At 37.2% G+C, this 59,808-nt stretch overlaps 1 protein-coding gene and 4 long non-coding RNA genes across 5 annotated transcripts; all 5 read right to left on the reverse strand.

Moving 5' to 3' along the window:
- Positions 1-992: 992 nt before the first annotated feature.
- Positions 993-2,430, reverse strand: LOC133531117 (uncharacterized). The gene is made up of 3 exons (XR_009801464.1): positions 2,322-2,430; positions 1,666-1,695; positions 993-1,039 (listed from the first exon to the last, which is right to left on the reverse strand). It is a non-coding gene; the product is annotated as an uncharacterized LOC133531117 (long non-coding RNA).
- Positions 2,431-23,999: 21,569 nt separating this feature from the next.
- LOC133530884 (uncharacterized) lies at positions 24,000-32,561 on the reverse strand. The gene is made up of 10 exons (XM_061868941.1): positions 32,529-32,561; positions 31,996-32,016; positions 31,623-31,646; positions 30,807-30,830; positions 27,536-27,568; positions 26,094-26,126; positions 25,735-25,755; positions 24,964-24,981; positions 24,672-24,834; positions 24,000-24,072 (listed from the first exon to the last, which is right to left on the reverse strand). The coding sequence occupies exons 1-9, from the start codon at positions 32,559-32,561 to the stop codon at positions 24,679-24,681; spliced, it is 363 nt and encodes a 120-aa protein (XP_061724925.1). The 3' UTR covers positions 24,000-24,072; positions 24,672-24,678.
- A 77-nt stretch (positions 32,562-32,638) lies between these two features.
- Positions 32,639-35,560, reverse strand: LOC133531068 (uncharacterized). The gene is made up of 3 exons (XR_009801443.1): positions 35,518-35,560; positions 33,899-33,961; positions 32,639-32,677 (listed from the first exon to the last, which is right to left on the reverse strand). It is a non-coding gene; the product is annotated as an uncharacterized LOC133531068 (long non-coding RNA).
- A 3,276-nt stretch (positions 35,561-38,836) lies between these two features.
- Positions 38,837-43,007, reverse strand: LOC133530919 (uncharacterized). The gene is made up of 4 exons (XR_009801395.1): positions 42,989-43,007; positions 41,898-41,924; positions 39,813-39,869; positions 38,837-38,895 (listed from the first exon to the last, which is right to left on the reverse strand). It is a non-coding gene; the product is annotated as an uncharacterized LOC133530919 (long non-coding RNA).
- A 1,034-nt stretch (positions 43,008-44,041) lies between these two features.
- Positions 44,042-49,426, reverse strand: LOC133530922 (uncharacterized). Its single transcript, XR_009801397.1, has 3 exons — positions 49,362-49,426; positions 47,233-47,262; positions 44,042-44,098 (listed from the first exon to the last, which is right to left on the reverse strand). It is a non-coding gene; the product is annotated as an uncharacterized LOC133530922 (long non-coding RNA).
- Positions 49,427-59,808: the final 10,382 nt, after the last annotated feature.

Consider the following 59,808-nt stretch of genomic DNA (forward strand, 5'->3'; position numbering starts at 1 on the left):
CATCACTATACCGCGGCAAGGACTGACCACAGATTAATAATATGTGGACTGACAGAGGATGGAGCATTCGCCATAATGGCGGTGTCCTAGTAGTTTCCCATGTTATGTCTGATTTGTTTGTATTAAATCCTTTATTTGATGATAATTGGTGTATTATTTTAACACTATCGGCCCGATTCAAAGAATGATTAAGACCAACGTTTATGATCTTAGAAAGATCTTTAAAAGATCGATAACTAAACGACATGTCAAAATTGACGTTTATTGCTGCTGTGACACCACGTTTACAGCTGTGATCCCAATAAGATCTATCTACGATATTTCTAACGTCAAAGTGACATTGGTTGCCCGAATTGAGATGCTTCTGTCAATTATACGACATACAAACGATATCTAAATGAGAACTTATCTAAACCAGAACTTGTCGTTATCGTATCTCATTCTTCGAATCGGGCCGTATGTATATTAGTGTCACTGGTTGTTTTCTTGTGTAAATGAGCGACTGGTTGATCGTTCTAATCTCAACAATAATGAAGTAACATCGCAACGGTAATTATTTTGCAGTTGTCATCAACATTATAAAATGTCAGACATTCGTACTAAAAGACGTACGTTTGGGGAAAAAACGCCGGCGTTTCGGGAGAGAGGTGGTTATCCTCGCTCTGGGTCGTACTTAGTTCAACTGGTCTCCATAGCAGTTCAGCAGGGTACGCTGCAGGCATTATGTGGACCTTTGAGCCAGGTACGATGCAGAGTTATATTTGGTGTAGGTTTAGTTTTACGAACTTGGCTTAGTTGTATAATTTTTTAAATATAATTTAAGGTTTTGTTTTGTTAGGTGTAAATGTGATATAATTTTTAATCGCTTTGTACTGATCTTTTTGTGTTTTAAATAAATACATTTAAAGATAAAAAAAAGATTACCTATTTATTTCTCATTAAAAAGATCTAAAACTAGAAAGGGAAATATGTTTTTTAAATATATAGTCGATTAAATAGGTACCTTTTTTTCAGTTTTGGCGACGAGTTTTCTGGCTTTCTAAAAATAAAAAATATAAAAGGTAAATATAGGTAAATAGAGTACTGTTTTTGTTTATTATTCAACTGCGTTTTTATTTTGTTTTGTGTTTTGAATAATCGTGAGCTAAGGGCCGAAACACTGTAACTGCAATTGAGTCGGAGTACAGTTCCCACAAAAATTGCAGTCGGGTTGCAGTCTCAGAACACTCATTCAAAACGCAGCTCAGAAATCAAAAGGAACATAATTATGTGGCTTTCCACCGGAAAAGGGTCCTTATGCTCCATGTGCATAACGACCTACTTTAGGCACTTTAATAGGGTACTTTACGCATAGAACGCCACATATGTATAATATATAATAGACATACAAAGTAATTAATTTGAGAGAGAACAATCCCCATACTATTTGACAAAAAAAAAATCAAAACTAAATAAAAATGGAAAACTATAACCTTATGACCAGCTGTTTAGCATATTAAATGTACATTTTTCTTTGTCGATACTCAGTTGTTCATCAAAGCACATGCTCATTAAAATAAATTAAATTTAAACTATTTTATTTATTATTAATTAAATTATGAATTAATATACTGATTAAAATGAAATACTAAACGAATTTAAATCACAAACATTAACTATACTTACCTTTGCAGTATCTTGTGCTTCTCGCATAGTCTGAAAACAGACGCGTTGACACTATTAAAAACTCTAATTATCGATAATAAGATCGATTTTATTTAAGAAACATCCAGTCATAAAACATCTGATATTGTGTGTTGTGTGTAGGCAAAGTGACACAACACATCAGTACCCCTAGTGTAAATTTATTCAATAGCGTGACGTGACGATCGCATTTGCGTCAAGTCTCATTTTGTATGGGATTTACAGCGTGCCAAGCGGGATGTTTTGGAAACTCAAAATAATATGTCAAGTCACGCTATCGAATAAATGTACACTAGGGGTTCTGAACACCCCTAACGTAAAAGTGAATAACCAAGATCAAGTGCGGGTAGTTCGCAAAAGTTTGCGCAGCTAGATGTTGATACAATTGCTCGACATCGCCAGTCTGTCTGTGATCACGGACGTAATGTCACGTTCTAAACGCCTGGCCAAATAATAATAGTAAGTGTGATATTGATATAATGGATTTTATGTATATATTAACACGTGGGCACAAGTTTGACTTGTTCGTTTTTTTGAATTATTTTAAAAGTTTTAAACGAAAAAAAGACATTTATTTGCGCATAAAATTAGAAAATAAGCAACGGATAGTCAAACAAAAAAAGATACGTAGACATTACCTTAGCGTTTTTTGATCCTGTCAAAAGTTGTGGCTTGTGCTGCAAAGTGAATCAAACGGTTAAAATGAAGTAAATTTAGAATAAATAAATAAAACCGGTCAAGTTCGAGTTCGTTTACCTCGCGCACCATGGGTTCCGTACAAAACTTTCAATTTTTAGGGTTCCGTAGCCAAATGGCAAAAAACGGAACCCTTATAGATTCGTCATGTCCGTCTGTCTGTCCGATTCTGTCACAGCCACTTTTTTCCGAAACTATAAAAGCTATACTGTTCAAACTTGGTAAGTAGATGTATTCTATGAACCGCATTATGATGTTCACACAAAAATAGAAAAAAAAACAATAAATTTTGGGGGTTCCCCATACTTAGAACTGAAACTCAAAAAATCTTTTTTCATCAAACTCATACGTGTGGGGTATCTATGGATAGGTCTTTAAAAATGATATTGAGGTTTCTAATATCATTTTTTTCTAAACTGAAAAGTTTGCGCGAGAGACACTTCCAAAGTGGTAAAAAGTGTGTCCCCCCCCCGTAACTTCTAAAATAACAGAATGAAAAATCTAAAAAAAATATATGATATACATTGCCATGCAAACTTCCACCGAAAATTGGTTCGAACGAGATCTAGTAAGTAGTTTTTTTTAATACGTCATAAAAATTAAAAAAAAAAAAAATTTTCATCAAACCTATACGTGTGGGGTATCTATGGATAGGTCTTCAAAAATGATATTTAGGTTTCTAATATCATTTTTTTCTAAACTGAATAGTTTGCGCGAGAGACACTTCCAAAGTGAAAAAATGTGTGTCCCCCCCCCCTGTAACTTCTAAAATAACAGAATGAAAAATCTAAAAAAAATATATGATATACATTGCCATGCAAACTTCCACCGAAAATTGGTTCGAACGAGATCTAGTAAGTAGTTTTTTTTTAATACGTCATAAAAATTTAAAAAAAAAATTTTTTTCATCAAACCCATACGTGTGGGGTATCTATGGATAGGTCTTCAAAAATGATATTTAGGTTTCTAATATAATTTTTTTCTAAACTGAATAGTTTGCGCGAGAGACACTTCCAAAGTGAAAAAATGTGTGTCCCCCCCCCCCCTGTAACTTCTAAAATAACAGAATGAAAAATCTAAAAAAAATATATGATATACATTACCATGCAAACTTCCACCGAAAATTGGTTTGAACGAGATCTAGTGAATAGTTTTTTTTTAATACGTCAATAAATTAAAAAAAAATTTTTTTCATCAAACCCATACGTGTGGGGTATCTATGGATAGGTCTTCAAAAATGATATTTAGGTTCCTAACATCATTTTTTTCTAAACTGAATAGTTTGCGCGAGAGACAGTTCCAAAGTGGTAAAATGTGTGTCCAAAGTGGTAAAATGTTGAACAAGATCTAGCAAGTAGATTTTTTTTTAATACGTCTTAAATGGTACGGAACCCTTCATGCGCGAGTCCGACTCGCACTTGGCCGCTTTTTTTCATGTAACTATCACGAAAGACTTTTGACCAGAAGTATAATATTAGCATAATTGTGTACAGCGCCATCTATGGGCAAATTGGCTAGCGAATTTGTGCGATGTGAATGTATCTTGGTTTTTCAGGGATAATTCTTTATCATGTGAACCGATTTTTCAGGGATAATTCTTTATCATGTGAACCGATTCAACGATAATAAACACCCGCAAACGTTCACAGGTGTCAAATTTGTATTTTAGAAATATCTTTTAATGGTGTAAGAGTCATACAAACTTATTTAAATAAATATAATAATTGCATTTTGTTCTTAGTTCGTCCAGAAACTAAAGTAAACACCTAGCGTATATAAACTATTTTATGTAAGTATCTAGTCTTCGAACGAAATAAAAAGTATAAAAAAGCGGCCAAGTGCGAGTCGGACTCGCCCATGAAGGGTTCCTTTATGACGTATTAAAAAAAAACTACTTAAACTACTAGATCTCGTTCAACATTTTACCACTTTGGACACACATTTTACCACTTTGGTAGTGTCTCTCGCGCAAACTATTCACTTTAGAAAAAAATTATATTAGGAACCTAAATATCATTTTTGAAGACCTATCCATAGATACCCCACACGTATGGGTTTGACGAAAAAAATTTTTTTTTTAATTTTATGACGTATTAAAAAAAACTACTCACTAGATCTCGTTCAAACCAATTTTCGTTAGAAGTTTGCATCGTAATGTATATCATATATTTTTTTTAGATTTTTCATTCTGTTATTTTAGAAGTTACAGGGGGGGGGGACACACTTTTTTTCACTTTGGGAGGTTCTCTCGCGCAAACTATTCAGTTTAGAAAAAAATTATATTAGAAACCTTAATATCATTTTTGAAGACCTATCCATAGATACCCCACATGTATGGGTATGTTGAAAAAAAAAAATTTTTTTTAATTTCATGACGTATTAAAAAAAAACTACTTACTAGATCTCGTTCAAACCAATTTTCGGTGGAAGTTTACATGGCAATGTATATCATATATTTTTTTTAGATTTTTCATTCTGTTATTTTAGAAGTTACGGGGGGGGGACACACTTTTTTTCACTTTGGGAGGTTCTCTCGCGCAAACTATTCAGTTTAGAAAAAAATTATATTAGAAACCTTAATATCATTTTTGAAGACCTATCCATAGATACCCCACATGTATGGGTATGTTGAAAAAAAAAAAAAATTTTTTAATTTCATGACGTATTAAAAAAAAACTACTTACTAGATCTCGTTCAAACCAATTTTCGGTGGAAGTTTACATGGCAATGTATATCATATATTTTTTTTAGATTTTTCATTCTGTTATTTTAGAAGTTACGGGGGGGGGGGGGGGGACACACATTTTACCACTTTGGAAGTGTCTCTCGCGCAAACTATTCATTTTAGAAAAAAATGATATTAGAAACCTCAATATCATTTTTGAAGACCTATCCATAGATACCCCACATGTATGGGTATGTTGAAAAAAAAAAAAATTTTTTAATTTCATGACGTATTAAAAAAAAACTACTTACTAGATCTCGTTCAAACCAATTTTCGGTGGAAGTTTACATGGCAATGTATATCATATATTTTTTTAGATTTTTCATTCTGTTATTTTAGAAGTTACGGGGGGGGGGGGGGGGACACACATTTTACCACTTTGGAAGTGTCTCTCGCGCAAACTATTCATTTTAGAAAAAAATGATATTAGAAACCTCAATATCATTTTTGAAGACCTATCCATAGATACCCCACACGTATGGGTTTGATGAAAAAAGATTTTTTGAGTTTCAGTTCTAAGTATGGGGAACCCCCAAAATTTATTGTTTTTTTTCTATTTTTGTGTGAAAATCTTAATGCGGTTCATAGAATACATCCACTTACTAAGTTTGAACAGTACAGCTCTTATAGTTTCGGAAAAAAGTGGCTGTGACAGAATCGGACAGACAGACGGACATGACGAATCTATAAGGGTTCCGTTTTTTGCCATTTGGCTACGGAACCCTAAAAACTATACGATTATAACATTTTAAAATATGTCCTATTTTGTCTCAATAACAGAATACTTACCGCCAACTGTAAAATATAATATAGTTCAAATTTAATCAGATGTTGACCAAAAGGATAATTTAAACGATCACTGATACTGACATTAGATTGATATTTGAATCATATTTGCTTTTTGGCTGAAGTGGGACTGAGCGGGTCACGTCTGCCGCATGCATCCGGACAGGTGGGCTAGTAAAGCTACCAACTGGATGCTGCAAGTTAAGCGCGGACGTGGCAGGCCCAGACGGAGATGGCGGGACGACCTAGGCACCTTCATCAGTAACTAGCCAGAAATAGCACAACAGGGGGACCCGTGGGACACTATAACGGCTAAGTAAAAAAATGCTTTTAAACGACAACGTGGCTTTGGCACGTGCGTAGACGGATTTGTTTAACAGATTAGTTCCCGAGCCGAAAAAATCACCAAAATGTTTACTAAACTTCGGTACCTATGCATTTCTCACCACATTCTCTTTAAAGTATCTGTTTTCGACCCAATACAATAAAACGTTATAGCTATTTTTGCAAAGTACCATTTCGTTATTATGGTAACATGGCCGAATTTTCAATAAACCGAACCCATTTTTTTCAAAACCCCTTTAAATTTTGCAAACTTTTGAAAATAGCACCCTGTGGGAGCCACTAGGTTAAATAAGTACTAAAAATTCAAAGGTTTTAAATGAAAATGTGGGGTTTTGAAAATCGGCTTTTAAATTTCAGTAACCTGTTATACTCGATTTTTTTATTTACAATAACAATATACATATGGATACTTACAGAGGATTACTATAACTAGCATATATCTAAAATAGGCCCTTGAGGCATTGTACCAAGGATGCTGGCGGCATTTCCTTACCTGTTATTATATTACATACCTTGTCGAGTTGCTCCTTAACATCCTCAAGGAATAGGTCATGTGTTATAGGTTCTTCTTGGGTTGCAAGCTACACAGACAAAAAATATTTGTATACTGTAAAATCTCGGGAATCCGGCACCTCGATGTTCCGTTACACCCAGTAATCCTGCACTAAAATATGGGTGCAAGTGATCATTCTCCCTCTTGAATATCTTTATAAATGCCTAAAGTCCAGATAACAGTTCAATTTTCTTTGAATTTAGGATATTAGTATAGTGTAATGCTTTGACAGACTAAAAAACATCAATACAGTATGTAATACGTAACAGAACGAAAGGAAAAGAAAGAGACCCATTAATGTTTAGGATATACTGCGCAACTTTTACTATGGGACTAACCTCAAAATCGCGAAAAAAATTTACTCTAGCATATTCCGGTCTTCGTTACACCAGATGGAAGCTGGCTAGTCCTTAAAAACCGTCAGATTGAAGACCTGGTGGCTGAACCTAACATCATGGGAGAAAGTAAAGCCCACAGACTCCGTTGATAGGGCCACCTTGAGAGAATGGACGAAGATCGGAACGTAAAAAGAGCCTAACTGGGTTGCCTAGCAGGAGGACGTCCTATCAGACGCCCCAGGTATCGCTGGAGCGATATGATAGAGGCGGATCCGCGCGAACTTCGAGTCAACAATTGGTGAGAAGTCGCACAAGACGGAGAAAAGTGGCGCTGTCTTGTGTCGGAGGCCAAGTCTCATTTTAGGTCGTTGAGCCAATGGAGTAAGTTAGTAAGTATAGGAAATTTCAACATAAGACCAGCAAAATGTTTGAAACAGCCAAATTTTTTTTCTCGATTTCAGGGTTGTCCCATAGTAAAATTTGCTCACTATGACCTAAAAATTAATGGGTCTCTTTTTTTGACAAAACTGACTCTCCCATAGGGAATTTCCCTGCCTGAAAAATCACACCCGCAAAATGTATAAAACAGCAAATTTTTTTTTTCGTGATTTCAAGATTTGTCTCTTAGTAAAAGTTGCTCAGTATCACTTAAACATTAATGGGGTCTCTTTCTTTGCCTTCCGTTCTGTTACTGTATAATAAGCAGATTTGCTCTAACTTCCAATAATCCGAATTATCGAGTAATCCGGCTTTTTTATGTCAGCATTAATGCCGGATTAGTGAGTGTACTGTACTGATGCGATTCAAATGCAATGCCAATCAACGAGATACATTATGTAATCCATCTGACCGTTACTAAGTTATGATGATTTTATATGATTTAATTTATTTCGTAACACAATTACGCTGTCATCACGAATTTACATGTGGCTTTCCACGGGAAAAGGTACCTTATATCGGTTGGTGCTTACGCTCTTATTAACGACGCTCCAATACTAACGCGGTGCTACGTAAGCGCCAACCGCCATAAGGTCCCTTTAGGCGTAGAACGTCACATATTATGTTCGTCCATATTACCAATATAATTTGCCTAATATACAATAAGGAAGACCAAAATTAAAAGGAATACATAAATAACCACTAAAAATAAATAATTAAAAACTAACAGAAATAAAATAAACTATGAATTAAACTAAACTAAAAGTACCTACCTAAAAAGTTAAATTTTACAAATAAAAAACTGGCCCCAGGTCTGTGCTGTCCGGTAGGGTGCCCAGAAGGCTGGCAGCGTTGCCTCGCTGAATGGCAATGCCAATGCGCTGGGCGAGGTATGCCCCAGCCTTCAATAACCACTTAAAACAAAAATTCAATGATATTTTCTGCACTGTCTTTTTGCACTTCGTCTCTCCAGCGGCACCTAGGGCATCCAGACGGTCTTCGGCCATTTAGAACTCCAAAGTACGCCCTCTAGACTGCACGATGTTCACCCATCCGGACTACATGTCCGAAGTGTCCGAACCATCGGAGTCTGGCGGCTTTCGTTTCTCCAATGATTTGTATTAAAATCAAATTGAAAGCGCTGATATAAAATTGTTATTTTAGGTATGTAGGTACTCCTTTTAATTTTCATTTTTGGTAACGGAAACTATAGGATAACAACGATGACTTATCTATTAAGTAAAGACAAATCTGTGAATTTTTAAATTGCGATTCTTAGGTGTCACAGGCATGTTATTACTAAAACGATAACAAAAATACTTTACACTATAATTTTATATTTACACAAATAAATACAGCGAGGCATAGAAAATATAACACTTGGATTATATTACCTTATTCTAGAAAAAAACAAAGTTACTGAGTTACTGAGCAAGTCTGACTGTTTTTTTAGAGGAAAACGGCGTGTCACACTCGCCGTTTTCCTCTAAAAAAACCGACCAAGTGCGAGGCGGACTCGCGCTCCGAGGATTCCGTACAAACCTCCATTTTTATTAGGTATATGATGTAACTAAAAATTTACAGTTTTCGCAATTTTTCCTTTATCTGTGCTATAAGACGTTGCTTCGTACTAATTTTCAAGATTCTGAGTTCACGGGAAGTATCCGGTTTTGATTTTCTTGCGAGTGTCGAAAATTATCTTTTGTTTGCGTTGGCTTAGAAGTTTGATTTTTTCACAGCTACAAGGGACAGTAGACTTGAGTGTTTCATATAAATGTCAGCTTGATACCTCCAAGCGTTCTTGAGAAAAAGGGTCTTGACAGACAGACAGACGGACGGACAACAAAGTGATCCTATAAAGGTTCCGTTTTTTCCTTTCGAGGTACGGAACCCTAAAAATGAAGCATAACTTTACATCTGTAGGACTTACTGGACTGTACTTTGCATTATTTAATGCAAAAATTATTTTCATTTAAATACTGGTTGGCCATTACGTCCATGTCACACGTTCAGACTGAATACGACTTGTCTCACAATGTTGCTATATTAAATAGGTATAATATATGAAATGTGTTCGTATTTGAGCGTAAAATACTAACACACATTTTTGGAGCTGTGTGCATGGATGGTGGATGAGAGACGTAACGCATTATTAACACGAGCTATACCAAATGTACAATGAGCCTAACGTCATTAAGAACATAAAGATCGTACGCCTGCGATGGGCAGGGCACGTGTTACGGATGGACGAGGCCAGAGTATCTAAACGCCTTCTAGAAGGCCGACCGGAGAGCCACAGAGGTAAAGGCAGGCCCAAGCTCAGATGGTTGGACGGCGTATACCAGGATATCAGGACCTTAGGAGTGACAAGTTGGAGAAGGAATGCCGCGAATAGATCGGACTGGAGCGATTTGCCCACCCGCGGCTGAAATGTATAATGATGATAATATGTGAAATATAAATAGCAAAATTAGTAGCTTTAAAGTCATTAAAGTGGTGGGCAATATTTTTAAAAAATAAATACAATTTCAAAAAAAAGGACGCACATCCGGCTTCTTTTCATATATAGTTACTTATAGGTATTAGAAAAAAAAACTTACATAATGTTGCAACTGTAAACGATAAATAAATATAGTTTATTTTACTAAAACCATAAAATTTTATTTACAATAACAATAAACATAATGGATTTAATATAACTAGCTTCAATCTAAAATAGGCCCTTGAGGCATTGTACCAAGGATGCTGGCGGCATTTCCTCGTTGTATCGCATACTATTGTGCGAGGAAGCAGCCAGCTCTTCGGTTACCAGTTAGGTCAACCAGACGCATCGCGATTTCTGCAAAAAAAACTTGTGCGCGCTGGGAGAGTTCCAATGCCATATGGTACCAATGGTTATTTTTCTTGATATCATATTTTAAACACATTTCTAATAAATGCTTATGCTGAAAATGAAATTACCCTTTTATGTTTAAGAACCACTTCATGTTCATTGAATATTTTATCGTTCTATGCGCGAAGTTCCGTTTTCTTAGCGTGTAACTACGATTATTTCTACTTTATTTTTAACTGATTATCCAAGCTGTTTGATAAAACGATCACTATCACATATTACATACTTAGTCGGTCGCGGAGTGCTACGACCCACAGTCTGATAATGCTCCTCGGTATGGAGCGTTATATTGACCAAATCTTAACTTAAAATAAGTAACCAACGACGCTCAACGACGGGGGGAGGGGGGGGGGGCGGGTTTAGGGTCGGCAACACGCATGTAACTCCTCTGGAGTTGCACGCGTATATAAGCTACGGAGACTGCTTACCATCAGGCGGGCCGTATGCTTGGTTGCCACCGTCGTAGTATAAAAAAAAAAACCCCGTTCAAATATTATTAATATGTATCTTATAAGTAGTTGTGAAAATAGCTTACTCTATTTTTACGTGGTGAATAATGTTGGGCCTGCGCGTACGCAACAAGAAGAGACAACAACAAACTCAGACGCATGTTGACAGCTAAAACAGCTTGCATCTAAGCCATTTAAATTTATATACAATTCAAAACTTAATTGAATATGTCAAATTTTACAGAAATAATCAATTCTTTATGAAATTTTCAAATCTAATGAGCAATAACGAAAATAATAGTAATTAATACGTGGTAGTTAATTATGTAGAATTGAGCAATTATAGAGCTGTTCCGTCTTGTTATTTGGTTTTGTTTTTGAAGAATCTTTTTGTTATTACTTCGGATTCATATATTTTATGCGTATCACAAAACAAAAGGCCTATTCATTTTGTTATTCATTGTACATTATGGATATGATCTTTTTTTTGGATGGAGGATAGGCAGACTTTTGACCACGATCTCACCTGATGGTAAGTGATGATGCGTACGGTGGAGCACGCTTACCTACAAGATACCTATTTACTCTTGCCTTGAAGAGATCCAGATTGTACTCATGCGGAAACACAGACTCGGGCAGGGCATTCCACTCCTTGGCAGTTCGCATAAGGAATGTTGAAGCAAAACCTAACATGAAGCGATGCCGGAGTGCCTGTCGCATCGGTACTGGTCAATTTCCAATATGAACTCCGCGACCCGTTTAACAAATGTAATGCACTCACGGTATACCTCCTTAAGGTGCACCTTTTTTTTATCTTTGGCACAAACAGTCATTACAGAAGAGTTACATTAGAAAATATTACATATAATTTGAGTCTGCGCCGTGCGCTTGATGTGTATGCGCGTATGCAACGGGCGGTAGGCACTCTGCCTGTTACGAGTTTTATAATGTCATCTGTGAATTTAGTGAAGTGCATTAACTGCAATTTAGTTGTGAATGAGACGCTGTGTTTTATACAAAATAAACACATGATTATGGAAAGTGACAGTTTAGTGAAAATATGCTCTTCAGCGTTCAGTGTAGAAGACATCGAGAAGGCTAAATCTTTACTTTTTCACTCTATTTCGACAGAACTGCGCAATATCAAACGCAAGACAAAGAGCAAGGAGGGGAAAAGTAGCAAGGATTTGTTTGACATCATCAATGTTTTTAAAGTAACGGACAGTGAGAAGTTACCCGTGTTCGTGGCCTGTGACCTAAATAAGCTTCCTCCGATAACCTGGGATCACCTGGATGTGTCAAGATTTCTTAAGGACATCACGGTGCTTAAACAGGATTTGGAAATCATAAAGGATACGTATGCTTCCAAATTACTCGTACAACAGATGAAACAAGAATTAATGTGCAACAGATACGACACAGTGGTAAACGATAGTCATCAAGAAGTGGATTTTAATTTTTCGCAAAAAGCCAACATTAATAACCGCCGAGGGGCGCATAACGTGCATTTAAATTTGAATAGTGGACCAATAGGCCTTCCACCGCACTTGTCATTTCGGTCTGGTACGGAAAACGATGAGGCGAGTCACCGTGCGGGCGATACCGGTTGCGTCGAGTTGCCGTCTCGCTCGCGCGTACGTACAAGCTCCGTAGCATCTGCTTCATCGGCCGAAGTGCTCCGCGATCAGCGCGAAGCCAATACTGCGCTTTCTGTATCGGCAGCGCTTGCGCAGCCGAATGACGTTTCGGATCATGCTACTGTCGCGAGTCACTTAGGTCGAGAATCATCATCTGGAAGCGGGGAGCTGAGTGGGCATTCATCGTTAAAGAATGTTTCTAAGGCGCAGGATAAATCTTTTGTAGACGTACTTTTGGCACCGGGGGAGTGGAAGCGAGAAGAAACGAACTCTGAGTGGGTTACTGTGCAGAAAAAGCGCTACAAGAACCGGTTTATTGGCGATAAAGGAACGGCTACAACAAACACCAATTGCAATTTTAGAGCAGCCGAGCCCAGGATTCCGTTGTTTATAAACAATGTTGACAGGAGTACGTTGCCGGGGGACATTGTTGATTACATTCGGGAAAAAACAAATATTAAAGTCACACTTGTAAAAGTATCTATGAAGCAAGATAAGGACTATGATGCTTACAAGATGTTTGTGCCTAGGCAAAGTCTGGACATTTTTATGAATGAAGCGCTATGGCCTAAGAATATTTCATTCAGGCGTTTCATTCATTTTAAAAATAGGCAGATAGACTCAGCTGTTTAGATAAATAAATCATAAAATATTTTAAATGTATAATAATAATTTGAGTAAATGTAATTTTGTTAGTTATAATTGTAAATCAGTCACGCGCTCTGTTGACTATGTTAGATCTTTATGTAAACATGCCCATATTATAGCTTTGCAGGAACATTGGCTATTTAATCACAGCTTGGCATATTTAGGCAGCATTGATGACAGCTTTGGTTTTACGGGCAAGTCTAGTATCGATGACACTGTAGGTATAATACGCGGTAGGCCATATGGAGGAGTAGCGTTATTATGGAAGAAAAGTGCGTTCGACTCAGTGTCTGTGATTGACTGTGCTAGTGATCGGCTCGCTGCAATTAAGGTGCAAGTTTGCGATCGTTCGTTTTTGGTGTTTTCGATTTACATGCCCGTCAACCATGCTGACAACTTGAGTGACTTTACAGAGTGCCTGAGTGAAGTATGCGCTATCGTGGAGAGTGTTGAGCTATCCTCAGTTTATATACTTGGAGATTTCAATGCGCATCCGGTTAGCTTGTTTGGTCGTGAATTATTGAAGTTTTGTGAGGATCAGTCGTGGTTATGCGCGGATATTGTTAAGTTAGGCGTAACGTCCGATACTTTTACGTATGTGAGTGATGCACACGGTTGTACGCGCTGGCTTGACCATTGTTTAGTGACCGAGGCAGCGATGCAATCAGTGACGTTCGTGAAGGTGCATTACGGGGCAGTTTGGTCTGACCACTTAGCCTTGGAAATCAGCTGTGACATAAATGTTTTGAAACCTGTTCAAAGTCTGCCCAGCAATATGTATAATAAGGTATTGTGGGGACATAGGGATGCTGCACAAATCGAAAAATACCATTATTTATGTAATGAGGGACTTAGATGTATAGACTTCCCGACGGAGTTTACTGAATGTTGTGATGGTTTGTGTAATAAACGTGAACACAGAGTAGTGATAGATTATTTATATAATAAGATTGTTAATACGCTAAAATATGCGAGTGAGGCGAGTGCATCTGGGTCTAGTTGTAGGAACAGGAAAAGAAAGTGTGTGGTAGGCTGGAACAAGCATGTTTATCCTGCTCACAAAGAAGCCAGGCACCATTTCTTGCAATGGGTATCGCATGGTAAACCATCGAGCGGGCCCTTTTATGAGCGGATGGCGGTAACTAGGCGCATTTTTAAGTCTAGGCTGAAATGGTGCCAGGATAATACTGAACGGATAAGGATGGATGTTTTAGCTGCGCATCACGCTAAAAAAGATTTTAAGAGTTTTTGGAAACACACGAATAAACTGAACCCTAGGTCGTCTGTCCCTCTCGGTGTCGATGGTTGCAACGAGCCCGCGGACATAGCAAACATGTTCAAGGACACGTTTTTGGTTAAGCCACTAAATAGTCAGGCAAGTACTCGTCAGGCGGTGAAGAGTGTCACCGGAAGGTGTGGGTCGCCTATTAAGTTTGACGCGGCAGGGGTAGCTTCAGTCGTGCGTAATATGACCAGGGGTAAATCTCCTGGTCATGATGGTATTAGTATTGAACATCTTAAGTATGCTGGAGGGCACCTGCCGCGTGTGTTAGCGATGTTTTACACACTGGCGGTTCGTCACTCGTATCTGCCTGACGAGTGTATGAAAACGGTGGTTGTACCAATAATCAAGAATAAAACTGGTGATCCGACGGATAAGTCCAACTATAGACCCATATCACTAGCGACCACTGTAGCTAAGGTGTTGGACAGTTTGCTTGATCGACAGCTGTGTAAATACCTTAAGTTGCATGATGCACAGTTTGGTTTCCGAGCTGGGTTATCGACCGAAACAGCAATTCTTTGTCTCAAGCACACTGTCCGATACTACACCGATAGGAAAACGCCGGTTTACGGGTGTTTTCTTGACCTATCTAAAGCTTTTGATATGGTGTCATACGACCTACTATGGCATAAGCTGCGTACAGAGACAGACGTACCAGAGGAGGTAATAGGTGTTTTTGATTATTGGTACAATAACCAAACGAATGTCGTCAAGTGGGGCAACGCGTTTTCTGATGAGTATAGGTTGAGGTGCGGGGTGAGGCAGGGGGGGTTATCCTCTCCGCGTCTCTTCAACCTATACATCAATGCGCTCATAGAGAGTCTCAGCAGCACCAGGGTCGGATGTGCCATAGCCGGGGAAATGGTAAACAATATCAGTTACGCAGATGACATGGTGCTGTTGGGGCCCTCTGTTTGTGCAATCAGAAAACTTTTGAGCATGTGCGAGGAGTATGCCGTGACGCATGGACTTAGGTACAATGTGGATAAAAGTGAGGTTCTAGTTTTCCAGCCGCGAGAGCATAAGGTGGATAGGGTGCCGGATGTCTCGCTGTATGGAGTACCTCTTAATAGAACCAAGAAATTCAAGTACCTGGGTCATTGGGTCACGGAGTGCCTCTCGGACGATCCAGACATTGAGAGGGAGCGCAGGGCGTTGGCTGTCCGGGGCAACATGGTGGCTCGCAGGTTTGCACGATGTACAAGGGAAGTTAAAATAACCCTATTTAAGGCATATTGCCAGTCCTTGTACACGTGCAGCCTGTGGGTTAACCATACTCAGAGGGCAATAAACGCCTTGCGCGTTCAGTATAATAACATACTAAGGATGCTGTTGGGTCTTCCTAGGTACTGCAGCGCTTCTGGTATGTTTGCGGACTCACATATAGATAGTTTCCCGGCCATATTGCGAAAACGGACAGCTTCCATTATGCGCCGTGTACGGGAGAGCCCAAACAGCATCCTGAGTCTGGTGGCAAACAGGCTAGATTGCCCGATTGCTAGACACTGGCACAGTCGTCATATTCTTACATTTTAATTTTTATTTTAATTGCAGTTATTTATAGTGTATAGGAAGCTTGACATTTTAATTTATTTTATCCTTGTTTATTAAATCCATTTATTATTTTAATTTAATCAATGAAATGTTTAATCATGTAAATTTTAATGTCTAGTTTTTTAAATCGATTTAAATTTTCGTTTTTATTTTAATTCTTTTTATAAATGTTATATGTATATGGATCAATGTTGTCTGCAATAAATGATTAAAAAAAAAAAAAATAATATTGACAATACAGTGCCGAAAACGTTATAGATTATAGTTATTAATTTCGTTGCAATGGACCTGAATTAACTTAACTATAAGAAGATGAAATTGAAAGAAGGAAAACGTTTAAAAAAAAAGATATGGTGGAAATATCTGTTGTCAACGGGTAACTCTCGGTAGTTTAAGTAGCAGAGCGATGGGCTAGTATTCCAGAGTTATGAGTTCGAGTCTCGCTTGTTTTCTACTTTTCCTTTATTTCTAAGCATTATGGTATCGTTTGCAAACGTTTATGTTTAATAAATAAATAAATAAATAAATAAATATTATAGGACATTATTACACAAATTGACTAAGTCCCACAGTAAGCTCAATAAGGCTTGTGTTGAGGGTACTTAGACAACGATATATATAATATATAAATATTAATAAATACTTAAATACATAGAAAACACCCATGACTCAGAAACAAATATCCATGCTCATCACACGTATAAATGCCCTTACCAGGATTTGAACCCGGGACCATCAGCTTCGTACAATACAATAGTTATTTGTTTTATAAGGAGACAAAGTTGGTATTTAACCGCTCGTGCCGATATGTTGATTTGATACCCGAGCAAGCGAAAGATTCCAAACTAAAACCACGAGCGTAGATAGCGTGGTGAAAAATAAATTTCGTCTAAACATCATAGTAAAAGTTGGTTTGATGTTGTTTCCTTATAGATACGGGAACCCTCCATTATGTTTATTTTGGTATTGGCGGAGCAATCAGCCTGAAGGTATGCGGTTTCCGTAGACTATACACGATTTCAAGATTTAACAAGCATATTAGCTAATGTGGCAGAAGAATGCCTGCCGTTTACTTAAAAAGTTGTTGTTCAAGCATGGTACTTCTATGGGTTCTAAAGATTAATCTAAATCTCTAATTAAACACAATTAGTTATGGTATTTGTCATACACGTTGCGCGCTTAAACCAAACTTTTCTTGAAATTGTATTTTTTTTACAATAAAGTGCCTACTGTTTAATTTATAAACCAAGGTTAAGTTTATACCTATTCATACGTATAATACGTACGTATAAATACGTATACGTATACTTACATAAATACGTATAAGATTTATACGTATTTATGTAATTACCTATAGTTAAGTATAAGTCTAGTCATTAATAGAGTTGTGGCGGTATTACACACACACACACACACATTAAATGAGAGAAGATTTTTTTTATTTAAAATGCAATTAACGACCCGTAGTGACATGTCAATCCTGTTATAATTTTGTTGTCATTTGATAAGTTTCCAGAGATTTTTTGCTCCAGCCAGACGGCCCGATTCGAAGAATGATTAAGCCACGTTTAAGATCTTGGAAAGATCTTTAAAAGATCGATAACTAAACGACATGTCAAAATTGACGTTTATTTCGATTCCGATGTGATCCCAATAAGATCTATCTACGATATTTGTAACGTCAAAGTGACATTGGTTGCCTGAATCGAGCTGCTTTTGTCAATAACTATACGACATACAAACCATATCTAAATAAAAACTTACCTAAACCAGAACTTATCGTTAATCGTATCTCATTCTTCGAATCGGGCCGAGAGTCTACTTTGTGCATGAAGAGCTTTAAGTGCTTTAGACCAGTGTTGGCCAAAACGTTGGTACAATTGATCATTAACCATTACAAATTGAACTGTAAACTGTAACCGTCCGTTTTGGTTCAATTTGTAATGGTTAGTGGTCAATTGTAATTAGCCTTCGTCCAACACTGCTTTAGACCCGTTAAAATGTTCCTTTCTTGTTGGTTTTTGAGCTTAACATTGTCTTTGATAGCTGTTATAATGGTTCCCTGTGAGATCCCCACAAATGGTTCCGTTCTTATATAATTGCTTATACTCGTAGATCCGGATCTAGCAAGCGTTTTAATTGCCTTTGAAGCCCTCGTACTGTGGGAACATATCAGTTACCAGTGTTGGCCGAACGTTAATTAGAATTGACCATAAACTGTAATGGACGGCTACAGTTTACGGTTCAATTTGTAATGGTTAATTATCAATTCTAGTTAACGTTTGGCCAACACAGTCAGTTGCACTTCATTTTGCCTTCCAGGCCAATTCAAACATATTTTTTTCGTAGTTGCCCGTATAATATCATCATTCGCTTGCCCTTATCCCATTTATTTGGGGTTGGCGCAGCATTTCTTTTTCTTCCATATCTTTCTGTCACCCTTCATCTCATCGTTCACTAGCGTTATTTTCATGTCTCACACAATCCATCCACCTTTTCCTAGGTTTTCCTCTCCCGTTCCACCCCTCCGCATTCATTCGTAATACCTTTCTTGTCCTCCGCATCTCATGCCCATACCATGCTAGGCGATTCGCTCTTACTTTTTCTAGTATGGGTGCAACTTTTAGGCTTCCTCTTATATACTCATTCCTTATCCTATCCATTCTTGTCACACCACACATCTATCTTAACATTCTCATTTCCGCTACATGCAATATCCTTTCATCCGTCATCTTTAGAGCCCAACTAATATACCAAAAATAATATACCCTTATGTATTGTATATCCAGAGCTTAGTGTTCCTGGTCATTAGCTTGGACACTAACACTTTCTGTTGTCCGAGCCGAACATCATTGTAGAAACGAAAGCCGCCAGACTCCGATGACTCGGACACGTAGTCTGGATGGGTGAGGCTGAGGATCGTGCAGTCTGGAGGGCGTACTCTGGAGTTCCAAATGGCCGAAGACCGTCTGGACGTCCTAGGTACCGCTGGAGAGATGAAGTGCAAAAATACCTTAGCAAACTCGGCGCCGTCGACTGGACAGAAACGGCTTTGAACAGAGAAGCATGGCGGTCATTGGTGTCGGAGGCCAAGATCCACTACGGGTCGCTGCGCCACAGCAGTAGTAGTAATTATGTATTGTACATATTTTTGGCGTAGGCGAGCGGTCATATTAATTTTTTTTCCGTGAAATCCCGATTCGTACTTATTCTTCTTCTTTTATAGTTATCCTGTAGCTTTCTACTATGTCATTATAAATAGATCGTGTCATTCACGACGACGCGGGCCTTGACTCGTAATGTCATGTTGTTAAAGGTGAGATTTCAAAAATCTGCGCGTCATCGTGGATAGTAGTGACATCGTAGAAAGCTACGGTAGCGTCGTCGGTGTCCGCAAAGAAGCAGTCCTTCGGACAAGACATAGTTTTATTTAAAGGAAAGAAATCCCTCGTGTAGTATCGCCAGACACCTAGCAAATACTCAATTTAATCTAAAACGCGAGTGGGCAAAATCGTGGTACCTATTTGTCAATGGCGGGAAAACTAGGCTCTGAAATTACGCCTGGCTCCAGAATAATGGGTGCGGACCTCCCTAGACGTGACTGGTGTAGACTTAATAGACTTCGTACTTGTCACGGTCGATGCGCCTACTGCAAACACCGCTGTGGGTGGGGTGATTCTCCGTCCTGCAACTACGGTGCGGAAGCCCAAACCATCCAGCACATAATTCAAGGCTGCCCTATAACGCCTGCTTATGTCGCCGGTCCTTCCGAAGACCTGATCACCCTTAGCGACGAAGCCATGAAGTGGCTGACAGATCTATGTGTAGAACAAATGTAGAGCCATAGTAGATAGCACCGCAGAGAATAATTAAATACTTATACCTAAACTTGAAAGCAGCACATATTATTAGGCTGCGTTCTTTTATCAGAGTGCCTATGTCATGTCCACCTTCAGTGTCCATCATCAGATCAGCTCTATGATAACTTCGACGATTTTGTAGACCTGTATAGCCGAGTGGATAATTATCCCTGCCTATGAAGCTGATGGTTTCGGTTTTTTTTTTTGCGACAGTAAATTACTTTTTATTTTATTTTTATTTATTTCAAATTCTGGGGGGGCATTTATTTATGTCATGAGCACGAATATTTGTTCACGCGATTCTTGGGTGTTTCCTATGTATTTAAGTAAGTACTTATAAATATGCATATATTATATAGGTAATTTAAATCGTTGTCTAACGGCTCGATTCGAGGCCGAACTTGCTCTTAAATACTCTAATGCACGCATGACAATAAAGTTGGCCAACTGCGTTGAACGTGTACATGTAGGAGGGCTTAGGTCTCTCTTTCCGTAACTGGAGTTTTATGTCTAGGCTAGTGAGTAGTGAGGAGGTTATCTTCAAATGTTTTGACACCGTTATAGATGGTAGAACGCCAAGAAGACCTCCTTCCAGCAAGCTCCTCCCAACGCTCAGGGTCGATGGCGCTAGCGCTCAGATGCCGTTTGAGCACGTCCTTGTAGCGCAGGTGCTGTGTGTGCGCTCCACCGTCTTTCCGCTTATCCACCGCCAACTCAGAGTAGAGAACTGCTATAGGCAAGCGGTGGTCATCGATTCGAATCCTTAATGAACGATCCCCACTGAACGGTAGGGTGGGTCGATTTTATAAAAATAATATTTTTTATGCTGGGTACGTTTAAAAAGTTGCGTTTTGGTCTGTTTAGCATCAGAAAAATAATAAAAAAAAATACCGATATAACTTTTAGCCCTCTACCATGGCTTAAATATTTCTAAATTATAAATTTTTCGACATTTTTATTTTTGTATCTAAAATGTGTTCTAAAGCTTTTTTTTTAATTTTATAGTTTAATCATTCATTGCGAGTATCGGAACGTACATTACAATGTTCTTTTTTTAAATCATAGACAAAAGTAAGCTTTCTTGCGTCAAAACTGTCAAGTGAATTTTCGCGTTACCCGCCAATTTGTTCATAAATTTGTCAAGTAGTTGTTCTCATAACTTATTGATAGTTTTTAAGTAAAAATAAATAAAACCAAGTGAAAATTTTATTAAACATTTAGTAAACTACATAATAAGTCAACTTTATTCAAGTTTTGTTCATAAATATGAGTGCTAAACAATCTACCTTCAAAACACGAAGTGAAGTTACTTGCCCTTTGTTTGGACCACCTTCAGATCTTAATGTGAGATTGTTACCGACGATATCAGACACTATTAAGTATATACTTATCGTAAGACACCGTTTGCAAGATCTTAATTCCGGAAAACAACCGTCGATAACCCATGTTTTTGCTTGTGTGAGCTGCGACATCGAGAAGATCTGGGCTTCCGCTTCTATTCCTACTGTAAGTCCCAAGAGAATAAAAGAGTTGTTAAAAAAGTATTACGACGAATACTTAAAGTTAATACGATACCCTAAAAGTAAAATAAACGACAACTATAGGGATAAGTTGACGAGCTTTAAGAACGGCTGTTTAACGCAACTTTTCGACATTGCAGCTTGCAAGTGCACGATTGTACTGAGTACCGATTATTGTTCCTGTGCTAAGCAAAATAAAGTACCAGCCATCGAACAAAAATTTCTACTAGATCAACGATCTCACAGACAAATGATTATAGCTGGTGTAGACAAAATTCAGACTCAAAAAAATTGCTCAAAAATTGAAAGACAGCAAAAGTTGCAGAACCGTATGATGGATTTTTATAACTCTCAACCAGGTCTAAGCTCTAACCGAAAAATAGCACGTACTTCGCTTGCTTCAAATACGGATTCGAATGGCATCATTACTACTCCACCTGTAATATCACTGCCGATGACTGATACACCTTATAACACCCTAAGATTGCCAGAACTGGCAAAGACGTGTGATCGGTACGGAATTTCAAATCGATCCGGAGCTGCAATCGCAACTGCTGTGCTGCAAGACGTAGGACTTATATCTCACGACGACAAAAACTTAGTAGTGGATAAAAACAAACTATGGCGGGCTCGAAATAACGAAAGATGTAACTTGCAGGAGAATATGAGTCATGATCAATTGGAAGCGATTTATTTTGACGGCAGGAAGGACAAAACCTTGCTTATCGAAAATTCGAATGGTCGCTCTTATCGTAGACTTACTGTGGAAGAACATATATCGCTTATAAGTGAACCAGGCTCCGTATATTTAGGACACACGACACCACGAACAGGAACTGGCAAGGAAATTTGCAATTCAATCGTTGAATACTGTCAAAGCCACAAAATCGACTTAAATGAATTAAAATGTATAGGTTGTGATGGGACTGCCACGAATACTGGGTGGAAAGCAGGAGTTATTAGATTAACTGAGTTGAAGTTGCAAAAACCATTACAGTGGCTTGTGCCAACTCCATGCGAATGAGTTGCCTTTACGACACTTATTTTGTCAGCTGGATGGAGGCACAAGTGGACCTAGAGAGTACTCGGGGCCCATAGGAAAAGCTCTAGAAACCTGTGATAAACTGCGTGTAAAAAAGTACGCAGCTATTAATAGTGGTACTACTGATATAGATCAAAATGTCTTAAAATCTTTAAGTACGGACCAAAAGTATTTGTACGAAATGTGTTGTGCTGTGTCGACGGGAACTTGTAGTGCAGAACTCGCAAATAGACAACCTGGAAAGATGGCTCATTCTCGTTGGCTTACCACAGCAAATCGTATATTACGATACTATATCGGATGTCAGAAACCGTCGAATAAATTGAAAATTCTAACAGAATACATTGTCAAAGTGTACGCACCGGTCTGGTTTGAAATAAAGAAAAAATCGTCGTGTATTTATGGAGCCCACCACGTATTTAATTTAATACGTTTAACTAGATCCTTCGATGACAATGTGAAGTCTATTATTGATCCAGTAATCCAGAGGAATGCTTTTTTTGCTCACCCTGAAAACATACTGGTGGCTATGATATCGGATGAGAGAAAATCTGTGAGAGAACTTGCTCTAAGAAAAATTTTACAAGCAAGACGTCAGCCAATCAGTGGTTCTGTCAGAGTGTTTAAAGTGCCTCAGCTCAATTTTAATGCAACTGATTATATAGACATGATAATCTGGGCTGAGTGTCAAGTTACACCTCCGCCGATTATGAGCCACGTGTCTGAGGAGGATTTGCAGAAGATGATAGATGACGTCTCGCTAGCTCGAGATGTCGTTTTCTCTAAGTTTCCCTGTCACACGCAGGCAGTAGAACGGTGCATAAAACTTGTGACGGAAGCATCGATCACGGTGGCTTCAAAAAATGCACGGGATGGACTTATTCGGACCAAACTGAAATCCAGATCTGTAATGCCATCTTTTGACAATAAGGCACAATACCACTGCTAATTTAGTTAAAATTCAAGTTTTTCAACAATAAATTCTCGACATTATGCATTTATTTTGTAACTAAAATGTCATATTTATAAATAATTAGACTATGTTTTATATAATACATGTGTTTTTCATTATTTAGTACTACAAAAAATATAAATAATCATACTCGAAACTGACGTCTAATATTTCAAAAATTTAAAACTTTGAACAGCTGTAGAGGGCTAAATTATGTAACGAATCAACATTATTTTAACTGAATATAAGAGCTTAAACAAAATAGCAACTTTTTAGACCCCCCCAGGTACGATTTACACAAAAAAAAATTTTTTCATACAATATCGACCCACCCTACTGAACGGCCGAAGTCAGCGCGCATTTCACACTTGTACGGCCGCGAGTCGGTCGATTCCTCGCGGACGCGACCGGCTCTGGACAGACGCCATCTCTTCTGCCACACAAAATGTAGTAATAGGCACATTGAAAACGCGCTTCGGTGCGGCCCGACTCCAGCCGGTAGGTGGGAATCGAGCATTAGAATAATTTTGTCAAACAGATTAGGTAGGATGTAAGGAATACGAAAATCATGAAATTGGGATAATAAAAAACGAAATGGGCACGAACATATTTATTAGTTTAAAAATTGGATGGTCGACTATTGAAGTTATAGATGATGTCATCAGGCACTGGAACAAAATTATGTTTGTGTTAAAATTCCTACTCGCTTTAATTTCTTTGAAGTACAATATTTAGCAACGAGATGTAGAGTATCAGACACAGATAAATTTTATCTGAATGTTAATGTCGAATTTCATGTTATTTCATATCATTTTAAAAACAGGAACTTCGAATATGTGGGGAGCGGTTTTTTGGTGGTGGATTCGAGTTATTCCCACTAGTTACTACCATGTTGTTACCAGTGGTAGCTTGGATTTTTTTTCCACCTATTACCAGTGGTAACTACTGAAAAAAAAAAAAACAATCGTCACCACCAAGTCAGTTTGGTTCGGTTGGTGCTCGGTTAGTGGTAACTACTGGGGTTTTTTTCCGCCGGAAGGATCATCATCATGGTCACCTTCCGTGTTCACCATCAGACCAGCTCGATGGTACCTTAATATTGCATGAGTTTTCACCCAATTTATGAGTACATCATTATGAACTTATGGAAAGTTTCAGCTTAATCGAAGACTGCGAAGTGGCTCTAATTTATCTTGCAAGATTTGACCCGAAAAACATTGCAAGTTAAATAAAAGCTTGTTATTGTTAATAGAGAATATTTACTCACTCAATTCTTATAGCTCTTTTGCCTGACTGACACAGTACTGTAGGTTCTCGGGGGTATAGATGCACAGGGTCTTTTTATTCCCCTTTCCATTTCCATATCCTTTCCCCAGTGTCATCGCTGAACTACCATCATCGTTTAATGTTGCCTCGTCATCATCAACACCCTTTGGAAAATAAAGTTACTTATTAGCGAGGATAAAAAGTGGGCATTTTTAAAAGTAAGAGGTTAAAGTTGAAATACAACCGCGACCGCACTTGGAATACACTTATTAAAATTTTATAATTACTTTTACCTGATAATCTTCAACTGGCTGTAAGTTACAACAAATAATTATCAAAAATGTCCTTGATACATGCTTTTATTTCTGCAAACCTTACGTTCTGCACACGTATATATATGTATAAAGATGTTAAAGAATAAAGACAAACTTGATGTGCTTTTGTTTTTAACAATGTAAACCGATGATATCGCCGTTCGTGGTAAACGGGAGACTGGGGAAAAATATATATTCTCCTCTGTCAAAATGACAATCTACAAATATAAATTTATCGTTTTTGTTTCATTATTTTTGTACATCGTAATTTTGACAGAGGTGAATTTATATTTTTCCTCAGTATCCCGTTAACCACGAACGCTGTAAAGAGTTCGAAACGTCGGGATGTATTTTAATTCAATATAATATATTGTTGTTGCGGTAACCGATTACAATATTACGTTAACTCTTGGCATGATAATAATGCGCAAGACAGGGTTTTTATCTCATAGCCCAGTGGTTAGTCCATTACTTTCAGCCAATTGCCTAGTTCATTTTAGATTCCGTCAACTTCCATAGCTGCCTACTGCGTGCATTCCATTACAAGGGTAAGGGCAGCATCCACTCGGTGTACCCCTTACATCTCATGTAGGTATAGTGTCAAAAGGGCCTCTAAGTGTTGGCTTCCATCCGGTTGCTTAGCTGTAAGGTTTTTTCTAGAATTCTAAACAATAACAGCTTGAGAACTCAGCGAAGGAATGAAATAGGCACTTTTGAAGGGGATAGACATAAATAAATAAAGACAGATACCTGGTCACCCTCTGTGTCTAACTAAAATTAAAAAAAAAAACTTTAATGTACTGGCATTTTTGGTCGTTAATCATATAAAACAAGATTAACTACACTTAAATCGCCTAGGATATAACCCGTGATTATCTTTTATATTTCCGTGCGCGGTTTACATAACTTTGACACCCGCCCGCTATCTCCAGTTACCCGTGAACAAGATGCATGTAACTGCCTCGAAATATCGGGAGCTCAATAAAAACAATATAAAAGGTAATCACGGTTCATATCCCGGTCGATTTAAGTGTAGTGAAACTAACCGTGAATCATTCACAACTGAAGAACAAGATTAAATAAGTAAAAAAAAAATTAAGACGAATTACCTGCTCCACCGCTTCGTCATCATCATTGACACCCTAAAATTAAGTAACATGAAATAGTTATACATTAGTACAGTGTAGGCGTCATGGACGGAGCGTCAGCGAAGGTCTATCTTTCAGCTTGGGCAAGATTTCGTTTATTTGGATGTTCTCCTCTACAGGTCGCAATTCTCAACCGATTTTAATGAAATTTTGAGAGTAGGTTGGATTAACCTTTTGAAAGCAGCTCGCATCAAAATGTGGCATACATGTCTAAATCTTAACTAGTGAGAAACTAATTTAAACCTTATCTGTCAACAGTAAAATTGCTTTGACAGCTTCTGCCATGAACCTTTTAGTGGTCGTTGGCGTGGTGGGCACGACAGCATACGACCACTTTAGTGACTCTTGGCGTTCAAAGGGTTAAATATTCAGTTTTTGGATTTTGTTCAAAATAGCAGACCCATACACTTATTTAGTTCTAAGCGCGTTTCAATCCGAAGATCGCGAGTTCTAACCCCGGCTCGTACCAATAAGTTTTTCGGAACTCATGTACAAAATATCATTTGATATTTACCAGTCGCTTTTTGGTGAAGGAAAACATCGTGAGGACACCGGACTAATTCCAACAAGGCCTAGTTTACCCTCTTGGGTTGGAAGGTCAGATGGCAGTCGCTTTCGTAAAAACTACTGCCTACGCCAAATCTTGGGATAAGTTGTCAAGCGGACTCCAGGCTCCCATGAGCCGTAGCAAAATGCCAGGACAACGCGAGGAAGAAGAAGATACTATTTAGTTTAAAGCTTTCCTCGCGAGGTCTACAGATCACAGAGACACTAATTTTTAATGTGATATAAATTTTGCCACTAGCTGTATCTGTTGGTAGGGGTACTACTACCAGCTTCTTCCTCTAGACCCCATCCAACGGAGAGCGACACGAATTGTAGGCCAGCGTATTTCAGATTGGCTTGACTCCTTGGTGCTGCCTAGAGATGTCCTCGGTACATCTCTATCGCATGTATAACGAGGAGTGCTTCGAAAAATGGTTCCTAATAATCCCTGCCGCTTCTTTCCGCCATCGGTCGACGCCATAATAATTTCCATTTTCACCACATAGATGGTAAGCAGTCTTCAAATGTGTCCTCAAGCTGAACTGCTCAAGGAACTGTCGCTACGTTCCGTTGGTACGAGCCGGGGTTTAAACCCACGTCCTCCGGATTGCAAGTCACACGCTCGTACCGCTAAGCCATCAGCACTTTTTATTTTATTTTTAAAAGCTTCTATTCCTCAAATAAAAACACAAAAGAATAGGGGCATAGCTGTTGCTAATATGCAACAATTACAGACAATAATTTCTATTACGCTAAGAACCGGAGAGGAAAACAACTACGTTTGTGTTTTGTATGGCGAAGCGGTTACGTGACTTTGTCCCGTTTCGTCTTAAAGTAAAAAAAAAAACACATATTACATCTGCGTCTGCATCTGGACCGTCGTCTGTACCCTTGAATGGAGTAAAACAACAATTTCATAAATTTTGTATTTAAATACATTGTGCAACACGTGCGCGCGGGCATCAAGGCATGTTCATGTTTTTTTAATGAGGAGTATTGATTTAAATAAAAATCTGTAGAGTCAGACCAAAGAAAAGATGGCAGCAATTTTGACAGTCATTCTAAATGTCAAACTTCTATGAAATTATGGAGTTTACTTAACACGTGCACAGGCTGTACAAAATCACTGCCAACTTAGCTTGGTCTGGCTCTAGTGTCCCCAGTTTTTCATACAAATTTTAGGTGTCTGTTTTGAGACAGTCCTAAAAATGTATGTTGTGAAAATGCGTCATAAAACTGCCAAATCTCACCGTGAAATGGTGTAAAAAATAATTATAAAAATCAAAAAAATAAATTATTTTAATAGATAGAGTAGATGAGGAAAAAAAACGTAGCGTTAATATATTAACATAAGAAGTGTAATTAAGTAAAAATAAGGGGGTGGTGTTTCTTCTGGCTAGAGCCTGAGAGAATTATTCCAATACAAAAGTGAACCTCAAAAATCACACGTGGCACGTACCCCAACAATCAATCAAACAATCATCAGGTGGGCTCAAAAATCTTCGAGCATTATTTAAACAGAGCACAGGTTCATTATTCCGCGCGGCTGTATATGCAGCCATTTACTCTGGTTGTATGTTTGAGCCGTCTGGGGTGGAAACCCTTGGGCCGTGGGGACCTGGCGCTCATAGCATTTTCAAAGGCGTCCAGCGCGGCAATGCCGCCAGCCTTCTAGGCACCTTGCTACAAGGCACTGAGCTGGAGCCAGTTTTTTATTTATAACTTTAGTTGTTGTTTTAGTTTTTAATCTTTTCCCCTTTTTGACTCTGTGTTTTATAATCTGTGATTTATAATCTGTGTTTTCCTTTTCAAAGAATGAAAATATCTTCCACAAAAAAACCTAAATGGATGTCAAAGGGTATAAAAAACTGTTGCAAAAGAAAGAGACTGCTACTGTGGAAATGTCGATTCTCCCGTGAAAGCGGCGACAAAGCGTATTTCAAAAAATACTCTAAGCGACTTGAAAAAATTATACATTTGACCCAAAAATCACAAAATAATAATTTTATTAATGTTGCACAAAACAAATCCAAAGCCACCTGGAAAATAATTAATAACGCAAAATTAAATCAACCGAAGCAATATATCTCACAAATAGTAAAGAATAATAATGTTATATTTAACCCGCAAAGTATTGCACAAGAATTTAACAATAATTTCATTGTCCAAATTCAACCAATTAGTACAGTAATTAATGGCATTAACATGACTTATAACAATTTAACATTCAATTCACTTAATTCTTTATTTATTTTATGCAACCGACTATTACCGAAGACATAAAAAAAAAATAACCTCTCTTAAAAATACGAACAGCACTGGCTATGACGGCGTTAGTACTATTATAATAAAGAAAGTTTCTGATATAATCTCACCTATTCTCAGTCATATCATAAACTTATCCATTACGTGTGGAGAATTTCCGGAGAAATTAAAGTTAACCATTGTAAAACCTCTTCATAAAAAAGATAGTAAAAAAAACATTAACAATTACAGACCAATAGCGCTAATTCCCGTATTTTCAAAAATCATAGAAAAATGTATTTATAGCAGCGTATCAAATTACTTTGAACGCAATAATTTATTTGCTAATGAACAAAAAGGTTTCCGCAAAAGTATGTCGATCAATATGGCTATCTACGACCTAATTCAAACCGTCTTAAAGAATTTAGATAAAAAACGTCCAGTCTCTGCATTGTACATGGATATGTCGAAAGCGTTTGATTATGTTGACCATCGAATACTTTTGGACAAACTTTATCGCTACGGAATACGTGGTAATGTCCACTCTTTAATAAAATCTTATTTAAGCGGTAATTACTCAAATTGATCAACTGTGTCCTAAGTCAAAGATGGAAGTAACATTTATTCATCGGATATAAGAGAAGTTCGCTATGGTGTACCACAGGGGAGCGTTTTAGGGCCCCTGTTGTTTCTGATTTATATAAATGACATGCCAAAGGCAACTGATCATCCAATGGTTCTCTTTGCTGACGACAGCACCATTATATTTTCTGACAATGTTTTGCATTCTTATGAGGATCATATCAATTATCAATAGAACATTAATTAAAATTATAGATTGGCTAACCAATAATAACTTGAGAATTAATTTGGACAAAACGAAACTTATGACATTTAAACAAAGGACTAATTACACACCTAATTTAACTGTAGATTATAAGGGGCAAAAAGTTGATGAGACAAACATGATAAAATTTCTAGGATTGTATGTAGACGATAAGCTGACATGGAAATATCAAATTGACTCTATATGTAAGAAATTAAACCAATATTCCTATGCATTATTTAATTTAAGAAAAAGAGTGAATCCATCTGCAGTGCTTACCGCTTACCATGCTTTTGTAACATCGACTTTAAGGTATGGATTAATATTTTGGGGTAACTCTACAGACCGGGAACTGGCTTTTCTCGCTCAAAAAAAGTGTGTAAGATCTTTGTGTGGTATTAGCATCGAAGAATCCTGTAAGCCTTATTTTCAAAATCTTAAGATCTTGACACTACCTAGTTTATATATTTATGAAATGTGTGTTTTTGTAAAATGTAACTCTCATCTATTCTTAAGCTTTAAAAGTTCAAGATTACGGGGTAAAATATTACATTCCGTTGTACCAAAGACAATGTTATTCCAAAAAAATGTGGTTGGAATGGCCCCAAGAATATTTAATAAAATACCTCAAAACATTCAAGTATTACAGCTTAACAAGTTTAAAAATGCCTTAAAACTATTGTTAGTTCAAAAGAGTTACTACTCTATAAAAGAATTTTTAGATGATAATGACTTGTAAATATGTACATACATTTATATTCCGACATGCATGCTCTCAAAATTTGTATGCCGTAAGGCCCCACATAGTGAAACTGACTAATCTGTAACATCCTATGTACACCTATGTTGGACAAATAAATAATTTTGTATTTGTATTTGTATTTGACTGTATGTAGTTTTGTTTAAGGTATATTTCAAAGTAGTCTTCTTTATATTCATGGCTGTGTTATAAGTCCGTATAGCCCTCAGGATAGTCAACCTCAGTAAGAGATGGCACTAGAAAATAAAGAAACTTGAATTACCCTTACATACCATCGATTTATTATTTGTAGTGTTACCTGAATCACTCGTTTTTTTACTTCCTGCAAAGGACAACCATTTATTAAGCAGGTTAGGTGTAACCAATATTTCAAACTACCAATATACCATAGCTCCGACCTGATATGTTTGAATATTTTTTGCTTGCTTAAGCCACTCCTATTTTTAAATTAATTTGAAGGAAAATCAAAACGTTTCAAGACAGTATAAGACTTTTTTTTTAAGGAAACCTACAATTAATTATGCTGAAGCGATCGACATCAAAATCAAAGTTATTTGTTAAGATTTAGTCAGATCCCTATCGAAATGGAAATTTCGTCAAAAATGTACGTACCTACGTTCGGGTTGGATAGATCACAAAGCTATTTTTTTTCCTCTTAAAAAACTCGAACATTGAATTTGTGCTTTCCAAAGTATACAATGTACTGATAATCAGAGACCGAAGTCTAAGTCATTCCCTTTCTACCCTATATTGGGCCGCTTTTGTATTAAGGCTCGATGAGGTTCGTCAATTTAGGTCTTTTTATAAGTAAAACTCAAAATTCCTAAATTTTGGATAAGGTCACTATAATTCTAAAGGTGCGGATTTTTTTGTTAGCCTATTTTATTGTCCCACTGCTGGGCAACGGCCTCCCCTCGCTTCTTTCACTCAACCCTGTCATTTGTACATTTCCGCCAATCCGGATAAAATGCGTCCAAGTCGTCCCGCTACCTCCTTTTCGGTCTGCCTGCACCCCGGCCAGCACCATCTATGGTGCTCTCGTGGTTAACGACTTATGAGTTTTGGTTCAATTTATATATATATTTAATGATATATATTTCTCAAATACACTAACCGCCTTGATTGTGTCACTTAATTTCTGAAATGTTGAAAATTTAATTGTTTTATCTTTAGGTTAATATTATTTTAAAACAAATATGATAGAAAAACATAACAACATATCACAAAGCGGACTTAACGCCATTAGACACTGAGTCCGCTTTTTGTGCATTCTTTTTGTATTTTGTGCAATACTCGTAACCCCTCGTGCGGCAAGAGACCCCTACATGGACGCTCTCCGATAACCGGGCGTGCGGTGGCCGCCATTTATAATATGGAAAACATGCCTCCTCGCGGCTGCGCACCGCACAGCGTGAAAATTAATAATATTGCTTTGCCGCCGGAGGGGATTAAAATAAACAATATTAGAACAAAAAAAAATGTCTTACCTGTGTTACAACTTGCGCGACCTATTGATAACAAAAAAAAAACTGAAATTAGAATATATTTTTATTATTTTTTACGCAAAAGTAGAAGTAACTTTCAAATTTAATATAGATTTCTACTTAACAGTTTGAATATATTTCTATCTTAATGTCTCAAGTTTAGTTTTTTTAGAATACATTACTTAATATGATTAAGAAGTTTTTTAAACAAACGAACCAATGAAACAGAAAAGATTGAATTAATTTTAAATCAGAAGTTACAAACCAGCTGTAAAATACGCACACGTTTTGATAAAAGCTTAATTTTTTTTAATAATAATAATATATATTATGCACATAGCATCAAATTATTTAGTATATTAAAGGAAAGAAGAATATCTTTCAATTAAACTATTAGAAGAAATTCAACTTGCAACTATTAATTCTGAATGATATTAAAGAGCACTATTAGTTATATCTAGTATAAACTTTTTATTATATTATTATTTAAAAATATACTAATTTCGTTCTTATTCCACTGTTGCTCATCTGGTTGCCAATTGGCAAAGGCCTCCTCCAGTCTTCTCCATTCTAGTCTGTCTGTGGCTACTCTGCACCAAGTTAAAAAAAATACTAATAATATAAAAAAAAAATACTAATAATATAAGCGTACCACTTTTGCTGCCATAGGTGCATTTTCTTTATCCTGTAAAAAAGTATAAAGCAATCATCGCTTTGTCCCAGCATTTTTGCCACGGCTCATGAAACCTAGGGTCCACTTGGCACTAATCCCTAGAATTGAACCTTTAAGTCTAAGGAGAGACTTCGCCTCCTTATGTGTGTTCTACCGCTTGTACAATGGGCTGTGCTCTGAAGAATTGTTTGACATGATGCCCACGGCTACTTTCTATCACCGCACCGCTCGCCGTCGGCAGGGTGTTCATCCTCACACTCTAGAACCTAAATGGTCACGCACTGTGCGGTTTAAGAGGAACTTCCTCCCGCGCACGCTCCGGTTGTGGAATGAGCTACCTGCCGAGGTTTTCCCGAGGGTCTACAGTATGAGGTTCTTCAAAAAAGGAGTGTACAGATTTTTAAAGGGTCGGCAACGCTCATGTAACACCTCTGGAGTTGCAGGCGTCCATAGGCGGGCCGTATGCTTGCTAGCCACCGTCGTGGTATAAAAAAAATTGGCGTAGGCACTAGTTTGTATGAAAGCGACAGCCATCTGACCTTCCAACCCAGAGGATAAACAGGGCCTTATTGGGATTAGTCCAATTTCCTTACGATGTTTTCCTTCATCAAAAAGCGACTAGTAAATATCAAAATGATATTTCGCACATAAGTTCCGAAAAACTCGTTGGTACGAGCCGGGGTTTGAACCCGCGACCTCCGGATTGCAAGTGCAAGTCAAACGCTCTAGAACGGGACTCCCTCTGGTCGCATAACAACTTTTGTCATATTTTTAATTGTCATAACACTTTATGCATAAAATTGTAAGTCATAAAAATCTTTAGTCAGAATTTTTCCTGAGCATAACTAGGTTTTTTGTAACTAAAAATATATGGTGTCATACAAGTTTAAGTCATATCTTTGACGCATAACAACTTGTGTCATAATCATCACTGCGCATACAAATTAAAAGTGTTGTGTCATACATTTTTAGCCATAATATTTGATGAAATACGTAGCAGTTGTTATATATTTTTTGTGCATACCTAACGAACCTAACCTAAAATGTATGCGAATTATATTTATGACTCAAAAAATTATGACATTAACTCATTTATGACAAAAACCCAGTTATGCTCAGGAATAATTCTGACAAAATATTTTTATGACTTACAATTTTATGCATAAAATGTTATGAAAATTAAAAATATGACAAAAGTTTTATATTCGTTGTACTTAAATACATATAACATACCAATGTCCCCATCAACTTCTCTTGCAAATCATCCGCCTTATTCAGTGCGTGGTTTGTAATACCCTGAAATGTTTATTATCATTATTTAAAACACTATATTTTGCAATGCTCCTAGTTCTAAACGACATTAGATATTTACTAATAAAACGCAAGTGATTTCACGTCAGTCAAATACCAGTTTTTAAAGGGTCGGCAACGCGCATGTAATATCTCTGGTGTTGCAGGTGTCCATATGCTACGGTAACTGCTTACCATCAGGCGGGCCGTATGCTTGTTTGCTAACGACGGGGTATTAAAAAACCAGACATTTGGTAAATTTCGTTTCATAAAAAATCCCTCCCCTATTTTACGGTTCGTACCCAAATCGTAAAAAAGGCACCCTATTACTAAGAATCCACCTCCGTCTGTCTGTCACCAGACTGTATCTTATGAACCGTGATAGTTAGACAGTTGAAATCTTCACAGATGATGTATTTCTGTTGCCGCTATAACAACAAATACTAAAAACAGAATAAAATATATATTTAAGTGGTCCGGTAAAATAAACGATTTTTTTCCGGTTTTGCGTAATGGTACGGAACCGTCCGTGCGCGAGCCCGACTCGCACTTGGTCGTTTTTTTAAATAAAGGTAACATCCGGGTAACGACTGCAATCGCTAGTTACAGCTGCAGAGTTAAGGTGGATTCCGATGTTAATGTGGTTTGGTTATAATAAGTTATTGGCAAAAAAATCATTTTTGGCACAAGCTTTTATCTCTGACTGTACTTTTCTTTCCACAGGCAACTAATACTCATCAAGACAATTCTAAAAACCCGAAACACAATTAGGTTGCGTTGTTTTATCACAGAGTTTCTATGGCTACATTCTATCTCCTTCATCAGATCAGCTCGATGGTACCATAATATTGCATTGTCACCCGACTTACATATGTATGCAAATTTTCAGCTTCATCGGAAACCGGGAAGTGGGTTAAGTTTAACTTGCAAGATTTGACCCGTAGGTACAGTCAGCATCAAAAGTAGCAGATCAAATAACGTTTCATAAGTATCTACCATTTTATAACAGCTTACCAAAAAGTGATGTCTTTAATATAGAATAACTAAGACTGTAAAAGATATACTCTTGAGCGCGAATTTTAACAATTTATCTATATTTGGAAAAGTTATCCGGAATATCAGATACTTTTGGCGCGTTGTTTCATCCGCTACTTTTGATGCTGACTGTACATATGTATATAGGTGCATTACAATACAATACAATACAAATATACTTTATTGCACACCTCAATACAGAAACAGTACAAATAATACAACACATAAAGAAGAGGTAAACAACAGGCGGTCTTATCGCTAAAAAGCGATCTCTTCCAGACAACCTTTAGGTAGCGGAATTAAAAAAAAAAAAAAAAAATGTTATGTCAGTAGGTGTTCCAGATTAATAAAAAGCCAATGCATTACAAGTTAATAAAAAGCTTGTAAAATAATTTTGGATCCTAAGTAGTATTCGTTCGTAGCACATCTAGGTCGGCTGTCAAACCGACGATTTCTAACCATTTTTTTTCTTTGACTCTTCTTTAGTACTCTTCTAATGTAATAATAAATACCTATTTTATACATACCTCGACGAGCACACGATTTAACTACAGAAAAAAAAAATATTACAAAATGTTCACATGACGCCCGATTCAAAGAATGAGATACGATAACGATAAGTTCTGGTTTAGATAAGTACTCATTTAGATATCGTTTGTATGTCGTATAATTGACAGAAGCAGCTCGATTCGAGCAACCAATATAACTTTGACGTTAGAAATATCGTAGATAGATCTTCATCACAGCGGATTCGAAATAAACGCCAATTTTGTCATGTCGTTTAGTTATCGATCTTTTAAAGATCTTAAACGTGTCTTAATCATTCTTCGAATCGGGCCGTTATCGTTACTTCAAATTAGGTCCGGAAATACTACTTATCCGGTCAGTAGAGTCCGGTATGTAAAGGAATTTCATACAGCCTTACACACCTAGGCCTATACAGCAACCTTCTCTTGTTTTTAAACGTTAAATTAGGAGTATGACAGTACGTCTTGGCAGTCAACCATATATAGTAGTAGATTCGTAATTTGTTTAAGCTGTGTCAACCTACGAATAAAACAAATTGACTATTTTTTTTCATTGCAACTTTGAGATAAGCACTTCCATCCGTCTATATCTACTTGCCCTGCAACCCCTCGTTTCTCGTCCTCTATAGTAATATACTATTAGTTTATTAGTATAAACTTGATAATTTTTAAAAATAATCCTTTATCGCCATCATCGCCCCGCACTTGACCCATTCGTTCCTCAAAATTAAATAAGTCATTAAATACGGCAAACTTTTGTCACCTAGAAGGGATGGTATTCCGTTTTTAATTTGTTAAGATTTAATATGATCAGATGGCTGCGGCACAATCCTGGCGACGGATGACAGGAGGGCTGGCTCTCGCGCAACGCATTGGCATTGTCATCCAGCGCGGCAACGCCGCCAGCCTTCTTGGCCCCTTGCCACAAGGCACCGAGGTGGAGCCAGTTTTTTATTTTTCCCCTTTTTAGCTTTATGTATTTTAATGTAGTCTTATATTTATATTCATAATACAATTATAGCCTACTGTTTAATAAAACATTTAGTTTATGTTCTTTAAAAATAAATGCAAAATATGTACCAGCTGAAACAGAATAAGTATAATTATGTATTTTATTTTATTTAGTCATTTTACTTTCAAAAAGTTTTTTGCAAAATATACCTATATAAGAAAATTAGAGTTAGGCTAAACTAAGTCTGCAGCGTTTATAATCTTTTCGGCTGTTTGATTATTGTAAATATTAGTAGCGTAAAACAGATTTAATAATTTAACTTTAATAATTATAAAAAAATAGAAAAAAAATTAGTATGGTTAACTGGAAGAGATTCCATACAGGGATAAGTTCGCCTTTGTTGTATTTAATTTACTCTGTAACTGTGTTTCTCCTGTTTTTGTTTCTATGTACAATAAAGTATATACATACACACAAACACACACACAAATCCTCTTTATTGCACAACCTCAGAATAAATGTACATGGAAACACATATAATACATAGGGGTAAACTACAGTCGGCCTTATCGCTACAGAGCGATCTCTTCCAGACAACCTAAACATATATACATAGTTGTGATTAAAATACAATAAATGGTGTCAAAATATGTTCATTAATGTTAATATACAGAGAGGAAAATGGGCACTACGTTTGTATGAAAAGGTGAGTGCGGGTCCTCTATTTTCGTTTTAACAGGATTGCAGTCTGAAGTCATATTTTTCACTACCTATTAATAAGGTGCTAAGTAATACTATTTTATGCTATTCTTTATTAAAGTCGTCCGCTAGCGATACTGCAAATAACAGCTGCTACACAACTAGTCCAGTACCCCTAGTGTAAATTTAGTCGATAGCGAAACGTGACGTACGCGTTTGCGTTAAGTCTCATTTTGTATGGGTTTTTGAACAGCGCGCCAAGCGGGACGTTTTGGAACGTCAAAAATCTCATACAAAATGACACTTAACGCAAACGCCGTACGTCACGTTTCGCTGTCGAAAATATTTACACTACGGGTACGGATCACACAGTCAAACTGTGCAAACAGTTTTGTGGAACGTTGTATTTAATATTAAGTCAGTATCCATTGTATTTTATAATAAAAAAAAAAAATTAAGTGACCCTAGCTCGGTTCTCCATACAAACTTAGTTAAGCTCTCATTTTAAAACGACTCCCTTTACCCGTACCATGAGTCACTGACAGTGTCAAAACTGACATATACGCTGTCGAGAACGTAATTTAATATCTCACTCGCACTTATATGCGAGTACGAGCGAGATGCATAAGTAAGTAACGTTCTCGATAGCGTTTATATCAGTGCCGAACTGCAGGGCTAAGATGGACGGCTGTCTATCATTTGTCACCATACCTGTCATGTTCTAACAAATAAGTGCGAAAGTGACGCATGATATGACAAGTGACAAAAACACGGCCATTATACCGCTGCTGGTGTAGCGACACTAGATTGCTCTAAAACTTTGTCATTTAGACCTATAATATAAGTTTATGTAGCTTCAGATACCATAGTTAAAAAAATACAGCGAATTTAAATTTTTCATACAAAACTTGTTTTTGCTCTATTTCGTTTGTTTTATAAACTGGAGCTATACCGGGTGTGTAACACGAGCAATAAATTTAACTGTAGGCTGTACTCCTCACACTTACCAACATTTGTTCAGAGATTTTTGAAAATTATGAATTATTTAGATTTCCTATTTTTCATACAAATTAAATATAACTTTCAATGTACGCTGTCATCAGTGTAATTGTCGTTGATTGTCACGGTTTAAACGTAACAGAATTCGCAATAGGTACATTGCGTCTTAGAATAAACTTTAAACTTTTTACATGCTGAGTTGTGAGTGACCCTTTTATGGAATTTTGCGCTAAATGTTAATGTTTTTGTCATCCGTGTCTGTTTTGTCATAAAAAATGTTCTTTCTTTCTTTCTTTCTTTCTTTCTTTCTTTAAAGTGTTCGAAAAATCAGAATAAAAGTTTTTTTTTAAAGTTGCTGAACATATGTTGGTCAGTTTGAGGAGTATAATCTAGAGTTTAATTTTTCGCTCCTGTTACAGACCACACCCGGTATAAACGAATTACAGGACTAGATATACCTCATATTATAGTATGTGTAAAGTTTCATTACAATCCAACACGTAGTTTTAAAATGAGAACGAAACTCAAACTCCGTCAAATCTTGGGATTAGTTGTCAAGCGGACCCCAGGCTCCCATGAGCCGTGGCAAAATGCTGGGACAACGCGAGGAAGAAGAAGAAGAAGAACGAAACTCCGTTTCAATGGGAACGTGAAATTCGGCCGAGTTTGCTGGAATCTTAATAACTCAAAATAAATACCTGTTGTTCGTTGTTGCTTAATTTTTTCATCTGTAGATGAAAGAATAATTATTTTTGAAGATTACGAAATCCTGGTAAGGGCATTTATTCGTGTGATGAGCACGGATATTTGTTGAGTCATGGGTATTTTCTATGTATTTCAGTATTTTATGAATATTTATATATTATATATATTATCGTTGTCTAAGTACCCACAACACAAGTCTTATTGAGCTTAGGTACGTGGGACTTAGTCAATTTGTGTAATAATGTCCTATAATATTTATTTATACTCGTATATTGTATTTATTTATTTATAAAGGTGCGTTATACAACATACTGAAAGTACAGATGGATGGTGGTTTAAAGGTCCCTTTTTAGTTTTCCGTAAAAAAAACTCGAAAACTGTAGTCCATAACAAAAAAAATCTTATACGAAAAAAGATTCATTACACTTTTTCGCTACGATCAATATTTAAAAAGATATTAAAGCGGGAAAGTTAATTAAAATCAATTTTATGGTCCATTTTTCTATATTTTCGTAAATAGCTCGTAAACGGTGGCCAATAACAAAAAATGTTGTTAGACGTAAATAATCTACACATTTTCTACAAAAAAGGTATCGTACACTTTTGGCATGGATCGATATTTTAAAGAATATTAAAGAGGAAAAGTTAATTATAATCAAATATAGAGTTCCCTTTTATCTAGTTTTTCCATCCTTTGTTTTATGTTTGTAATGTTTTAAGCATCCATGACTCAGGAAAAAATCGGGATCCAGGATCATCGGCTTCAAAATTAAAAATAGGTACGGTCACGTCTGAAAATATCGATAAGAAAAAAGTGTCAAATACATTATGTACACGACTATATTGCCCATATATTAAGGTAGTGTATACATATTTTTGGGTCCTTTTTCGTATCGATATTTTTGGCAGTCTAAGACTTTCATGAACGAGGAATACTTACATTAAGTTTATTTCTCATTGCACTAAGCTTATTAATTTGGATTTGTATCTGTCCACCCTAGAATAAAAAAGTATATAAATGAACGAAAAATACTTAGGTACCGTAAAATGGGGTGAGTAGGGATTACGGGAGCAATTGGGTTATGAATGGGGTGAGTAGGTTTTTACAGGCTACTGCTACGTAAATTATATATTCTAATAACAAATCAAGCTATTATCACGTTCATAATCTATCCTGCTAAGGTAAGTTTTGATAATTATGAACTGGAACTACACAAAATCCTAATAAAACTAAAATTCAAACGACCGGAATATTTATTATGTATAAAAATCAGTTTGTCGCTTGTAAAAATAAAGTTTTGAATGTCAGTTTTGTCTCTACTCACCCCATTTTACGTTACATTCAGTTTATTTCTCATTTAAATAACTTTAATTTGTAACGCTTATTTTCAATTTTCCACCTTAAATTAAAATAAAAAGTATTTTATTCAATCGTGATAATATAGTACATTACGATACAAGTGCGAAAAATAGGAAATTCGAAACGAGTGGCGATAAATTAAAACACGACCGAAGGGAGTGTTTTAAATCGACACGAGTTGCGAATTACCTATTCGCACATGTATCGTACAACGTTTTACAGTACATATGGCCCTTTAAATGTTCGACACAGTAACGTAATATGCTACTTCTCGCACTAGTGCTATAAAGTAGCCCCATATGTACTGTAAAGATCTTTTTAATCGAGTACCGTGTGTAGGAGCGAGAATGCTGAGTTGCCTATGTTAAGTTACAATACTTAATAATCTTTGATATTAAGTTCAAACTACTACTAAAATTTAAGTTCAAAAGTTATAGGGAGCGTGCATGAACTGTAGGAGGCAGCACAGGAGCTGTCAGATTTTTGGCGCGAAGTTTATTGTTCCGATGTAGCCCACAAGATGGCAGAACCTACTATGCACAAGAAAACACTTGACGTGTAAATGTGCTTGTTTATGGTTCCGATTCAGACCACAAGATGGCAGACCCTCCAACGCGCACGGTTCTTATAGCGGTGGCACAGCATTTAATGGGAACCACTGGTTACCAGTTCGCCGGACGATATCGGCCTGTCAGTTATTCGCGATATCTTGTCAGCTTTTGCCCCCTTCAGACTATAGAAGCGATTATTTTCAAAATCATTTATATTTTTATAACATACCTAAAAGATATTTTAAAATAAGTACTGAATGATGTACAGTCAACCAATTTGAATCTTAGGCCACTATAGAACCTTGTCGCTTTAACTACTCTATACATGACACGCATCACTTAATAAGCACTGTCGTAGAAGTCGTAATTGGTTGACTGTACCTACTACTTACTAACTTCGGCGTAAAGTGGAATTTTTTTTCCACACTATCACACTTTTTAGGGTTCCGTAGTCAACTAGGAACCCTTATAGTTTCGCCATGTCCGTCTGTCTGTCTGTCTGTCTGTCCGAGGCTTTGCTCCGTGGTCGTTAGTGCTAGAAAGCTGAAATTTGGCATGGATATATAAATCAATAAAGCTGACAAAGTCGTAGAATAAAATCTAAATTGTTTTTTTTAGGGTACCTCCGCTACACGTAAAGTGAGGGTGATTTTTTTTTTTGCTTCAACCCTACAATGTGGGATATTGTTTGAAAGGTCTTTCAAAACGAATAGGGGTCTTAAACAAACATTTTTTGATAAAGTGAATATATTCAGAGATAATCGCTCCGAAAATAAATGTGTCCCCCCTCTAACTTTTGAACCATACGTAAAAAAAATATGAAAAAAATCGTGGAAGTAGAGCTTAAGAAAGATATTAAATGAAAACTATAGCGGACATGATCAGTTTAGCTTTTGAGTTATCGCAAAGAGATTCCACTTCATAGTAAAAAGACGTTTCATCCACAGTTCATCCCTTGGTTAATAATCTACTATACTTAAGCTCCAGTTTAGCTGATTGTGACGGAAGAGTAACTACGGAACCCTACTCTGAGCATGGCCCGATATGCTCTTGGCCGATTTTTTTTCTTGTTATTATTTTGTATGGATTGAAAATTACACAAATAAATACTTACACTTGTTGCAGTTATATTTCCGATTTGCTGCAATTAATTTTAATCATTGAACATTTTTATTATGGTTATATTACGTCAAAAAATTTGAAACAACGAGTAAATATGTAACCCGTATGTGTCAATCATAATATTCCATTTTGTTACTCAAGGGAGCTATGAAAGTAGAACGTTTATAGTACATTGTGCAACGAGGGGGGTAAGTGAAATTCGTGACACGAAAGATCCAAGTTTGCAATATTCTTACCCCCGGAGTTACACACAATGTTTTTTATCACACTTGCGAAGAAAAAACTAAATTTTAAGCGAAACAATTCTTATACGGTGACATATCAAACATTCGTCCGCCATTTTGTAATTTCTTGGCAGCTGAGGTATCGAAGGCACAGACCTATTTCGGCATTCAGCCACGATTGAAAATTATGTAAAAATATTTTAATCGGCTGTTAAATTTTATTAATCAAATTAAATAATTTTAAGCATAAACACAAATATTAAATTATAAACGTCAGTATTTTAAAAGTAAAACTCATTTATGCTACTTGGTTTGTATGAATAAGGGATATAATTAAAGAAAATAGCTATAGCTTTTTTTTCATAATTCGAATGAATCATGAATCGAGGAATAATATGATGCGATTATTCGTTTTTCTTTGCAGGGGTCCATTATAAAATATTTGCGAAAGTGTCGTTACATCAATTATTTAAAAAAATGATATAAACTAACTGAAGTTACGAGAGTAACCCGTGTTTTATTTATTTTCAATGGAGTCTCACGGAAGTTTAACAAGTTAGAATACCTATTGTTTACTCAAAATTTCCGAAACGCGAAAATTTAATAGCCGGTAAGATTTTTTTTTTGTTATATTGATGTCACTGAGTAGTCATGTCGATAGATGTTAGAAAATATATTTTTTGAACATGAATACGTAGAGATAAACACACACTAAAGTTACATTACTCTAAAAATGAATGAATGAATGAATTTAACAGAACAGAACCTTTCCGGTTACCAATTACGAGTATTTTCTAAACATAGTGTCATCTAATAATATATATTAAATACTTAAGAATTAAAACAGAAAATGACTTACAAGCTGAAAAAAAAGTTTTTTGAAATTCAATGTATTTGTTAGGCCATTCAGTAAAAAAGAAAAGTTGCCTAGGAGGCAGTGTTCGCCGAACGGTGTTTGCAATTAACCATTAACGGTTAACCATTACAAATTGAAACGTAAACCGTAACGGACGGTGTGTTTACGGTTCAATTTGTAATGGTTAGTGGTTAATTGCATTAACGGTTCGGCCAACACTGCTAGGAGGTCTAGGAAAGTAACATAAAGGCCGACATAAAATAAAAATAAAAAATCTTGCTCTCTGTGTGTACTTTTATGATTATGACGAATCATATAAAGAAATTAAATATTTCTTTTGAAAATGTTTGTCATCGATATAGGTAAACTAAGCCCCACAACACAAACAAGCCATCCACCAATAGGGCTTGTGTTGTGGATTAGTACCCACAACACAAGCCTTATTGAGATTACTGTGGGACTTAGACAATTTGTGTAATAATATCCTATAATATTTATTTATTTATTATTTTATCAGTAATAAGACAACGAAAAATTTTTGAGCCAAAATCAATATTTCGACGTGATATGATTTAAATAAAGCGTAAATATTTTATTATACGTACAGACAACTGCAATAATTATAATAGTAAATTGTTATATAGGTATGTCTGTTTTACCTGAATCTACTTTTCCGATGTTTATAATATTAGCATTTGATTGTTCCTTTTTTAAGAAGTCGTTCATAAAAAATGATATAAATAAACCCAGTGTATTAGAAAATAGTCCACATTATTATAAAATATTATCAGTTGCCCAAATTTTAGGAAGTAATATTGCAACAGTAATATTCTGCAAATGTCATCTCTATTATAAAATGTCGGATGTTCGTGCTAACAAACTTCAAATTGTTGTCTCTTCTAATTATTATACTAGGTGCAACGAAATACAAGTAGTTAAAACATAATTAAATAAATTAGTTAAATTAAAAACTTACAAATAACAAAAAATGCTCTAGGTCATGAGTTCGTTTTGTTTTCAAAACGGCATATATGTAGGTATTTATATATTTAAAATTATAATCGGCTAAGTGGGTACCTGGTTTTTAGTTTCTGCGAAAAGTTTTTTGGCCGACTGAAAAACAAAAGAATGAAAAGTTTAATAAATGTAGTTCAATAACGTTGTTTTTTTATTATTAGTCCGCTTTTTCACTCAGTGTCCCGAATGAGTAAAATTCGTTCGTTCGGAAAATAGAAACACTTGCTCAATTGGTAAATGGTAAGAGCGAATATTTTCTCAAAACAAATGTTTGCTCAGAACACTGAGCGAAAACGTGACTTTAGAAATCAAGTAGCCTTACCACGACTGCTTTAGAAATGTCAACCTAACATATTCGCTAACGACTGCGTATCTATACAAAAAATCCACAACTTTTATCCGTATACGTACCCTATTCTGTCTATAGATGTCTGTTGTGTTGTCTGTTTTTTTATTCCGTAGACTAAAATGACGTTTCATATGTAAGACATTTCATTTTAGTCTACGGAATAAAAAACAGAATATAGGGTACGACTCGCTCCAGTTACGTAGATTTCTCCCTTTGGCGAAATTCACGATCGGTGTTATTAGAAACACAATAGATGGCGGAGGCCTTGCAGAGTCTGGCACGACAGCCTAATAAGTAAGCTCTCCGCGTATGGGATCTCGTCTGGCCTGCGCTCCTGGATCACTGACTTCCTGAGGGACCGATCTATTCGAGTTGTCCTAGACGGATGCTCGTCTGATCTTTTGGCTATTAATGCCGGGGTACCTCAGGGCTCAGTCCTCTCCGCAACCCTTTTTCTGCTGCACATCAACGATCTGCTCAAGATCAAGATCTTTGGGTACGCAGATGACAGCACAGTTACGGAGAGATACCTCTCTGACGCGAGGGCCAGTGAAGGTGACACCAAGATCCTCAGGGAGACCATGGTGGAACGTTTGAATCTGTCCTTGAACGCCGTGGCCGAATGGGGCGAAGCCAACTTGGTCGGATTCAACGCCACCAAAACACAGGCGTGTCTTTTCACCGCAAAACGGAGCCAGTTCACCTTGGCTCCCACTTTCCGAAATGTGTCCCTTCCCGTGACTAACACTTTAGAGCTTCTTGGTCTAAGTTTAAAATCGAACTTAAACTTCGGGTTGACTATTGAGTCCAGGGCTAAAACTGCTGCCAAAAAACTTGGTGTCCTATTTAAGGTGAGGCGGTATTTCACGCCGAAACAGCTTCTCTCCCTATACCAAGCACAGGTCCGCTCGAGCATGGAATACTGCTGCCACCTATGGGACGGTTCCACCAAATATCAGCTGGCGGCCCTGGACTCGATAGAGCGCCGGGCTCATAGACTTTTTGGCGATGACCCATCTATCAAGTCAAAATTACAGAGCCTTGAGCATCGCCGTCGAGTCGCTAGCCTATCGGTGTTCTATCGGATACATTTCGGGGAGTGTGCACAGGAACTGCACGATCTGATCCCACCTTCCCCTTTCCATCATCGGACTTCCAGGCGTGGGGAGCGAATGCACCCGTTCGTGGTACACATTCCATTTGTTCGCACTAAACGGTTTGCCTCCTCTTTTTTGTTACGGACGGCTAAAGAATGGAATGCGCTCCCGCCCTCTGTATTCCCTGATAAATATGACCTCGGTCTCTTTAAAGCAAGAGTGAATAGGCTACTACTGAATCGGTGAGCTCCATCTTAGGCCCTGTCTTCACTTTCCATCAGGTGTGACTAGAGCCAATCGCCGATCAGTTTTTAATAAAAAAAAATAAAAAAGAGGCCTTCATGCGATTATTTGTGCCTAACCAGCAGTGTTGGCCGAAACGTCAATACAATTGACCGTTAACCATTACAAATTGAACCGTAACTTGTAACCGTCCGTTACGGTTTACGTCTTTTTAGCTTTTTAGCGGCTGGTTAGCGTCTTGACAGCCCGCTTATTAAATATTGGGTTGCTGTTACGATAGGGAGGGACAAGTAGCCCTAAAAGTCGGGATATTTTGTGTTTTAATGTTCTTTGGTGTATTGCGTCTTTAATTCTAGTTTTTTGATTTTTTTCTTTTTTTGCATTTTTTTTCTTGTGTACACTAACCCTTAGGCTATTAAGATACATTCTACTAACACATCTATAGATTATGTTGGTCCGAAATAAACAATTTTTATTTTTATTTATTTTTATTACTTTACGGTTCAATTTGTAATGGTCAGTGGTTAATTGCAATTACCGTTCGGCCAACACTGTTAACCAGGGCTATAACCGCGAAAATCAAAGTTCGTCAATTGCGGGCATTTTTCTCTGTCACTCTAATTAAGTAATAGCAAGAGTAAAAGAGAAAGATTCCCGCTATTTGCGCGCGCGCGGACTCTCTGCTCAACTCTGTGCTTGAAGCACACCCAAGGCGGGCAATTGGGCTACTGATGATTGAGTGTAAGAGAGTGATAGAGCGAGATGCCTGTAAGTATCATTATATAATGTTGTTATTACTATTAGTATTACTGTTTCGCAATTTGTGCCGCTGTGGCTCTAGCTGTTAAGGTAGTATTATAAACTTAAATAAAGAAATAAGGAAACTTACTTTCTATACATCTCACTTGCTCTGATATGCAAGTACGAGCGAGATGCAGATAAAGAAAGTTACGCACACGCTACCGAATATGTCAGTGTCAAACCGGTGATAGATAAAGAGGAATATATACGTAATATTATTATGCTCTAAATTCAAACAAAGATGTATGGACATAAAAGTAATTAATTTAATATTAATGAAAATGATATTAAAAAACCGGGCAAGTGCGAGTCAGACTCGCGCACGAAGGGTTCCGTACTATTATTTATAAAAACGGCAAAAAAATTATGTTTGTTGTATGGGAGCCCCCCTTAAATACTTATTTTATTCTGTTTTTAGTATTTGTTGTTATAGCGGCAACAGAAATACATCATCTGTGAAAATTTCAACTGTCTAGCTATCACGGTTCATGAGATACAGCCTGGTGACAGACGGACGGACGGACGGACAGCGAAGTCTCAGTAATAGGGTCCCGTTTGCCCTTTGGGTACGGAACCCTAAAAAGGAAATAAAAAGAATGCAAAACCATATTTTGATGATTTTTTTTTTCATGTATTTTTTGCTTTGTCGAGAACAAGCGGTTCAACAAAGCAAAATAATTATATTAATTTAAAACAAGCTTTAATAATGATTTCTAATCGCGTTAATTACTTATACTTACCAGTGCAGTATTTTTTGCTTCTCGCATAGTCTGAAAACACAAGGGTAACGATACTATCCAAAAGTACATTTGTTACTAAATTAATAATCTAGTATAAGTAAACTTAATTATTTTTAATTTAGTTAACAGGGAATTATACTACATGATCGTCCATAGAAAAAGAGAAAACGTTTATCTACTTCTATGGTAGTTTATATGACTGCTACATAATAAAAGGCATTAAAATACACGAGTGTGGGGAGATCACACTAGTGTTTAATGCCGAATTATGTACAGTTACATACACTATTTTATCTACACACATATTATAAACTTTCTATGAAATATTCACTAACCCAAATTACAGCCTCGGTTTGGGCATCATTGTTGCTCGTTTGGCGGAACTCGCGGATATGTGGTGGCGTCACCGAAATATTTTTATCGCTTATTTTACACGAAACTTTTGCTATAGTAACCTTAAAAACAACAAAACGTATTCATTTTATACTTCAAACTAATAAACTATTTCCGTGTCATTCGATACAAACTAAAGGGTCTCCCCAAACTAGTCGACGCCGTTTCGGCAAATTGCGTACGGAAAAAGCTTTATGTCAACGCAATAAGAGCGAATAAGTCGTAGATCGGCTCGGCCCACGCGAAACGACGTCTTTCGACGGGAAAACGGCGTTTTGCCGTAAAGCTGTTCGCATTCGTACGACGCTGTTTGCAGCCTACCGCACACGTTCGCATTCATAAATCTCCTTATACCGCCGTACGGTGCCGGAAAGAGTTGAACGGCTCCGATCACGGCCGAGTACCTACGATAAGGACCGGTCAGAGCTGGCGGAAGCCGATCAGCGTCTTAGACGGCCGAACATAGCTGACGACGGCCGAACAGAGCCGATGACGGCCATAATAATCGTAAAACATTTTTGGATCGAGTCTCAAACGAGGATATCGTAAATTAAATTCACCTTCACTTAATCTATATTGCCACAAAGAATCAACCCACGTTCGCCTCCGCTTTTGCTGCTGTTCTAGCTCTTCCAACAAGTAGGCTACGATAAAAATGCTGGTAAGCCTTTTTTTTCCATGCCCGTCTACGTAAAATATCCATCATCACAGGTTATTATACTTATTATATAATATGTAACAATTACCAAGGAAAATAATCTTACAGGTCTGTTCAATTTCAAACCAGTCTCCAAAAATGAGATTTACGATTGCCGGTCACCCGCTGTCCTACATCTGTTCGTCGGACTCAACGGCTGTACGTGTGCTGTCTGACGTCTCGACGGCAGGACGGAGCACGGGAGAGCCGACCGTCGCATTACAACTGTTGCGATAGCAAGTCGCAGGCTATCGGGCGTCTCTACGGCCGCAAGGAGGATGAGACTGCTAAACGCAGGTGTCCAACCGCGGAGACGGTCGATCGGCTAAATGCGAATAGTGTGGTGTAAAACACTCGGCGAAAGCCGACTCCGCGTCGACTGGTTTGGGGAGACCCTAACATGCGAGATATGTCAAAATTTTATGCAATTGACATTTCATTTCGAAGAAAAAGGCATCTCGACTGATATTAGAATAGAGGCCAAATCGAATTGCTTTTTTTTCAGAGATGTTCCAAATTTGAATGTATAACCAAATCGATTTTGATTTAGTTATGAAGCAATAACAACATTATCACAGATAAGAAATTTGTTGTAAAAAAACAGTTTATCGTAATGTTGGCCATTATTTACGGAATTTGAAGGCATCATAGAGGATTTATGATATGTGTGTAGAAAAATATTTTACAGTACATATTATGGTGCTACTTTATCGCACTAGTGTGAAAATTAGCATATTACGTTACTGTGCCGAACATTTAAAGGGTCATATGTACTGTAAAACGTTGTACGATACATGTGCGAATAGGTAATTCGCAACTCGTGTCGATTTAAAACACTCCCTTCGGTCGTGTTTTAATTTATCACCACTCGTTTCGAATTTCCTATTTTTCGCACTTGTATCGTAATGTACATATGGTGCGTCTTTCCCGCACGCGTGCGTACTGTAAAAAGTTGTACGATACACGTGCGAATAGGTAATTCAGTTCGAAAAAAAAACTGTTTTGACTAGTAGTCAAACACCCTATTTAGCTACATTACCTTAGCATTTTTTGATCCTGTCAAAAGTTGTGGTTTGTGCTGCAAAGTGAACCAAACTATTAAAATGAAGTACTTTTAGAAGAAAATGTAATAAGTATTTGGCAAAAATTTCATTTTTGGTACAAGCTTATATCGCTGACTGTACTTTTTTTTCCACAAGTAACTAATACTCATCGAGACAATTCTAAAAACCTCAAACACAATTAGGTTACGTTGTTTTATCACAAAGTTCCTATGGCCACCTCCTGTCTCCATCATGAGATCATCTCGATGGTACCATAATATTGCATTGTCACCCGACTTACATATGTATGCAAATTTTCAGCTTCATCGGAAACCGGGAAGTGGGTCAAATTTAACTTGCAAGATTTGATTACAAACAGACAACGGTCAGGTGAAAGTAAATAAAAGCTTGTAAAATACCTACTTATGATTGTCGTATAAAATTATTTAAATGAATATAGTTAAAGTTGCATACATTTCTAGTTAATGTAAGGTGAGGGGGGGCGAAGTGCGTCATGCTGTGTAGTAATACTACTACTACCAATAAAACAACAAGCTACTGGTATTCTATAAGTAGTTCTCGATATATTCAAAGTAGGCGCACTTAGACGGCTCGAACAATGTGAAGGGTATAAAGACTATGCAATTATTAAATTTTAAAATATCTAGTACTATCAACCTGATTCGAAGACTGATTGAGACACGTTTAAGATCTTGGAAAGATCGTTAAAAGATCGATAACTTAACGACATGTCAAAATTGACGTTTATTTCGATGCCGCTGTGATCCCAATAAGATCTATCTACGATATTTCTAACGTCAAAGGGACATTGGTTGCCCGAATCGAGCTGCTTCTGTCAATTATACGACATACATACGATATCTAAATGAGAACTTATCTCGTATCTCATTCTTCGAATCGGGCCGTATGTTTGTGTCAATAATATCAGAATAACTTACAGTCAACTGTAAAAGGAAATGGTTCAAATTTAATCTGATGTTAACTAACAGGCCTGTAATTTAAGGTATGGATTTTTTTATTCGAGGTAGGTATCATAGTAATTCAATTTCATTTTATATCATTAAAATTATCATGTGAAAGTCCAAAGTATCAACCGGGAGGCGATGACTGACGAAATTTGCGCCTGGCTGGCGAACCACGCCGCGGTCTATAAGCGTTCTTGGCGTCACGAACAGGAGTTCTTACGACGCCTTTAAGATTTCTAGGCGTTTAAAAGGTTAAAGTCGTTTAATAGCTTTCAACTCAATACAACGTAGGAGCTGTAAAATTATTGAAAAGTGCCATTTTCTTATTATATAACTTACTATTTCGAGTTGCTTCTCACAATCCTCAACTGTTGCCTCAACTGCTTGTAGTGTTCTAGCATTTAGACGCTGCACAGAAAAAATATTTATATAATATAATATAATTCAGCCTTTATACGTCCCACTGCTAGGCAGGTCAGATTCAGAGCACGAGTGCGGGCACGCGGGGCAATCCAGCAGGTGAGCCATGGTTTGTGGTGCAGTGTCGCAAGCACATTGGATAGAGTGGCCACGAAGCAGTCCCTATTCGACCATGCTCTGTTTACAACGGCCAACCTGAGACCTGAGCCTGTTCATCGCCTTCCAGATGGGCCATGGTTCTTTGTGGCCGGGTGGTAAATGCTCCGACACTGGCACATATATGTCTGTCTGTCTCCGCCAAAGTGAGATGCCACGGTCCGGGCTGTCAGTACCGCTGCTTTCTGGGCATCCACTGTTTAGGGGAACCTCGACACGAGAGAAGAAGAACTGCTAGGCACAGACCTCTAAGAGAGGGCTTGGGCGATAGCTCCTACGCTGGCTGCACATACACCTTTAAATTCCTTCGCAGATGTATGTAGGTTTCCTCGCGATGTTTTCCTTCATCAATAAGTATTTGAATACTGATAATTCCAATGTAAGAACAATCAACGAGATACAGTATGTAATCTATCAGACTGTTACTAAGTTATGATGATTTCAATATCTTATGTAACAACATAATTCGCCTAATATACAATAATGATGACAAAAATGAACAGAAATACGAAATAATATATACAGAATGATTCAGGAGACGTGAGCACTCCTCACTGAGCAGCGGTGGCAGCATGGTTCCATTTTTATCACCTGTCACTACACCTGTCATTTTCGTATTTACATATGTGTTAGAACGTGACAGGCTTGGTGACAAATGATAAAGAGCTGACCATCTTAGGCCTACAGGATCAACACTGCGCATTCATAGTACGGTCAAATTAACTCAAATTTCACTAAAGTCAGGAACTAATTCTAAGGACTAATAAAATCACTACGGATTGTTTTGTATGGGCTAAAAATCGAACTTTATACAATCGTTACTAAATTCACCCCCCGGAAAGGGGTGAAATCGGCTGAAAATAATGTAATGGTTATAACTAAGAAGAGAAAAAAGGTGTACTCGGTGTAATTTGGCGTACGTTTTACAACACTTATATCTAAATTCGCACGTGTTATTTATGTTAATTTAAGCTACGGAACAGGTAAAAAAAAATACAACATTAAAAAAAACTATTTTGGCCATTGCGGGTCTGGGAAAAGTAATGTACTCGGTGCAAATTGAGTAAATAATTAGAAAAAATATCTAAATCCAATGTCAAATTCGCACCATGGTGCGACACCCGGAAAGTAGTTTTTCATGTTTTACTGTCGTTGTACTTCGGGGGAAATTTTAATACTATTGGAAATTGATGCAATCATATTCATTTGATTTTGTTTACATTCGCACTCCATAAAAAATTGGCATTTTTATACGGAACATGCAGTTTTGTAATCAAGTACCAAAAACGTAGACCAATAAATACACAGAAGCGACAAGCGCGTGATTAGTGGCAAGAGAAGGAACGCGCGTAGATGCACCGACGAAGCACGGCTCTTGAGGCACGAGTAGTGGCATGTACTGCAAAAATAGTAGGGTTTCTGAGTATGCAGACAGACAGTCAACAAATTAAATACAGGTACGCTCAATGTTTGTTAAATTCGAAAAATCGCGTTTTTCCATATACTTACGAAAACGTTAGACTACTTAGTTCACTCAATGATTGTTTAAAACAATAGTTCCGTTTTAATGCCAGAAGAAAGATTTGTGCTCGTTGCCCGTCAAAAGTGTCAAACAAACTGTCTCGGAACAATCGCTGCGCGTAGGTTTTAAGATCCGGATATCCGAAATATCCGGATATCGGGTCATAAGATCCGGATATTACGGATCCGTTAAATATGGTTATTGACCTATAACCGGAACAATTTTCTAATGAAATTTATGAATAATTTCATACCATTTTGTCATTTAAATATAGTATTTTCATATATTTAATCAATTCAAATACTAACAGCACATCAATTTTAATAGGTACATACAGGTGTCACGCAGTAACTTTATACAATGAATGCGAATGTTGCTTAATGCAAACATTAGATCATTGGATATCCTGATGACTTGGGGCTATAGGCTCAAAACAAAAGCAACCTGAAGGCCAAGGCTAGAGGATAGTAGAGTAGGAAGGAGAGAAAATTGGTCAGATAGTCAACCACTAGAATATCTCCAAATGAATAGGGCTAAGATGGTCGGCTCTTTATCATTTGTCATGAAGGGCATAGTGACAAGTGATAAAAATAGAACCATGCTGCCACCGCAGATCGAAAAGAAAAGACCTACCTAAAGTAATCGGGAAGAGGAGATAGATGTTCGAATCCAAAATGCCCTAAGATGCTCAGCAGCGCTTCGCCGAGTTCTAGTGTCCAAGCTGATCAGTAGATTGTCCATGATTCAAGTCTATAAGACAATAATTAGATTTTGATGAATGACATCGGTAAGTATTACACTTGGACTCTGAATCAGAAAAAAAAGAACAAGTTCTTAGTGAAGAAGACGAAATTCTGGCGGAATATTCTGGGACCTATCAGAGATGAAGATAGAGAAGATGAAAGCGTAGGAAAAATAGGGAGCTGTGAAAAGATATACCGCAGGAGCGATGTAGCCCTAAAATGCCCTCGGAGTATCCAACTAGCGTGGAGTGGTGCAGAATAGAGCAGAGTGACGTTGTTCTTGTATCAAAGGCCAAGATTCTTTTTGGGTCACTGATCCAGTGAAGTAAGTAAGTATTGCTTTCATAGTTAGTATTTCATGACGAATGAACACGAGGTGAGGCATTGGATGTATTTCCAACTATGCACCAGCTAATCCAGATATAAACCCTCCTTATTAAGTACGGTTTTAGAGATAACATTATGTTAGCTATTATAGTAATCAAGTAATCATTTAAAATTAGTTGGGGTGATATCATTGTATTAAAACATAGTTAAAAACTTTATTTCTGTGTTATCTAAATCAGGTTATTCGGATACCTATTTATTTTGGTGGATATTCGAATAATTAGAATATCACAATATTCTAATTGCAAACCCTACATATAACTTCCCAGTAGGGACACAAATAGGTAATGTAAATACTGCGAGGAGGATCTTGTTTAGGAAAAACCAGAGCGATCGATTATATTCCTTCAACAGGATGCTCTCCTACAGCATATAAAAAGGGCTTAACAGACCCACATTGGGACCAATTTACCTGAATAGCGACCCACAAATGCTAGATTCTTGCAACTAGGCTTGGCGAAAGAAAAATGATGGACCAGCGTACACCTCTGCAAGGAGCTATTGTCTTGCAAGTGCAAAGAACGCTGTACAGGGTGTGGGGGAGTAAAACACGGATTTAAATACACTATGCTTTGCGCATGCGAAGGTGCATGCTCTGGGACAAAATAATACGTAACAAAATAAATATTTTTGTTTAATTAGTGTGTAACTTTAATTAGCTAGATCCGGAGTAAATTACAATAAAACGATCTCAGCATTCTTAATTTTGATAATAATACTTTTATCGAAAATATTACTTTACTTTAAATATCGTTCAGCAAGTTACCTTTACTTAAACATCATTTGCCTTGCAAATTGTATTGAAACAGCCATCCGACTCTTGGTGGTGTCATCCGGTATGGAACAAAAATAGTGTAATTTGCTTGTTTATAAACCGATTTTCAAAAATAGCATTCATATCTTGATACAATGTCTTCCTGTAAAGTTACTAGTAAAGTTGATGAAAACAAAAAACGGATTTTTTTTCGGGAATATTTAAATAAAACTTAAAATTTCTCGCAAACTATGGTATTTACAAGGTCAAATGTATAAAAGATATTGTAGCACATTTAATTTTGCTTTTTATGACACCCCACACAAGCTTAGATGTGATATACTTGCTGTGGTATACGCAATATTCTGAACACGGCACCGGCCATTTTGATGACGTCATAACTGGTGACTTAACCACGTTAGAAACTGTCTCCCGATGGTTTTTTAGTCAGAATAACATGCTTAACAACATACTAAAATATGATGCTGGTTTCATAGGCACCTTTTGGGCCCTATATGACCATAAGGGAAGCGACTTCATACCTACTCGTATAACATTTTTTTATACAATCAAACACATTTGAATAAGTAGTCGATAAAGCAGTCAAACACCGATAGATTATTAATATGTTGTAACATGACATCACTATTTTTGATCTCACATAGACAATTTACGCACAAACTTGCATTTTTGATCGCACTTTTGAAGTTTGACAGTCGTTCTTGATATCCTATTTCTATGTATCCGGATCCGAAAAATTGTCGGATATTGCAAACCCTAGCTGCGCGCTGCGCTATCTCCCCGCCCCGCGCGCCCCGCGCCACGTGCTGCCAACCACCTTCGCTTGCAGTTCGTTGCGATTAATTCTATTTACTTTTTGACAAACTTCCGGTGAAAAAAATCTATTCTTTATTTAGTGCAAATGTAGTGTCTTTAGATAAGTACCGTTTTTAAAATTTTCACGTCTCTCTTAATTTCCCCCGAAGCACAATGTACAAAATAATCAAAAATACATGTTCCATAATTTGCCCAGGCGTGCAAAGTTAACTGAATGTTTATAATGCTTTAAAAAGCTTATCTTGAGAATGCACCAACCGCCTGACTTATCCTCGAGCCGCAATCGAAAAAAAAAATTTTTTTAGGGTATCATACATTGCACATCTTTTTAATTAAGATATACTATGCACCAAGGTGTTCTCTATACACTACTTAGCTTGAACCTAATAGCTTTTAATTTACTCCAAAATTACGGCACTTTATAGTTTATACCTCAAATTTAACGGTCTTCCGTACATAATAGAAACGGTGCAACTCGGGGGAATCAATCTAGTTGCGCCATCTAACAAATCCAAAAAAAGCACGACTACACGACTTACTTCCATACTTTTTCTTAACTTGACTATACTATCAGTAAATAATAAGCAACCGTTTCGTACCAACCGATATTAGTATTTATTTTTATTGGCACAACAAAAAATAAGTAAAACATAATAAAAACACTTAAATTAAAAACTTATAAATCAAAAAATTGGCCTAAGTCGAAGTCGCTCGGTAGGGTGCCCGGCCCAGAAGGCTGGCATCATTGCACCGCAATGCTGATCCGTTCGTCCGTCGTAAATACTTCACAAAAGTTTTAATTCATACGTAATCAAAAAATACAACGAAAACATGAAAAAATGATTTTACCTGTTGCTAGAAAAAAAAACAAAGTTACTGTTACTGCACGAAGAGGTTGTGTGTGAGACGTGTCATACTCATGATTTTATGAAAAACATGTACGTAACTTCACATCTAACATTAACTTTATTTACATGAAACTACTATTTTTATTTGTATATCGCATATCGGCGATCTCTGTCGTAGGCGGTCGTATCATCTAAAGTTCTAAATTTATTTATTTTATAACAATTAAGTGTGTAAAGTCTGATCAGTAATATATGATCACGCGCCATATTGCGGAATTTAATTGGAACTAAATTTTTCATACTAAACTGAACTGTCACTCTATACATGAGAATAATAGCGCCCTTTTGACAATGATTCTATATTTCTGGTCGGGCTTTAACTGTGTCAAACAAACATGTTTTGACACGTTTTGCAATTGAAACTGGGAACAAAAATACCGAAACATAAGAGAAGCATTTAATAGAATTTCTCGAACTCTAATACGGACCCAACTTTACCATCTCCGGCATGCTCAGCGCAGCCCTCGTCAGTTGATGTGGTATCGGGATCTCAATTTTTTCCCATAAAGTTTTTTAGTTTCATAGTATTTTTTAAGTCATAATATATTGTTTGTCCGCATTTTTGTTAGTCATAATTTGATTTTTCTAAGAAACGCGTAACTTTTCAGGATTTCCATAAATCTATCCCAACCCAACCTAATCTATAGGATAACCTTACGAAAATCCTCAAAAATTAAAGGTTTCAGAATTATGACTAATGATAGACTGACAATCATTATATTATAACTTTTAATAATTATGTCAAACAAAGGGATCCGGTGGTGTCACCTCTGAAATACAAGGTTGGCTATCCACGATATCGATAGAACTAGGAATAAATAGCATATGCAGGAATGTGGCAGGTGGAGTGTTCCGGCCGGCCGTAAAATACCAGGCGGTTAAGCAGTTAATTTTTGTTTACAATAACTGTGCATTATGTTCATCTTGACGTCTTTCTGTGTGTTGAATACGGGGCCGGGTGCGAGCAATTTAATATTAGCTGTATTGTTCTTGTAAATAGTTTATTTGAGTCCAACATATGCCGGGTCAACATAGGCGGAGAATATAGCGGAGTGCTTGATGCTATCGAATGCTTTGCTATAATCAACAAAATCAAGATATAGAGGGACCTTGAACTCGTTGGACTTTTTATTATTTGATTAAGAGTGTGGTGGTCAGTGGTGGAAAAACCAGGTCGAAACCCGGCTTTTTCGGTGGCTGATATTTGATGATGGCGAAAATGCGATGAAAACCGATAAAAGGATCTGACGGGACGACTTGGACGCATTCTATCATTTCTATCCAAAGTCAAACTGGTGGGAAAATGCCAATGACCGGTTGAAGTGGAGAAAACGAGGGCAGGCTTTTGCCACTAAAGTAAGCTAACAAAAAAAAACATTATAAAGCTTTTTTCGAGCAAAAGAACATCTCAGAACAAATCAAGGAGCTCCAGTATAGTTTATAAGTTTCCCCTAAAATGCGAGTTGACGATAATCATGTACTCTAACTTTTAAAAGTAATTTTAATAACAAAACTTCCGTAAGACACTTGGGTCTCGGAGAGCTGCAACCCGTAGTCTAATGATATTCCCCGTTATGCAGCGAAACATGTCGAGTCATTTCCATGAGACACAGAAGCGCGCGGTTGGTCTCAGAGAGCTGCGACCCGCAGTCTAATGATACTCCTCGTTATGGAGCAAAAGATTTCGAGTAATTTTCGTGAGACACAGAAGCGCGCAGTTGGAGAGCTGCAACCCGCAGTCTATAATAATTAATGCTCCTCGTTATGGAGCAAACCATGTCGAATAATTTCCGTGAGACACAAAAGCGCGCGGTCGGTCTCGGAGAGCTGCACCCGCAGTCTAAGGATGAACCTCGTTATGGAGCGAAATGTGTCAAGTAATTTTCAACTTATTACACATTAATGACCTGTTTTAATATACTGGAGATTTTTTTATGCAGAGGATTACTGTAACTAGATTAAATCTAAATTAGGTCCTTAAGGCATTGTACTAATGATGCTGGCGGCATTTCCTCCTTGTATCGCAATACTGATACTTGTGAGGAAACGGCGAGCTCTTCGGTCACCAGTTACGTCAACCAGACGTTTCGCGATTTGTGCACAAAACTTGTGCGCGCTGGGATCCCATGGACGTAGAGTTTCAACTACAAATGGTACAAAATGGTACTCTCAACCAAGGCTTTCATATTTATTACGTTACGTTACGTTAATATGTATTTTCTATTTTATAATTATTTGTAAAAATAGCTTACGTTCTTTTTAGTTGGATAGCGTTGGGCCTGCGCGAACGCGACAAGAAGACAGAACAACAAACTCGCACGCATGTTGACAGCCGAAAACGGATTACATCTAAGAAATTTCATTATATATTCAATACAAAACTTAATTGAATATGTCAAATTTTACAGCTAATAATCAATTCTTTATGAAATTTTCAACATTAATGAGCAATCACTTAAATAATATTAATAAATTAGTAGATTAATTATGTAGAATTGAGTAATTATAGAGGTGGCTCATCTCTTGATGTTATTATTAGTCCAGTGGTTTCCTGCGTTAGATTGTGTCAAAAATCAAGAGGCTCATACAGATACTTCCGGACAGAGAGACTAAGTCCCGTTTTACTTGCGTACGGAACCCTAAACATAACATTCAAGTAGTTCTCGAGATATTTGGCAATGTGCAGACAGACGGATGGACGGACAGACTCACACCATAAGGGTTCCTTTTGTACTTTTTTTATACGGAACCCTAAAAAGCTTAAGCTATGACAAGTGGCAGCAGAATCCAGCCTTTTGTGTTTTGTCACAAAATTAAGTGGCTTTGTTCAATAATGGAGTTTTCCGGTGTGGATTATTTCAATTTTATTTTAATGGTTTTTTTTTCTGGTAACCGTCACAATAACTTCTATGAATTCTTAACTCTATTCGAAATATCTAATTAATTTCAATTAGCTACGATATTCGTTATACACGTGTGCTGCTTAATCAAAAGTTTCTTGAAATTGTTATTTCTTACATACAAATGCGTATTGTTTAATGTTTAACCAAGGCTAAATTTACACCTATATTTACCTCTAGAGATTGATAGGTATTCATGTATTTACTTTTAGATAGGTCAGGAGGCCTACCGCGAAAATCGAAGTTTGTCAATTGCGGGCATTTTTCTCTGTCACTCTAATTACGTCTTAGTGAGAGTAAAAGAGAAAGATCCCCGCAATTTGCGAATTTCGATTTTCCCGGTAGGCCCCCAGGTCTAGTCATTTATAGAGTTGTGGCGGTATCACACACACACAAAAAGAGAAATTCAAAATTAAAAATGCAACTTACTTTATATTACAAATTGTTTCGGGGACTTCGACTCATGGGGATCTTTTGTATAATCGCCCCCTCAAGAGACACCTTGTTCGTAATGACATGTAGAGCTGTTTCGACCATCTTGTGTCGGATGATGGAGCTCAAGGACATCAGTGCTTTGAATTCCTCGGTTTCATATAGCCTGCTCCAAAATTCTTTAGGCCCACATGCACCATCCCACTCACCCGGGGTTAAGCGGTTAAACCGTTAACCCAGTGTCAAATTGTACTGGTAACTTCAGACCGGTTAACCCCGGGTTAGTGGAATGGTGCAAGTGGGCCTTATTCTCTGTCTGGCGAGGGCCTGACATTTACACATTAGATGTATTACTGTCTCTTTCTTTTCGCGACACATTCTATAATTGACCCGTAGTG

Source organism: Cydia pomonella, chromosome 24, assembly GCF_033807575.1.
Source record: "Cydia pomonella isolate Wapato2018A chromosome 24, ilCydPomo1, whole genome shotgun sequence".
Lineage (NCBI taxonomy): Eukaryota > Metazoa > Arthropoda > Insecta > Lepidoptera > Tortricidae > Cydia > Cydia pomonella.

Bases quoted from the DNA above. Each gene is read 5' to 3' on its own strand.
- LOC133530884 (XM_061868941.1), bottom strand. From the start codon at position 32,561: ATGGAGAAGACTGGAGGAGGCCTTTGCCAATTG. The intron at 31,647-31,995 runs GTAAGACATTTT...TCAACATTTCAG, and splicing joins TCGCGCAAGTTGTAACACAG to AAATTAAGTGACACAATCAA. The intron at 30,831-31,622 runs GTTAGTGTATTT...TGTCCTTTGCAG, and splicing joins TAAGTGACACAATCAAGGCG to GAAGTAAAAAAACGAGTGAT.